The following is a 72,089-nucleotide window of genomic DNA, read 5'->3' as shown; positions in this document are numbered from 1 at the left end:
ACCCGGAAATTTCCGATCAAATTTAAACTTTAATCTTTATATGTACCCGACACGATAAGCAAAAATCTATAATGTTGAGTCTCGAAAGTTTTGAAACTATATTCATTTAATCAAATACCCTTTGACCATGCCTGACGATTCATGAACAATTATGTGTAAATAAATATATATACATATGTGTGATTTTTCAATTGAGAAATATTGATAAAACATTGAACGGATTAGTTGAAATGAATATAAGATATGAGATTTATTTTATGAATTTGGAAATGCTATCAAGATTGAATGAATAATACTTTACATGAACGTATTTGTTCGATGTAAGTTAATCGACGAGATTAAAAGATAATAACAAATGATTGAATCATCAAATACATTGAATTAGAATTAATGAGGTCCACTTTGATTTAGGAAACCCTTACTTTTAACGTTATTCGGAATATTTTGTAAAGTGATTATGTGTAAGAACAAAAGTGTTATTATTGAGGATTAGACAAAGGTTAGTGGAGAATTGAATTCCATAATAATTAATTGATCTATTTACAAATGTGCGAAAACGTTTTCCAATATAATAAAGCTTGTTTATTAAAATGTCTTTGTTTAGATAACGTAAGTTGGTATATTGATTTTTAGATATATTAATATAATTTGCAACGTACATTAAAACGTGTTCATTAAATATATATGTTTTTAAATTAGTTTAGTACACGATAGTAACCTTCGCTTAATGATGCGATTGATATTTAAAAAGTTAATATATAAAGGAATTGTATTAAGTTTTTAAATGAAAACGTTACGAGTTATAATATTTTTCTAAACGATTATAAAACAAACCTTGAAATATAATTGGTTTTGAAAAGTTAACTAGTAGGCTATTAGATAAATTTTAAATACTTATATATATTTTAAATTAGTCATAAAACGTTTTGATTTTAAACTAATATTAATAAATAGGCTTTGATATATAACAAGATTATGAATTATAAAAGGAAATGACCAAAACACTCAAAAGATTAAGTTACACTTTGAGTAGGTTAGTTTTTAATTAATTTAAGTCTAGTTATTAATAAAGGTACATGTCAAAAAATGTTTAATTTAAAATAAAATACTTTGATAAACAACGAAACTTTGATTTAAATAAGTAAATGACCACAACGCTAAATTTTATAAGTGATATTTTTATAAAGATAAATTATTGATAAGTAAGTCTAATTTTTGTAAAAGGTACACGTCGCGTAACGTAAAAGGCTAGTTTTCTAAACGTACGAAAGTGCGCTCAAAAAACCGAAAGTGGTACATGAGTCGTGAGATCACGTCCGTGTCATTTTAGTAAAAGTTACATTTTTACTACGCACGTAACTATAATATAATATTTAATTAATTCTAAAGATTAAATATATTATATATTAAATAAATATAAATATATATATATATAAGAAACTTAAACGTTGCAAGTTGGAAAGGAGTTCTTTTAAGGACTCCGTAATTTGCAGACTCTTTATTCATCAAACCTCCGTGATTGTGTAGGTGTGGGTCCCGGATCAGTCTATAAAACTCAAATTGTGCGACTAGGTTCATCCATCATATTTCACTCAATCTCTCTATATAAGATATATACTCCGTATATTATTTATTTTATTTTATTTTAATTATTATTATTATTATTATTATTATTATTATTATTATCAAAATTACTATTATTATTATTATTATTACTAGTATTATTATTATTATTTATACATAAAATACTACGACGGAGTGCTGCCCGAGTGATCTAAAACGAGTTTTCAAAGTTGATTTTTCGAGTAGGATAGGGCTAAGAAAATTATGAGTTATAGCTATGGAGGTTATGGGTAGTGTTCGGGGTATGCTCGTGAGGTCAATCTAGTGTTTATCATCTCCGATGAGTTTACGTACCTTTCCTGCAATATTGAATCTCAATATTGATACGTGAGTACTCATATTTTAAATTTTACATACTAATAGTGTATCCCTAACTAGTGCTCGAGAAAATAGGATTATGCATGCTTGTACTTTTGAAATTGTCTTTAGATAGGATAGGTTGAATCTTGAGTTAGTTACACCTGCGGTTGAGATAAGGTATAAGATATGCATGTCCTTGGAAAGCTAGCGAAAAATTAAGAACTTTTCATTTAGATATCAAATGGATTCGATGAACGGTTAGAAAGTTATGAAATAAACGAATTGTATAATTAATTTCGTAATTAAAATTGCTGATGATAATTAGTGAACTAATTTTCTGGGTTATAAAAAGTGGTTATTTGGATCCTACTCGTCGAGTAGATGAATTTTCATATAAAGCACGTCTCGTTTCGTTGAACGGTTGTCAAGTTATGGACAAAAGAAGTTTTGCAAATTTTGATAAAATGTTGAAAAGGGAACTGAAATTCTCGCTGATCTGCGTTGTTTCAGATTTAAGAAAAAATACCACTGAATTCTTTGTTGTAAGGTCTAACAAATGACCTTGGCCGTTTATCAATCCGAGTTTCGAGGAATTTTCTAAAAATCTCCAAAGTAGGCTACTCGGTCACTTTTGTAAATTTATTAAAGCTGAAAAATTAACTTTGAAACGCCGAAACCGCGTTGGCAACTATGAGTTGTCTAGGTTTAGTTTACTTCTGTAACATTTATGCTTAATCTTTTTGGTAATGTGTAACTTTTATTTTTGGCCGTTTATCAATCGGAGTTCCGATAATTTTTCTAAAAATCGCTGAAGTGGCCGTTTAGTCATGTTTGACCGAAAATCATTTTTTTGTATAAGTTAGTGTATTTTTGCATGCGATCTCGTTTTCACTTTAACCTTTGACTTTTGACTTTTGACTTTGAACTTTGACTTTTCCCGTTAACTTCTCAGATAAATTTTTTTTTTTTGTTGACTTTCTCTAAAAAAAAAAAAACTAAAATACTATTTTATGTTTATGAAACCATTTGTGTTACGTTGTTTCACACGTCACCTGTTTACTAGAATTTTAACTGAGCATGAGTAATATAACATGTTACTATACTATTGAGTCAGACTCGAGCATTAGGATTGTGGTACACTATGTTTTGGCCTAAATTGTTAGACAAATATTGACCGACATATAAAAATATATAATTAATATAGGTTCGTGAATCCGAGGCCAACCCTACACTTGTTCAATGATGTTATATGTATTTTTACTACAAAATACAGTATGGTGAGTTTATTTGCTCCCTTTTACTCTTTACATTTTTGGGCTGAGAATACATGCAAATGCTTTATTAACTGTTTTACAATATTTATATGCGTGAGTTTCATTTGCCTTTTTACCCTTTATATTTTTGGGCTGAGAATACATGCAGGTTTTATAAATGATTTACAAAATAGACACAAGTACGTGAAACTACATTCTATGGTTGAATTATCGAAATCGAATATGCCCCTTTTTATTAAGTCTGGTAATCTAAGAATTAGGGAACAGACACCCTAATTGACGCGAATCCTAAAGATAGATCTATTGGGCCTAACAAACCCCATCCAAAGTACCGGATGCTTTAGTACTTCGAAATTTTTGTCATGTCCAATGGAGGATCCCGGAATGATGGGGATATTCTTATATGTATATTGTGAATGTCGGTTACCAGGTGTTCAATCCATATGAATGATATTTTTGTCTCTATGCATGGGACGTATGTTTATGAGAAATGGAAATATGAAATCTTGTGGTCTATTAAAATTATGAAATGATTATTTATATTAAACTAATGAACTCACCAACCTTTTGGTTGACACTTTAAAGCATGTTTATTCTCAGGTATGAAAGAAATCTTCCGCTGTGCATTAGCTCATATTAGAGACATTACTTGGAGTCATTCATGGCATATTTCAAAAGACGTTGCATTCGAGTCGTTGAGTTCATCAAGATTATTATTAAGTCAATTATAGTTAGAAATTTTATGAAATGATATGCATATCGTCATCTGTAGATGAAATGAAAGTTTGTCTTTTAAAAACGAATGCAATGTTTGTAAAATGTATCATATAGAGGTCAATTACCTCGCGATGTAATCAACTATTGTGAATCGTTTGTAATCGATATGGACTTCGTCCAGATGGATTAGGACGGGGCGTTAAACTACACGCGCCTTAGTGAATCCGAACTACACGAGAGTCACTATCCCGGAGGAATGACCGAACTACACGAGTCATTTGTGAATCCGAACTACATGAGACTCACTCCTCAATACAATGACTGAAACCACACGAGTCATTTGTGAATCCGAACTACACGAGATTCACTTCCACAATAAGATGACCGAAACCACACGCATCATCGTGAATCCGAAACCACACGCGATCCACTACCATGATGAAGTCAGCGGACCCGAAGATCATGCTTCACCAATCAACAACCATGATGAAGTCAGCGGACCCGAAGATCATGCTTCACCAATCAACAACCATGATGAAGTCAGCGGACCCTAAAGGTCATGCTTCACCAATCTTAATACCGGATGAAGTCAGCGGACTCCCAAAGTCATGCTTCACCGATATAACACCTCGCTCATGATGAAGTCAGCGGACCCCGAAGGTCATGCTCCACCAATCGCATACTCCCATGATGAAGTCAGCGGACTCCGAAGGTCATGCTGAAATGTCCCGTTCTTATTGATTAAAAACGTTCCATATTAATTGATTTCGTTGCGAGGTTTTGACCTCTATATGAGACGTTTTTCAAAGACTGTATTCATTTTTAAAACAAACCATAACCTTTATTTCATAGATAAAGGTTTTAAAAAGCTTTACGTAGATTATCAAATAATGATAATCTAAAATATCCTGTTTACACACGACCATTACATAATGGTTTACAATACAAATATGTTACAACAAAATAAGTTTCTTGAATGCAGTTTTTACACAATATCATACAAGCATGGACTCCAAATCTCGTCCTTATTTAAGTATGCGACAGCGGAAGCTCTTAATAATCACCTGAGAATAAACATGCTTAAAACGTCAACAAAAATGTTGGTGAGTTATAGGTTTAACCTATATATATCAAATCATAATAATAGACCATAAGATTTCATATTTCAATACACATCCCATACATAGAGATAAAAATCATTCATATGGTGAACACCTGGTAACCGACATTCACAAGATGCATATATAAGAATATCCCCATCATTCCGGGACACCCTTCGGATATGATATAAATTTCGAAGTACTAAAGCATCCGGTACGTTGGATGGGGTTTGTTAGGCCCAATAGATCTATCTTTAGGATTCGCGTCAATTAGGGTGTCTGTTCCCTAATTCTTAGATTATCAGACTTAATAAAAAGGGGCATATTCGATTTCGATAATTCAACCATAGAATGTAGTTTCACGTACTTGTGTCTATTTTGTAAATCATTTATAAAACCTGCATATATTCTCATCCCAAAAATATTAGATTTTAAAAGTGGGACTATAACTCACTTTCACAGATTTTTACTTCGTCGGGAAGTAAGACTTGGCCACTGGTTGATTCACGAACCTATAACAATATATACATATATATCAAAGTATGTTCAAAATATATTTACAACACTTTTAATATATTTTGATGTTTTAAGTTTATTAAGTCAGCTGTCCTCGTTAGTAACCTACAACTAGTTGTCCATAGTTAGATGTACAGAAATAAATTGATAAATATTATCTTGAATCAATCCACGACCCAGTGTATACGTATCTCAGTATTGATCACAACTCAAACTATATATATTTTGGAATCAACCTCAACCCTGTATAGCTAACTCCAACATTCACATATAGAGTGTCTATGGTTGTTCCGAAATATATATAGATGTGTCGACATGATAGGTCGAAACATTGTATATGTGTTTATGGTATCTCAAGATTACATAATATACAATACAAGTTGATTAAGTTATGGTTGGAATAGATTTGTTACCAATTTTCACGTAGCTAAAATGAGAAAAATTATCCAATATTGTTTTACCCATAACTTCTCCATTTTAAATCCGTTTTGAGTGAATCAAATTGCTATGGTTTCATATTGAACTCTATTTTATGAATCAAGACAGAAAAAGTATAGGTTTATAGTCGGAAAAATAGGTTACAAGTCATTTTTGTAAAGGTAGTCATTTCAGTCGAAAGAACGACGTCTAGATGACCATTTTAGAAAACATACTTCCACTTTGAGTTTAACCATAATTTTTGGATATAGTTTCATGTTCATAATAAAAATTATTTTCCCAGAATAACAACTTTTAAATCAAAGTTTATCATAGTTTTTAATTAACTAACCCAAAACAGCCCGCGGTGTTACTACGGCGGCGTAAATCCGGTTTTACGGTGTTTTTCGTGTTTCCAGGTTTTAAATCATTAAGTTAGCATATCATATAGATATAGAACATGTGTTTAGTTTATTTTAAAAGTCAAGTTAGAAGGATTAACTTTTATTTGCGAACAAGTTTAGAATTAACTAAACTATGTTCTAGTGATTACAAGTTTAAACCTTCGAATAAGATAGCTTTATATGTATGAATTGAATGATGTTATGAACATCATTACTACCTCAAGTTCCTTGGATAAACCTACTGAAAATGAGAAAAATGGATCTAGCTTCAAAGAATCCTTGGATGGCTTGAAAGTTCTTGAAGCAGAATCATGACACGAAAACAATTTCAAGTAAGATTTCCACTCGAAATAAGATTGTTATAGTTATAGAAATTGAATTAAAGTTTGAATATGATTATTACCTTGTATTAGAAAGATAACCTACTGTAAGTAACAAAGGTTTCTTGATCTTGGATGATTACTTGGAATGGATTTAGAAAACTTGGAAGTAAACTTGCAATCTTGGAAGTATTCTTGATTTTATGAAACTAGAACTTTTGGAATTTATAAAGAACACTTAGAACTTGAAGATAGAACTTGAGAGAGATCAATTAGATGAAGAAAATTGAAGAATGAAAGTGTTTGTAGGTGTTTTTGGTCGTTGGTGTATGGATTAGATATAAAGGATATGTAATTTTGTTTTCATGTAAATAAGTCATGAATGATTACTCATATTTTTGTAATTTTATGAGATATTTCTTGCTAGTTGCCAAATGATGGTTCCCACATGTGTTAGGTGACTCACATGGGCTGATAAGAGCTGATCATTGGAGTGTATATACCAATAGTACATACAACTAAAAGCTGTGTATTGTACGAGTACGAATACGGGTGCATACGAGTAGAATTGTTGATGAAACTGAACGAGGATGTAATTGTAAGTATTTTTGTTAAGTAGAAGTATTTTGATAAGTGTATTGAAGTCTTTCAAAAGTGTATAAATACATATTAAAACACTACATGTATATACATTTTAACTGAGTCGTTAAGTCATCGTTAGTCGTTACATGTAAGTGTTGTTTTGAAACCTTTAGGTTAACGATCTTGTTAAATGTTGTTAACCCAATGTTTATAATATCAAATGAGATTTTAAATTATTATATTATCATGATATTATCATGTATGAATATCTCTTAATATGATATATATACATTAAATGTCTTTACAACGATAATCGTTACATATATGTCTCGTTTAAAAATCATTAAGTTAGTAGTCTTGTTTTTACATATGTATTTCATTGTTAATATACTTAATGATATGTTTACTTATCATAGTATCATGTTAACTATATATATATATCCATATATATGTCATCATATAGTTTTTACAAGTTTTAACGTTCGTGAATCACCGGTCAACTTGGGTGGTCAATTGTCTATATGAAACATATTTCAATTAATCAAGTCTTAACAAGTTTGATTGCTTAACATGTTGGAAACATTTAATCATGTAAATATCAATCTCAATTAATATATATAAACATGGAAAAGTTCGGGTCACTACACATGCTTCACCAATCAACAATACCATGATGAAGTCAGCGGACTCCGAAAGTCATGCTTCATCAATCAACGCCCTTTTGGCCTCGAACGACGAGTAGCGTAACATCGCGCTCTGCTACGCCATAGTGAATCCTAACGGATACCACTAACCATTCACACACTCGAGCAAAAACCACCTATATCAAACATAGGCACAAAACAATAATTCTCTAGAAGAGAATCCGACACACACCTCCTTTACCCAAAGGATTTCACCTTGCTCGCCAAACACGTCCATTATCTCTCAACGAGATTTACCACAATACCACCTCGGTGATAATTCAAATCCAAACCTTAAGTACAATTTATCCGAAATTGTACTCCACCACAAATCGACCAAAACTAGGTCTCGACAACATTTTCCGGATTTACCAAAAGCATCATCTGAAGTCTCACACTAAAACTTCCTCGGGAGGGAGTGTAACTCCCCCACTTGGAACTGCGTTCCAATATCCACAACTCGTACAACCGTACAATGCTACCAAAGGTAGACTTTACCAACAATTGGGCTCACACGACCCATCACCATATCTTGCTCCAGCCTTGAGCATACGAAGGATTTTAACCTATCCTTAAACACTTCAAACGAAGAGTGTACCACGATTACACAAACTATACCCTCGCAATCATCCAATTGCTATAGTTTGTCAACTTTCACCCGATCACTCATGTACCTAAGGGTTTCACTTCGGTACCCTAAGTACAATGTAACCGCAACACAATCGGAGTTGAACACCATGCTAGTAGGTAAAAAGAGGCACCTAATGTCGCGTCATGTAGACTCCATTATCCACATACATCGAGATTCAAAACACTCGATCTTAAGGGTTCCAATCCACCCGTCGAACCTCATGGTTCATCGACCTCAACACAAAAGCGAGCACGCGCTTAACAACCGAACACTAAAGCCCGCATACATGGCTTGGTAGAAACATTTTCCAAATACTAAGGAATGCTTGGTTGCACCAAGCCTTACGCCCTTCGCCCGACAATCAATGTCACCATAGGGTACTTCCATTAGGAACGTCACCCATAACAACAATATGCACAACACAAGGCATTTTACAACTCAAACACAAACGGCACTTAATAAATAATCAAAGGACATATTTATTAAAACAGAACGTACCTTAACGTCTCCTTGCCGCACCCGTCCCCGCTAACTCGGGATATTCCGACTTACGATGTCCTTCTTCTTGGCAATTGAAACACACCATACCATCCCCCTTTGGTACCGAACATTCCCAAGACTTGTGACCCCTCATGCCACAATTGTAACATCCAGATGCACTAGAATCCGGTATACCCGTCCGCGTACCACCCGTGCTCACACTCGGACCCTTAGTCCTCTTACTCGGAGCACCATACGAAACAACCCTTCTCTCACTTGAAGGTTCACCAATCTTTGATCGCGTATACGACTCGAAACCTCTAGCCACGGCGAATAATTCCGCAAACGATTTCGCGTGACCCCGGCTAATCTTATTCTTCAAGTCATCATTCAAGGTTCGATAGAAATCCTGCATCAACAAATGATCATTCCCCAAATACTCCGGGCAAAAACGAGCCTTTGCCATAAAGGTCGTCTTGAGAGTATTTAAATCCATCGAACCTTGTTGCAAATCTCGCAACTCATTACGCATTTCCGACAAATCGGCTGAAGTTCGGAACTCCTCGAAGAATTCCTTCTTAAACTCGTCCCATGATAACGCCATAAACGGTTCACCACCGACAAGATCAATCTTACCATCCAACCAATCCTTCGCCCTACCCCGCAACAAACTAGTAGTGAGTCTTGTCCTCTTCTCGAGAGGGCATTCAATAGTACGAAAACACCCTTCGACATCCGAGATCCAAGTTGTGCTTACCAAAGGATCCGGTTTTCTGTCGTACATCGGGGGTTTAGTCCTCATGAAGCTCTTAAGACAATGCTCCATTTCCCCACTACTCCGAGATTCGGAATACTTCCTATCCATTTCTTCTCGAAATGCACTCATTTGCTCCGCAACGGCGGCCACAACTCTAGCGTTAAACTCCTCGTCATTCGTCTCGATCGCATTTCGCGTAGTCATTCTAAAGAATGCAAAACGATTAGTCCACGAACGTATAAAACGACACGCATAACACCGCCCCATCTTGCTCAACACTCGTCGTACATCACTTGTTTGACACGATTTGCACCCGTAATAAGGTTTGCAAGTCCTTATTACGCACACATGCCGTATCCACTCGTTAGTACAACAACCGCCTCGCTCGATGATAAAATCAAACACAAACAAAATTCTACGCGATATAAGCAAACGCAAGAATTATTATCACAACACAATAACATATTAATAATATCCGCATTACTAATATAAACGTTAGAACACCTACAACAAGGCACTAACTATAACCCATTTCGACCCGTACTCCTACAAGTCCCGTAACAATTAAGCACACACAAAAGTCTAAGTCTAGGCACCTATCTCAAGTCACCTAAATCCCTTAGACCATGCTCTGATACCACTTGTAACAACCCAACCCGTTAACCATCCGAAAATGGGCCATAATTTTTTTTCTTCTGAAACTGCTCATCTGGACGGCGTCCAGATTTCTGGACGGCGTCCAAGCCCTTTGGACGGCGTCCAAATGATGTGCCAGATTCTGTTTGGGTTAACGTTTACACGCAAGCGGAAAACCCGCTTCCCGACACTTTTAATTGAAAACACTTTCACAATATATTACGATAAGTTAAACTAAGAGTTTTTCATAATAAAAACCGAGTTTTACAACAACAGGCCCACATGGACCCAAATTACCACAAAATGACAATTTCGACCCACTTAGTTAAATTCAAAACATAGCCCGAGCATGGGATTGGGGATACGCTACCAATCCTAATCAAATCCAAAAGCAAGTCTTCTAAAGCAACCTAGCCAAGATCTCTAATTCCCAAGCTTACCCGAGCCGCCAAGCATGCGAACCTATAAAAATATCAACAACGAGAGGGTAAGCTAACGCTTAGTGAGTGAAAATATACTACATAAATATATATGCATAAAATGGACACGCCACACAAATATCCAAATACCGCATACCGGAGCATCCAAGCATAAAGGCAAGCTAGTCTAAACATACCGTAAGATCACTAAGCAATGAGCTAAAGAGATATCCACAAAATATAAGTTCACCAACAACAATGTGAACAATGCCAATAAACTACACCCGGAGGGTTAGCTATATCACGACAAAACAACGTTATACATATACAAAATATATATATATATATATATATATATATATATATATATATATATATATATATATATATATATATATATATATATATAACTCGAATAACATAAAATGCTTACACTTACAACGCAATAACCATGGTTAACCAAATCTTCGCAAGGGAATGACTTCGCGAAACAAGTCATCGATGTTCGTAACAACCATTAGTGTACTTAACACTTCGTACACTAACCCCACTGGTGGCATCTTAACACTTTGATACTTCACCCCAGGTGGCGTCTTAACACGTCGACACTTCACCCCGAGTAGTGTCTTAAAACTTCGACACTTCACTCTTCATTTTACTTGAGGTGGCATCTTAACACGTCGATACTTCACCTCGAGTGGCGCCTTAACACATCGGCACTTCACCCGTTATTCTCTTGGAGTGGCATCTTAGCACATCGATACTTCACTCCGGGTGGTGTCTTAACACATCGACACTTCACCCCGGGTGGCGTCTTAACACATCGACACTTCACCCGTCACATTACTTTGAGTGGTGTCTTAGCACATCGACACTTCACTCGTCACGTGAAATGTGGTGTCTTAGCACATCGACACTTCACATCTCACGCTACAACAAATAAATACATTATATACCTACACATATAATTATTCCACTCACTATATTAACCCTTCGTCATTGGGGTTATATAAGTCCACATCACACGCCCATGTGATAATTTACACACAATGTGATGCCCCGTACAAAACCATCGTGTACGAATCATCAACAACAGGATCATTACAAGGTTAAGTACTATATGCTGTAATTAAAGAAGTTGCATTCATGATAAAAAAGGTGATGTCATAACCGACATCAAATGTTTTACATTTCAAAATCAGGCTTCACTAAGTAGAAGCAAATAATAAGTGTATGTGACCACAATGGTCGTTACAAGTCATAGTTCAAAAGTACGAATGTTTAAATGCAAAATAAAGTAGTTCATGCGTGGACAACTCTAAGCAGCGGGTGTCTACAGCACAACAAGTAAGACAGCGGAAGCAACCTCAAGCACCTGAGAAATACATGCTTAAAAATGTCAACACAACGGTTGGTGAGCTATAGTTTAAGTATAACAGTATGTAAGGTAGGCCACGAGATTTCAGTGCTACAAAGAGCGTTTCAAAACAGTATGATAAAGTATATGTTAACCGTGGGCACTTGGTAACTAACTTAACGTTTAAAATACCCCCTGAAAGTACACTTGGCGAGTGCGTATGTTTACGAAGTATTAAACACTCATTGACTGCTAGCGCGACTAGCCCGAGTGGGGATGTCAAACCCTATGGATCCATATCTAAGATTCGCGTTCACGGTTCAAAAACCAATGATTAAACGTTACCGAGCTAAAGGGAATGTTTATGCCGTTGTATAACCCACACATATATAAGTTTAAGTACTCGTGCCTAGTATGTAAAACATAAAATCCGCATGCATTCTCAGTTCCCAAAATAAGTTAAAGTAAAAAGAGAATGCTATAACTCACAATGATATGTAGCGGTAAAGTAGTAGTCGGGAAGGGTGTGCAAGTAAACGGTCTGAAGTCCTCAACCTAAGTCAAATAGTACTAAGTCAGTAAATCATCTTAATAGGTTTAAAAGTATGTATTTAAGGTCTTAAGGGTCATCATCAATCATCATTAAACAAAAGGCGTAAAGTAGGTTTCGTTTATGAAAGTAGCTTAAAACAAAGTCTGACTTCAGGCAGTCACCACGGCCTCTACCCTTACTGAATTAAGGTGAGACCAGTGGTCATGGCTCCGTCTATGAGTCCCTTAAGTGTGGTAAAATTTACAGAATCAAACTCGTCTTGGTTTGACCGTGGCGACGGTCTAAGTGCGAGTAGGTCAGAAATTTCTGCACAACGTTAAAGGACATAGTAACGATCGGAGGGCCATAAATCCTAAACCGTAACTCGGATTAAGACGAGTCCTATATGAAAAGTTATCTATTTGAAAAGTTCTATCTAAAAATCAAGGTTAGAACAACCCAGGTCTACTGGTCTGTTCCAGAAGCATCAGGTCAGTAGGTTTTGGACAGAACAGTGAGTTTAAAAGGGTTCCGGTGGTCTTGGTGCTTGATGTTCATCATGGTTCTCATCCTTGATGCATATAGCTTCAAGTGTACAACTCATTGATGTATCTACATCATCTTAACCAAGTCTTGGCCATCATAACCCATGTGCAAGTCTAAGACATGAAGCACAACTCACTTAAGAGTTGTATGAAGCTTGATGAACCAAAGTTGCATCAAAGTCTTAGATCTAACACATACATGGACTTTAAAGCTAATAACAAGTTACAAACTTGAAAGTAAACTAACTAATCAAGATCATAAGTAGTAGAACGTAGTTCTTAGTTTGATCTTGAAGATCCAAGACTCAAAAGTCTAGATCTAAAGTTATATTTAAAGAAAACTTATTTGTGTGTTCTTGAACTTTCAAGGTTAACTTAATTTGTTCAAGAGATATGAGATCAAGACTAACTTGTAGTACTTGACCATATAAACTAACTACATGAAATTAAAGTGTATAAAATAAAGAAACAAGTTAATTAAACAAGTAATTAGTTCAAGGGTTGCTCATACTTTAAAGATTCAACCAAAGTTGATCTTTAAGTAAAGTAAACTTTAAGTTTACTTCCATGACTTACAAGTATGTCTTTCAACCATGAACTTTATAATCTTTTGAAACAAATAAGGTAGAACATAACTAGATAGATTATGTTCTTGTTGTTCTTGTTATAACAAGATAAAAATGAAGAATCAAACTAGTAAGTTTATTCTTGTAACATGAAAGTAAGTAGCAACAATTATCAAAGACAAGTAGTTAAACAATAATCAAGAACAAGTAACAATTAACAAATGATGATGATGGATGACTTTAGGATTCGGTTTTATCAAGAAAAAAGAAGAAGAAGAACTCAAGTTACTTACAAGGTTTAGAGAGAAAAGAGAGGAAAAAGAGTTGCAAGTATGTGTGTGTGTTTGAATGAGGTTTACAAGTAATGAAGTAATACAAGGAAATGAACCAAAAATTCCCTCCAAGACCCCTTAGACCTAAGGCCTGCAGCTGCAACAAGAGGGGGAAGGGAGTTATTTTATGGTTACTTGCAAGTAAAGCTCATAAAAGTTGGATACTAGATGGTTGTTCATGGGGATTATGGCAACTAGATTCCAAATGAACCAAAACTAGCTAGTTAATGTTCAAGTATCACTTACACTTTCAAGACATGGGCTAAAAGGTCCATTAATAATGTAGGGTGGGCTTAGAAGCCCAACATCAAGAGTCCATTACACTAATAAAGCCCAAGTTCAATTAATTAACAAATAAAGTCCAACAAAAGCCCAAGTAATTAACCAACAACCTTAGTTAATTAAAATGATTAATAAACTAATCATGAATGTAAATAATACTTGAAAATATTATTCGTGAAAGTTCCGGGTGTCACAAAGACGTTTCGGGCCCTTAAAAGTCAAGTACGGGCAATCATGGCAACATGTAAATGTAATAACGTACATTCGTTTAAACACGCGTATTAATAATAGTAATTATTAATAAATAAATGTTGGAAATTCCAGGGTCGTTACATTACCCACCTGTTAAAGAAAATTTCGTCCCGAAATTTAAGCTGAGGTAGATGGAGGAGTCGGGAAAAGGTGAGGATACTTTCGCATCATTTGATCCTCTCGTTCCCAAGTAAACTCAGGCCCTCGTTTGGCATTCCATCGTACCCGTACAATCGGAATCTTGTTGCGTTTCAAAGTTTTGATCTCACGATCCATAATTTCAACAGGTTCCTCCACAAAGTGGAGTTTGTCGTCAATAGTAAGTTCTTCCAATGGTATGATAAGTTCGGGTGCAGCAAGACACTTCTTCAAGTTTGATACATGGAAGGTTGGATGAACTGAGCTCAATTGTGCTGGTAGATCCAAACGGTATGCAACTGGTCCAACACGTTCCAAGATCTCGAAAGGACCAATGTATCGTGGGTTCAACTTTCCACGTTTTCCAAAACGGATCACACCTTTCCAAGGTGCAACCTTCAACATTACATGATCACTAACATTAAATTCAAAGTCCTTACGTTTAAGATCGGCATAACTCTTTTGGCGGTCACGGGCAGTGTTAAGTCTAGCTTGAATCTGAGCAATCTTCTTCGTCGTTTCGTGGACTACCTCGGGTCCGGTGATTTGCTTTTCGCCTACTTCGGCCCAACAAATAGGAGATCGGCACTTACGGCCATACAATGCTTCAAAAGGTGCAGCATTAATGCTAGAGTGATAACTGTTGTTGTACGAGAATTCGGCGAGTGGCAAATGCCTTTCCCAGGCCTTTCCAAATCAATGACACATGCACGCAGCATGTCCTCCAAGGTCTGAATCGTTCGTTCACTTTGCCCGTCAGTCTGAGGATGATAAGCAGTAATCATGTCAAGACGAGTTCCCATGGCTTCTTGCAAAGAACGCCAAAATCTGGAAGTAAAACGGGGATCACGATCTGAGATGATCGATAAAGGTACACCATGACGAGATACAACCTCTTTGATGTATAATTGGGCAAGTCTTTCCATTGTATCAGTTTCCTTCATCGCTAGGAAGTGTGCAGATTTGGTGAGGCGGTCAACAATAACCCAAATGGTATCGTATCCGCCCACCATCTTCGGTAGCTTAGTAATGAAATCCATTGTGATCCTTTCCCACTTCCATTGTGGGATTTCCGGTTGCTGAAGTAAACCAGAAGGTCTCTGATGCTCGGCTTTAACCTTCGAGTAAGTCAAACACTTACCAACATAAGTCGCAACGTCCTTCTTAAGATTCGGCCACCAATACTGTTCTTTAAGGTCGTGGTACATCTTACCCGCACCGGGGTGAATCGAATATCTCGATTTGTGTGCTTCATCAAGTATCAGGTTTCGTAGATCTCCATAATAAGGTACCCAAATTCTTCCAGCATAACATCGGAGTCCAGACTCTCTAACCTTGAATCGAGAGACAAGTATGTTCAAATGCTCGTGAAATATGTTCTCCTCCTTGAGAGCCTCTTCTTGGGCTACTCTGATTTGACTGCTGAGGTTCGAATGGATGGTGATGTTCAGAGCCCTAACACGAAGAGGTGCCGTCCTCTCCTTTCGGCTTAAAGCGTCAGCTACAACATTGGCCTTGCCAGGGTGATAACGGAGTTCACAATCGTAGTCGTTGAGCTTCTCGATCCATCGACGCTGTCTCATATTCAGTTGCTTCTGATCCAAGATGTGCTGGAGACTCTTGTGATCGGTGAAAATAGTGCTCTTAGTTCCATACAAATAATGTCTCCACAATTTGAGCGCAAAGACAACGGCTCCAAGTTCAAGATCATGCGTAGTGTAGTTCCACTCGTGAATCTTCAATTGGCGGGAGACATAGGCAATAACCTTTGATCGTTGCATCAGTACACAACCAAAACCACTCTTCGATGCATCACAATAAACAACTAAATCATCACTGCCGTCGGGAAGCGATAGAATAGGTGCGGAGGTTAACTTCTTCTTCAAAGTTTGAAATGCTGATTCGTGTGTAGGTTCCCAAGTGAACTTCTTGCCCTTGTGAGTCAGCGCGGTCAAAGGACGCGCAATCAGAGAAAATCCTTCGATGAATCTTCGATAGTAACCGGCGAGACCTAGGAATTGGCGAATATGCGTCGGAGTAGTGGGGGTCTCCCACTTGCTGATGGCTTAAATCTTGGCGGGATCAACTTTGATACTGTAACGACCCGGAAATTTCCGACCAAATTTAAACTCTAATCTCTATATGGTTCCGACACGATAAGCAAAAACCCTAAAGTTGACCCGCATTTTTTTTCGATCGTTCTATACTTATAAGATTAATATTTACATAAATTAAAACTTACCAACATGATAAGTAATCCAAATTGTCGAGATTTATATTTCCGAAAAGAGTTTTACACAACGTTTGACCGTCTAATTTGACCGACGATATCACGAACTATACAATATATGATAATTATACGTTTGCGTATATATATGTATATATACATATTTAACATGATTAATGAATGTTTTAATATCTTATTTTGTATCAAAAACTATAAGTTATAAGTATATTTTGAAACTACTAACTTAAGTTTTCAAAACGATAACTATACGTAACGTTATTTGACATAAATACTTAAGACTTATAATGTTTATACATATATCGTATAAGTAATGTATTTACTCACTTTTAAGACTTAAATACATAAAAACATATAAGTGTATTCACAAAAGATAGCTATATTTGAATCCTCATTCCATTTTTCACAAAATTTCTATACGTATATCTAGAGTATTTGTACTCGTATCATACCTAGCTTCTATACGTATTTACTATTGGTATATACACATCAAATCACCACCTAACCAGCCCTTGTTACTACCCTAGGTATAAGGTAATTGCTTTTGTATTATTGTTTGACAAATACATAAGATTACAAACTAAAATTTTGTCATGTTATCCTTAAAGATCACATTTTTAGGAGTATATATGTATCATCATTTTGATTCATTTACTACTTCAATCTCCTAGCTAAAACACACACACTTATAACCCTTAAACACCTTCAACAATTCAGTAAAGTTCTAAGAAGATCTAGCTTCAAAAACCTTACATAAACACCATAAGAAAACCATACAAAAACACTTCAAGAAAACCTTCCAAGAACACCAACTTACTTCCAATCTTTCATCCACTTCTATCACCCTTTTGATTCTAGCTTCTTACTCCTCTTTTACAGCAAACTTATCCAAGGAACTTGAGGTAGAATCTATGTTCATAACCCTGTTCGATTCATATATATATAGCTATCTTATTTTGTGGTACAAAAGTTTAACAACAAGAACATAGTTTGAATGTTTTCAAACTTGTTTGCAAACTAAATAGATCCTTCTAACTTAACTTTTAAAATACTTCAAGACCTGTAATATAACTTAAATATATGCTAATTTAATAAGGTAAAACTTGGTTTTTCAAAGTATAAGTATTTTTAGAAAAATGGTCATTAAATGATTTTTTTTTGTAACAAAATGTTTAACTTCATATGTTTCACTAATGTTTCACTTATGCCGTATGATTTTGAATACAAACCAAGGTATTTACAGTTCATAGTCTTAAAGAAGAACTCGATCCAAGAAGATGGCAATTTGAATCAACGAAAACGGACTTGTAACGAAGAAACTATGACCGAAACAAAATTGGTTATCCTAGATCATTTCAACTACGGGATCAATTGGAAAAAAAGATATAAATCACATATTTCTAAGATAACATGATATTTTATATATATGTACTCATAATTCAATTTCATATGGTTCAGGATCACCCGTAAACAACACGAGAAGATTAATCATAAGATCCCATGATTGTACGCAACACGTCATTTGACAACACCGGTACTTTATGTACGCAACACGTCATTTGACAACACCGGTACCATGGGTCAAGATTAATCTCGACCAACACATATACGATGGGGTTTTATGGGAGTTTTATTTATTTCGTTGGGGGTTTATTTATTGCGGGTATATTAAACATCTAAAAATGAACCATTAAAATTGAATTACTAACATCGAAACGCTAACTACGGACTAAGGAATTATTCAAAGTATTAAAAGTATTATAAATATATATACGAGATGTTTGTTTAAAATGAAAATATATTGATATATTATATATGGATAGGTTCGTGATATCAACTGGAAGACCAAGTCAAAAATATATATATCTTCGAGACAACAGTGAGTATATAGTCCCACTTTTAAACTCTAAATATTTCGGGATGAGAATACATGTATTTTATGTTTTACGTTATGGACACAAGTAACTGAAAAATATATTCTACGTTGAGTTGTACCACTGGCATACTTCCCTGTAGCTTGGTAACTGTTATTTACAGCGGTATTGTAAACGCGAATCCTGTTGATAGATCTATCGGGCCTGACAACCCCAACCGGACTGGACGACCAGTATTCAACGGTTGCACAGTACTTCGTTTTGCGACTACACCTTGGTACGGTGTAGTAAGATTTCATATTAAAGGGAATATGCGACGTGATTAAATGTTAAGTATGGTTACCAAGTGCTCAACCACTTAGAATATTTTTATTGAAATGATTATATACGAAATCTTGTGGTCCATTGTTATAACGCTGCTAGCATCAAACCTATATATCTCACCAACTTTATGTTGACGTTTTAAAGCATGTTATTCTCAGGTACGAATTAAGTCTTCCGCTGTGCATTAGCTCATGTTAAGGATACTACTTGGGACCATTTAAGCTATGATACAAGGACGTTGCATTCGAGTCATTGAAGTTCATTAAAGACTATTGTTATGAAAATGGCAGATTAGATCATTTGGTTGTTATAAAATGTTAGGCTAATATGTCAACTCTCGATGTAATAATAGATTGCCTTTAAGAAATAAATGCAACGTTTGTAAAATGTATCATATAGAGGTCAAGTACCTCGCGATGTTATCAACTATTGTAATTCGTTTTTAATCTATATGGACGATGTCCGGATGATTAGTTTCGGATCCTTTCAGTTGGTATCAGAGCGTTGGTCTTAGCGAACCAGGTCTTGCATTAGTGTGTCTGACTAGTAGTTGTTAGAATACATTAATGAGTCTGGACTTTGACCGTGTCTATATGTCAAAAGTTTTGCTTATCATATCTAGTTGGAAACCATCTGCTTATCATCCTTAGGAAATTTTCTGCTTATCATTCTTAAGTCTAGACACGTCTTACTGCATTTAGTGCATCGATAGTGTATAGACAAAATTCATATCTTAGCGTATCTGTTACTATAGACATTGCCTGACGTATTTCAAAGATTCTCCGTAATTCATGGGATTTTGATATTATATATATACATATGTAAATTATGTATTGAAGAGTACCAAACCCAACTCCTATAATCTATTCCAAACCAAAAATTCACTTCTCCGACTATACAAGATGGATTCTTCATCTAGTTCGAATTCCTCAGATTATGACAGCTATGTCGATATGGATTTTCATTCAAGCTCCGAAGGCAGCATTACCGGAATGGATCAACCAATTTCCCATCATCTATTTTGGATGAATTGGGGATGGGTTAGTAATATACTAAATCTCTGGAGGCAAGAAGAAGGTGATCCATTCCATCCACCAAATTGTCCTCTTAACGATGAACCTGAAGCACTTACCGGTGAACCTATTCGAAACACCATTTTCTCGCTCATTTCTAGAGTATCTCGTCATGATTACATACTATCCCATATTTCGAATCTTGTTCATTCGCTCGTTCCAACCGTCAATCATCCCGGTATAATAGAAGAAGTCAACGAGCTTCGCGCTCGGGTAGTGGCTTTAGAAAATACGGTGCGAAGGTTACAAACACCAGCAGCAGCACCAGCAGCATAATCTATACCACCATCATCAACGCCGACAGTACTCTTGTCACCCCCAAAATCTCAACATCACAATCTGTATCTCGAATATCAACATCACACGACTCAATATCTGTACTTCGAGTATGATCTTCGTTCTATATATCGTTCTACATCGATTATCTTCGCTTTACGTATCGTATGACGATTATGTAATTTCTAAAGTCTTAGAGATTATGTAATCTAGAATTAACGATAAATCAAATGAGTTTATTATCTTATTGACTCATTAAATCTATGATTATCTCTGAAGAAAATATATATGCAAGTATATTTTCATAAAGATAGTAATTAAAAATTCCTTCGTACAAACTAATAATGATGAAAATATTTTAACGGGTGGGTAGTACCCGAGGAATATTTAGAATTCACATTAATAAGTTATATTGTACATTCTTGAATCTGATTCAACGGTCATTTGTTATTTTACTTACAACCATCGATATACGTATCCGTTCACCCCAGAATAACCATTTCCATTTAAATTTCATATTTGAATTTTTTTTTACCTATCCAAATCCAACAAGTGGCATAAAGAAGAAACATTGGACAATTAAAATGAAATAAAATGTTGATTATAACATATGAAACTAAACAATTCTTCAATTTTGCCACTTGATTTCATCCTAAACCTCATTTGTATCTCGACGTTTACAATCCGCGTACAAACCTATCAGGATTCTTGAAAATACCTCAATCGAGAAGTTGAACCGACCGCACTTCATCTACAGAAGAAAAGATCTATACACATGAAAAACTCTTGAACCCAAAGTCATAGTTTAACACGTACCGCGACGAATTCTTTAGTATTTATTAGCAAAAACAACCTTACGATTCCTTTTCAAAGTAGCCAATTTTGTCACAGCTTCAGCAGAACAACTTCGACCTTTCATTTGAAAAAGTCTTATTATAACTTTGATATATACGATTGGTTTTCCTCATCGTTACCGGGGAACCTTTCATACTCCGCCATTTTATCATCAGCATTTAATCATCTAAAAACACAATTCGCCCAAAAACACCTCGGATTGATAATCGACGATTCAGATATGACTGCATTAAATGCAGAGGAAACAGTAAAATTTTAGATGGCCTAAATGGCCAAAAGTTTGATGATAAAGAAGGGAATGTTAGGAACGCTCGATAGAAAATTTAGTGCTGAAAAAAAAAAAAATGGATTGAGCTAACCGTGAAGGAAACAAAGAACAAATACAAGGAATGAACCTGCCTTCAAATAATGCAAATGATTCAGTGTCTGTTGAAACCGTCAGTATGAACCCTACTCTTTATTCTAAACTTTTTCAGATGATATTATTCATCATCATCTTATCTTAGATATTATAAGATATCTTCATATTTTCCGCTATACATATTATCCATATTTCTAAAGATATTTTCACAACTATTCCTATCTGCAATCATCTATCTCCCCGTAATATCTGCGTTACAACATAAAAGAAACTGTGGTAGTTTCTAAATTCTGAAATCTTCAAGTTTAAAATAGGAATGTTTTGAAGTAGTATTGGGAACTGATACATGAATTAGTATAATATAATGAAACTTGATCAACTTCATTATATTACAGTAAGTCATGTTAAGTTTCTAATGGAATGTGATGATTCACAGTACCGTCATCATGTGCCATGTTACACGGCTCTTACATTCTATCAAGTCTCCAAACATATTAGAACGTATCACCTTGATAGTTCTATTTTTCCGGAATATTCGAGTAATTTAACGAATCAAGATCGTGCCATTACAATTTTATTCTAAAACCAATAGCTAGGTTCATTCCAAATTTTATACCTACGAATTCCGAACTATTGATCGCTTGACTCAAGGACGGGAAGAAGAAACGAAGGGACAAAGTCCCAAAATAGAAATTGGGGTATAGATCACAGCAAATAGGAGAGAATATTAACTATGGATGACAATGATTATGGAAAACAGAAGCAGGAGCATCGAAGTATAAGGAAAGATATCAAACCCAACAACCACCCAGAAACTACAAACCATGTATATCAATACGTATGGCGACGTAAAGACACGGGAGAATTAGAAACATTATAATTCCAAGAAAATCATAAAAGTGAATAGATTCTTCTGGCGGTAGATGGAAGAGAAGAATGAAAGATATAAAAGTTAGAAGTATAACAAAAATCAGAACGGGATGAAGCATTTCAAAGGATACCTTAAAGTAGGAATTAAGGAGAAAGAGTAGAAGATGCGAGTTGTGAAAAATAAGGAAACGAAGGGGTGGATTTATAGTGAAATATCCGACAAAGAAATCGAAACAGATTACCGCATTAAATCAAAGAAGATTCTGATCGCCGAATAACCAAATCTTATTACGTAAGATTTTTCCTAAATCCCTTAAATCCCGGAAATCAATTCTAAACCACGTCATCGATTAAAAACGATTCCATATTTACTCATTTCATTTTTTTTTTTTGTGATAGCTTCGCTCGTGCGTCTCACATAACCAAATCGTTTTATCTAAATCTTTCAATAATGATAAAATTTCATTATTACCTCATATTCGTCATGAAAACATTCCTATGGTTATTTATGACAACCTCTACCAAATTTCGAGGACGAAATTTCTTTAACGGATGGGTACTGTAACGACCCGGAAATTTCCGACCAAATTTAAACTCTAATCTCTATATGGTTCCGACACGATAAGCAAAAACCCTAAAGTTGACCCGCATTTTTTTTCGATCGTTCTATACTTATAAGATTAATATTTACATAAATTAAAACTTACCAACATGATAAGTAATCCAAATTGTCGAGATTTATATTTCCGAAAAGAGTTTTACACAACGTTTGACCGTCTAATTTGACCGACGATATCACGAACTATACAATATATGATAATTATACGTTTGCGTATATATATGTATATATACATATTTAACATGATTAATGAATGTTTTAATATCTTATTTTGTATCAAAAACTATAAGTTATAAGTATATTTTGAAACTACTAACTTAAGTTTTCAAAACGATAACTATACGTAACGTTATTTGACATAAATACTTAAGACTTATAATGTTTATACATATATCGTATAAGTAATGTATTTACTCACTTTTAAGACTTAAATACATAAAAACATATAAGTGTATTCACAAAAGATAGCTATATTTGAATCCTCATTCCATTTTTCACAAAATTTCTATACGTATATCTAGAGTATTTGTACTCGTATCATACCTAGCTTCTATACGTATTTACTATTGGTATATACACATCAAATCACCACCTAACCAGCCCTTGTTACTACCCTAGGTATAAGGTAATTGCTTTTGTATTATTGTTTGACAAATACATAAGATTACAAACTAAAATTTTGTCATGTTATCCTTAAAGATCACATTTTTAGGAGTATATATGTATCATCATTTTGATTCATTTACTACTTCAATCTCCTAGCTAAAACACACACACTTATAACCCTTAAACACCTTCAACAATTCAGTAAAGTTCTAAGAAGATCTAGCTTCAAAAACCTTACATAAACACCATAAGAAAACCATACAAAAACACTTCAAGAAAACCTTCCAAGAACACCAACTTACTTCCAATCTTTCATCCACTTCTATCACCCTTTTGATTCTAGCTTCTTACTCCTCTTTTACAGCAAACTTATCCAAGGAACTTGAGGTAGAATCTATGTTCATAACCCTGTTCGATTCATATATATATAGCTATCTTATTTTGTGGTACAAAAGTTTAACAACAAGAACATAGTTTGAATGTTTTCAAACTTGTTTGCAAACTAAATAGATCCTTCTAACTTAACTTTTAAAATACTTCAAGACCTGTAATATAACTTAAATATATGCTAATTTAATAAGGTAAAACTTGGTTTTTCAAAGTATAAGTATTTTTAGAAAAATGGTCATTAAATGATTTTTTTTTGTAACAAAATGTTTAACTTCATATGTTTCACTAATGTTTCACTTATGCCGTATGATTTTGAATACAAACCAAGGTATTTACAGTTCATAGTCTTAAAGAAGAACTCGATCCAAGAAGATGGCAATTTGAATCAACGAAAACGGACTTGTAACGAAGAAACTATGACCGAAACAAAATTGGTTATCCTAGATCATTTCAACTACGGGATCAATTGGAAAAAAAGATATAAATCACATATTTCTAAGATAACATGATATTTTATATATATGTACTCATAATTCAATTTCATATGGTTCAGGATCACCCGTAAACAACACGAGAAGATTAATCATAAGATCCCATGATTGTACGCAACACGTCATTTGACAACACCGGTACTTTATGTACGCAACACGTCATTTGACAACACCGGTACCATGGGTCAAGATTAATCTCGACCAACACATATACGATGGGGTTTTATGGGAGTTTTATTTATTTCGTTGGGGGTTTATTTATTGCGGGTATATTAAACATCTAAAAATGAACCATTAAAATTGAATTACTAACATCGAAACGCTAACTACGGACTAAGGAATTATTCAAAGTATTAAAAGTATTATAAATATATATACGAGATGTTTGTTTAAAATGAAAATATATTGATATATTATATATGGATAGGTTCGTGATATCAACTGGAAGACCAAGTCAAAAATATATATATCTTCGAGACAACAGTGAGTATATAGTCCCACTTTTAAACTCTAAATATTTCGGGATGAGAATACATGTATTTTATGTTTTACGTTATGGACACAAGTAACTGAAAAATATATTCTACGTTGAGTTGTACCACTGGCATACTTCCCTGTAGCTTGGTAACTGTTATTTACAGCGGTATTGTAAACGCGAATCCTGTTGATAGATCTATCGGGCCTGACAACCCCAACCGGACTGGACGACCAGTATTCAACGGTTGCACAGTACTTCGTTTTGCGACTACACCTTGGTACGGTGTAGTAAGATTTCATATTAAAGGGAATATGCGACGTGATTAAATGTTAAGTATGGTTACCAAGTGCTCAACCACTTAGAATATTTTTATTGAAATGATTATATACGAAATCTTGTGGTCCATTGTTATAACGCTGCTAGCATCAAACCTATATATCTCACCAACTTTATGTTGACGTTTTAAAGCATGTTATTCTCAGGTACGAATTAAGTCTTCCGCTGTGCATTAGCTCATGTTAAGGATACTACTTGGGACCATTTAAGCTATGATACAAGGACGTTGCATTCGAGTCATTGAAGTTCATTAAAGACTATTGTTATGAAAATGGCAGATTAGATCATTTGGTTGTTATAAAATGTTAGGCTAATATGTCAACTCTCGATGTAATAATAGATTGCCTTTAAGAAATAAATGCAACGTTTGTAAAATGTATCATATAGAGGTCAAGTACCTCGCGATGTTATCAACTATTGTAATTCGTTTTTAATCTATATGGACGATGTCCGGATGATTAGTTTCGGATCCTTTCAGATACCCTGGTCGCTTACAACATGACCCAAAAATTGTACTTCCTTCAACCAAAATTCACACTTGGAGAATTTGGCGTAAAGTTGCTCTTGTCTTAAGAGTTCAAGCACTAATCGGAGGTGTTACTCATGTTTTTCTTCGCTCTTAGAGTAGATGAGGATATCATCTATGAAGACGATAACAAACTTATCCAAGTAAGGCTTGCAGACACGATTCATGAGGTCCATGAACACGGCAGGTGCATTTGTCAAACCGAATGGCATCACGAGAAACTCATAATGACCATAACGGGTCCTGAATGCAGTTTTCATCACGTCACTTTCCTTCACCCTCAGCTGGTGATATCCGGATCGCAAATCGATCTTTGATTAAACGCTCGATCCTTGTAGTTGATCAAAAAGATCGTCAATTCGTGGAAGAGGATACCGATTCTTGATAGTCAATTTGTTGAGTTCACGGTAGTCGATACACATACGGAAGGATCCATCCTTCTTCTTCACAAACAACACAGGTGCGCCCCAAGGCGAGAAGCTTGGTTGGATAAACCCTCGATCTAATAGCTCTTGTAGTTGACTCTGTAATTCTTGCATCTCGGAAGGTGCGAGTCTATAAGGTGCGCGAGCTACAGGTGCAGCTCCCGGCACTAAGTCAATATGAAACTCTACTGCTCTCTGCGGCGGTAATCCAGGCAATTCCTCTGGGAATACATCGGAAAATTCGTTCACAATTCGAACGTCGTTCACCCTCTTCACCTCAGTTTCTACCGCTTTCACATGTGCTAGGACAGCAAAACGTCCCTTCTTCATAATCTTTTGCGCTTTCACGCAACTAATGAGGTTCAACTTCGAGGTACATCTCTCTCCATAGATAAACAGTGGTTCACCATCTCCTTGTGGTATGTGAAGTGCTTTATCTCCACAGATAATATCGGCCTTTATCTTGCTCAACCAATCCATACCGACGATCACGTCAAAACTTCCCAGTTTGATAGGTATCAAATCAATTTCGAAATCTGCACCAGCTATGTTGATAATAGCTCCACGACTAATATGGTCAACCTTTTCAAGTTTTCCATTTGCGACCTCGACAAGCATACTTTCTTTTAACGGGACTAATGACCAATTAATCTTATCGCAAAAATGTCTACGTACATAACTTCTATCCGCACCAGTATCAAACAAGACAGAAGCTAAAAGATTGTTGATTGTGAATATACCTGTCACCAAGTCGGGGTTATCGTGTGCATCCCTTGCATTAACATTAAAAGCTCTAGCACGCGGTGGTCCGCCATCCTTTCGTTTGTTCGGGCACTCGTTTCTGAAATGGCCCGTCTGCCCACATTCGTAACACTTTTTCGGCCCGTTGGTGTTCGGCCTCCCTGTCATCGTGGTAGTCTTGCAGTCTCTACCGATGTGCCCGCTCTTCTTGCACTTCTCACAAACAGCATTACAATACCCGGTGTGGTGCTTGTAGCACCTCTTGCATTGTGGTAGCGTGCCCTTGTAGTTCGGGTTGGAGTTGTTGTTGTTGGGGTTGGGGTTGTTGTTGTTTTGCCTGAACCCTTCATGTCACTTCGCCGGGTTTTGATCATAGTTTCTACCCCTGTTGTTGTTATTGTTGTTGTGGTTGTTGTGGTTGTTGTGGTTGTTATCCCATTTCCTCTTTTCGCTACTACCAGCTTCAAACTTAGCCTTCTCCGGCTCATCAATAAGGATCTGATTCATGAGAGTATGCGCCATGCGCATTGCTTCGGGAACATTCGGTGGTTTGGATGAGGTGACATTACCCTTGATGGACTTAGGAAGTCCCGAGAAGTATTTCTCCATGCGCTTGAATTCGGGGGTGACCATGGTCGGACACATTAATGCTAACTCCAAAAACCTACGATTATAACTGTTAAGGTCGTTCCCTACGGCCTTCAACTGCATGAATTCAATTTCCATCTTCTGAATTTCGGTTCTTGGACAATACTCATCAATCATAGCCGCCTTGAATTCCTCCCATGGCGTAGCATACACCTCATCGATACCTTTCGCTTGAGCTAACGTGTTCCACCACGTTAGCGCGCTGTCAGATAGCGTGCAAGATGCAAACTTGGTCTTATTATCCTCCGAACAGTTGCTAACTCGGAATACTGATTCAAGTTTCTCGAACCATCTGGTGAGACCAACTGGTCCCTCGGTGCCGCTGAAGTTATGCGGTTTGCAGCTCTGGAATTCCTTGTATGTACACCCATTTCGAACGGGTGGAATAACCGGTGGTGGTGGCAGTGGAGCTTCGAGATTTCTTTCTGCTAGGGCTGCAGCGACCCGTTCGTTGATCATGTCCTCAATCTGGGCGGCGGTAGGTGTGGATCTTCCGTTAGCCATGGTATTCTAAACAAAAATTTAACTCAAGTAAAAATCCAGTATGCAAGTAGTAATAATACAGTATATAGTGACCAACATGGAATCAAAACATCACATGTTATTAAATAATGCATCTAGGTACAAATACCACAGAATCATCGTACAGCAATGTAAATAGAACATCGTGCAAGAATTAAATAACGCAAAGTTCCATTCATTAATAATAATAAGTTTCATACATCTGAATAAGTTCGTACAATACATACGAAATACATGAAACTATATCTAGATTACATCATGAAATCTAAATACAAAGTCCTACGGTGAAGGCGGGTGAACTGCTCCTCGAGCCAACTGCTCCTCGAGCTCAGTGACTCGAGCTCGGAGAGTCTCAATCTCCCTCATCAGTTCCTCGTTAGAGGGAGCTGGTAGGGCAGGCGGTGCAGGTGGGGCGGGTGGTGCCGGTGGTGCTGATGTAGATGGTCCGGCTCCGGATGTAGACGGTACGTCCCTAGATGTAAGTGGTCCGTATCTAAATCTAGGTGGTACGGTTCCAGGAATAGTCAATACATAACGGGGAACCTTACGTATCTGTGGGTCGGCAGGGTATGGCACAACTCGTTTACGAGCAGTAACCCTACGACGATGGCCAAAAGCGTCAGTAAAAGCACGACCTCCATTCACCCCTGGAATGACGGTGCCGTCGAAACGGTACCGCTTCTTCGGCGGGGTGGAGGGTGCCTGAATAGGTCTATCAGCAGGATCCTCATCATCCCTGGAGTCGTCTGATGATGAAGAATCGGCGGATGATGAGTCATCCGAATCGTGTGGTGGTGACACTGGTGGTTGAGCTGGTAATCCGAAGCGTCCGAAGGCGGCCAACATCTGTCTGTGTCTGCCTGGCGGAATCACGACTAAACGTCCGTCGGGAGTGCGTCGGCAAGGCGTGCGCATGTGGTTACGAAACGGCCCTTCCCCGAACTCCGCGGGGATCTCAATACCACCAATGCGAGGCTGTGACCCCGAGGGTCCGGGAGCAGACACTGGGGCAGGTGCACTAGTACCATCTCTGGAAGTGGAAGCGCCGCGATCACTAGTGGGTGTCGGGGCCGGTGTATCGGCAGTAGCAGCAGCAGGTGTAGCAGTAGGTAGGGCGACGGGGTCTGAGTCTGTACTGCCCGAAATTCCAGCAGGTGGAACATCTGAACAAGGAAAAATAAATTTTCCATGTCAGTATGTCATAAAGCAAGCAAATAATAGGCCAACAGTTTAAATCATGTATAACAATAAGTAGCATGGCAATATCAGTAATCGTACGAAACTAGCATGCAATCGAAAGCAAGTAATAGCATGCAGTAGTGAAATCATGTAGTAGCATACGGCATATAGCAGTAACAGTAAGCAGCAGCATGCAGTAAGTTCAGCGGAAACAAGTAAACTAGCAAGTTGTAGATTAGTCCTATTAGTGAATCCTACTCGGGTCGGTCTTAGACTCACTAATGCAACCTAATTCCCTACAACCAAGGCTCTGATACCAAATGTGATGCCCCGTACAAAACCATCGTGTACGAATCATCAACAACAGGATCATTACAAGGTTAAGTACTATATGCTGTAATTAAAGAAGTTGCATTCATGATAAAAAGGTGATGTCATAACCGACATCAAATGTTTTACATTTCGAAAGCAGGCTTCACTAAGTAGAAGCAAATAATAAGTGTATGTGACCACAATGGTCGTTACAAGTCATAGTTCAAAAGTACGAATGTTTGAATGCAAAATAAAGTAGTTCATGCGTGGACAACTCTAAGCAGCGGGTGTCTACAGCACAACAAGTAAGACAGCGGAAGCAACCTCAAGCACCTGAGAAATACATGATTAAAAACGTCAACACAACGGTTGGTGAGCTATAGTTTAAGTATAACAGTATGTAAGGTAGGCCACGAGATTTCAGTGCTACAAAGAGCGTTTCAAAACAGTATGATAAAGTATATGTTAACCGTGGGCACTTGGTAACTAACTTAACGTTTAAAATACCCCCTGAAAGTACACTTGGAGAGTGCGTATGTTTACGAAGTATTAAACACTCGTTGACTGCTAGCGCGACTAGCCCGAGTGGGGATGTCAAACCCTATGGATCCATATCTAAGATTCGCGTTCACGGTTCAAAAACCAATGATTAAACGTTACCGAGCTAAAGGGAATGTTTATGCCGTTGTATAACCCGCACATATATAAGTTTAAGTACACGTGCCTAGTATGTAAAACATAAAATCCGCATGCATTCTCAGTTCCCAAAATAAGTTAAAGTAAAAAGGGAATGCTATAACTCACAATGATATGTAGCGGTAAAGTAGTAGTCGGGAAGGGTGTGCAAGTAAACGGTCTGAAGTCCTCAACCTAAGTCAAATAGTACTAAGTCAGTAAATCGTCTTAATAGGTTTAAAAGTATGTATTTAAGGTCTTAAGGGTCATCATCAATCATCATTAAACAAAAGGCGTAAAGTAGGTTTCGTTTATGAAAGTAGCTTAAAACAAAGTCTGACTTCAGTTAGTCACCACGGCCTCTACCCTTACTGAATTAAGGTGAGACCAGTGGCCATGGCTCCGTCTATGAGTCCCTTAAGTGTGGTAAAATTTACAGAAGCAAACTCTTCTTGGTTTGACCGTGGAGATGGTCTAAGTGCGAGTAGGTCAGAAATTTATGCACAACGTTAAAGGACATAGTAACGATCGGAGGGCCATAAATCCTAAACCGTAACTCGGATTAAGACGAGTCCTATATGAAAAGTTATCTACTCGAAAAGTTATATCTAAAAATCAAGGTTATAACAGCCCAGGTCTACTGGTCTGTTCCAGAAGCATCAGGTCAGTAGGTTTTGGACAGAACAGTGAGTTTAAAAGGGTTCCGGTGGTCTTGGTGCTTGATGTTCATCATGGTTCTCATCCTTGATGCATATAGCTTCAAGTGTACAACTCATTAATGTATCTACATCATCTTAACCAAGTCTTGGCCATCATAACCCATGTGCAAGTCTAAGACATGAAGCACAACTCACTTAAGAGTTGTATGAAGTTTGATGAACCAAAGTTGCATCAAAGTCTTAGATCTAACACATACATGGACTTTAAAGCTAATAACAAGTTACAAACTTGAAAGTAAACTAACTAATCAAGATCATAAGTAGTAGAACGTAGTTCTTAGTTTGATCTTGAAGATCCAAGAGTCAAAAGTCTAGATCCAAAGTTATATTTAAAGAAAACTTATTTGTGTGTTCTTGAACTTTCAAGGTTAACTTAATTTGTTCAAGAGATATGAGATCAAGACTAACTTGTAGTACTTGACCATATAAACTAACTACATGAAATTAAAGTGTATAAAATAAAGAAACAAGTTAATTAAACAAGTAATTAGTTCAAGGGTTGCTCATACTTTAAAGATTCAACCAAAGTTGATCTTTAAGTAAAGTAAACTTTAAGTTTACTTCCATGACTTACAAGTATGTCTTTCAACCATGAACTTTATAATCTTTTGAAACAAATAAGGTAGAACATAACTAGATAGATTATGTTCTTGTTGTTCTTGTTATAACAAGATAAAAATGAAGAATCAAACTAGTAAGTTTATTCTTGTAACATGAAAGTAAGTAGCAACAATTATCAAAGACAAGTAGTTAAACAATAATCAAGAACAAGTAACAATTAACAAATGATGATGATGGATGACTTTAGGATTCGGTTTTATCAAGAAAAAAGAAGAAGAAGAACTCAAGTTACTTACAAGGTTTATAGAGAAAAGAGAGGAAAAAGAGTTGCAAGTATGTGTGTGTGTTTGAATGAGGTTTACAAGTAATGAAGTAATACAAGGAAATGAACCAAAAATTCCCTCCAAGACCCCTTAGGCCTACGGCCTGCAGCTGCAACAAGAGGGGGAAGGGAGTTATTTGATGGTTACTTGCAAGTAAAGCTCATAAAAGTTGGATACTAGATGGTTGTTCATGGGGATTATGGCAACTAGATTCCAAATGAACCAAAACTAGCTAGTTAATGTTCAAGTATCACTTACACTTTCAAGACATGGGCTAAAAGGTCCATTAATAATGTAGGGTGGGCTTAGAAGCCCAACATCAAGAGTCCATTACACTAATAAAGCCCAAGTTCAATTAATTAACAAATAAAGTCCAACAAAAGCCCAAGTAATTAACCAACAACCTTAGTTAATTAAAATGATTAATAAACTAATCATGAATGTAAATAATACTTGAAAATATTATTCGTGAAAGTTCCGGGTGTCACAAAGACGTTTCGGGCCCTTAAAAGTCAAGTACGGGCAATCATGGCAACATGTAAATGTAATAACGTACATTCGTTTAAACACGCGTATTAATAATAGTAATTATTAATAAATAAATGTTGGAAATTCCAGGGTCGTTACACACAAAGTGTGCACCTCGTCAAAGTGGTCAACCAAAACGCACAACCGTGCCAATTGGACCTATACACAAGTCCAACAATTCCACCTATACGAGAAGCGAGCTCTATAAGCGAGAACTCCTTCACCCGAACCGCACCCATCCTACACATACATATGCATATAGGATATTAACACTCACCTTGTCGCCTTGAAGAATGCTACCGAATAATCCGCAATCGCCGATGGAATGTACCTAATCCATTTATCACATAACAAGTAATACAATTAGGGTGGATATACAAATCAACCCAAATTGACAACTACCCAAATGCACTTCCAAGCACAAACCGCGCCCAAACTAACCAATAATCACTAACACAAGTGAGAATGGTCCTAATATGCCAATTAAACCCGAACACAAGTGTTAAACACGTGTCTTACCCAATTTGACACCAAAACCCTAATTTTGACCCATTTCAAAGTTAGTTAACCAAACACACCCAAAAGTGTTCCAACACTTCCAATATCACTAAACCTAGTGATTAAACTCATTATCAAACCCTAATCAAGGCCAAATCGTCAACCGACCCAAAACCCGCCAAGTGACAAGAATAACAAGTCACCATAAACCTACTTCATCATCTAGAAGGGTTTTACAACAAACTAGCTCAAAACCCTAACTTGAATATCAAATCTAACAATTGAAATTCGGAGTTTGAGCTTACCAATACTACCACAACGTAGCTAGGAGCGAGATGAACAACTTTAGAACCCGAGCTTTTGCGAGAATCCGACTCCTTCTTCTCCAAATCCACCTCTCTCTCTCTAAAACCCTCCTCTCTCTCTCTCTCTAGATAAGGTTGAGAGTGTTTGTGAGGATGAAATATCATCCACAAATGACCAAGGAACCAGCCTTCAAGGCTCCAAACCGGCATCCAAGTGAATTTACCATTTTACCCCTTTTTAATTAATTAAAACAGCTGGCTCGACAGACAGTTTAGACGGCGTCCCGAATCTTGGACGGCGTCCCGTCCTTCTTTGCTGGACGGCGTCCCGAAGGTTGGACAGCGTCCCGATCTACTGTAAAATCAGAAACAGGAACAGGGTCTTACAACAAGCTAAGAGAAGAACGGCTTCGATGGTTTGGGCATGTGAGGAGGCGACCTCCTACCGCTCCTGTGAGGAGAGTCGAGGCACTTACGGTTGACAGCGTAAGAAGAAAGGGTAGACCCACTCGTAGGTGGGAGGATAGAATAAAGCTCGACTTGAAAGAGCTTTCATTGACCGAGGACATGACTTCTGATAGGAATGTGTGGAGGACTAGAATTAGAATAGGCGAGTAGGTTTTGGTTTGTTTGTGTGTTTGTGGGTAGGGGTATATGTGTATAATGTGGCTTCCCCTAGTGTTTTTGTGTATGTTTGTATCTCCTTGTAGAGTGATTTTTGTTTGTTCGCGCTTTGCTTTTCCAGGATCCCTTCTTAGTTCGCGTATGTTTGCGTGTGCTGTCTTGTTTGTGTGTGCCGGAACTTTTGTGTATTTATAGTTGTTGGTGTATGTATGTACGTATGTTTATGTATTATATATGGTTGTTGGTGTATGTATGTACGTATGTTTATGTATGGCTGTTTGTTTTAGGTAAGTTTGTATTTGTTTGTGTGCATCTATGTTCGCTTTATGTATGTATGTATGTATGTATGTATGTATGTATGTTTTTGTATGTATGTTTACGTATGTATGTATGCGTATGTAGGTGTGCACGTATGCGTGTAGATGTTTAAGTATGTATGGGTGCTTGTTTGTTCGCTTGTGGTCTTATATTTTTATTGTCCTTTTAGCGTAGCTTTCTTGATCCTTAAGCTCCGCTCTAAGCTTCGCTCTTCTCCTTTTTTTTTTTTTTTTAATTATTATTAGTTTAATTTATTTATCTATTTATTTTGGCCGGAGGTCCGTTTGGAAGCAATCTCTTTACCCGTCAAACAGAGAGAGGGACGACCTTCTCTACTCTTGGAGTGTTTCACTCGGGGTGGAGAAATGACTTCTCTTTATTCAAGGATAGAGGAAGAATTGTCTACGTCTCACCTCCCCCATACCTCACTCATGTGGGATTGGGTTTTGTTGTTGTTGTTGTTGTATATCCGAACACCCAGAACTGATTTTTTTTTTTTTTTTTTTTTTGAAAAGCAAGATAAATTTATATATATACTAAACAAATGATACAACGAGGTGCTCAACCAATACAACATAATAGTTGAGACAAGATATCCACGAGAACAAATAACAATAGGGTGCAAAGGTTGCAACCCAACCGAAACTAGAATCTAAATGTCTAAGTACATAGAAGGATATCAATTGGAGCGGCGTATATTAGGTCTCAAATTCAAACCTTACTCGAAACACATCTTGGGATGACCAATTAAAAGAGGCTGAAACAATCACAAGATATCTGGATCAGTCGTGTAAATATGCGTGAAAATTGTTCCGTGAAAATTGTTCTCCTTCTAGTAATCTGAACATGGAACACGTTGTCTTTTTATATAGCAGTGTAAGCATTTTTCTACATACACGTCATTTCAAAGTATTATAATTATAATCGTTTCAGTATTTCATGATTATTTTCAAAGAATTATTTCGTGTATCTATTTAAGAAAAAATGACATGACACATGAATAATTGTTCCTTATTCTTTGTTTATCGTCTCAACACTTAAAACCGAAAACCACTTGGGTCAAAATGTACCGAAAAATTGTTACCTTGTCATAACAGTGCACCATGTGCATTCACAATCCAGATATTTATTTGTAATAAATGATTCTAAAGGTAACAAAAAGTGGTCAAATGTAATAATTAAGCAACATGGGTGATATAAATAGTTATAGTGAAGTAATAGTAATACTCCGTAACTAATAAGTGGTAAAAAGGACATTAGAAGGAAAACAATAAAAGTGAGTGTAGATAGTACATTGGGTGAACTAAATGCAATAAAGGACTAAATTGTTATCACAAAGTGATCCTCAAACAACAAATTATTTGTTTAAACTCGGGAGTATTTTGACCATATCACAAACAAAAGCAATCATAGAGAGGTCTTTTTAAAAAAGTTTAGCCAGGTACGTTATTCCCACAGTTAGGTGTACATAGTACTTGAGCCTAACCATTATTGTGTCCAACAATCATGAAAAGAAGAAAAAAAAAACAGTTGTTCCCCCATCTTTAAGACCCCATAAATGATGCCAACTACCTTAACGGAAATTCCTTTTTCAAGATTCTACGATTACCCTAAACTTTGTACAAGAATAACCTCAAGATCCTAGCGTTCAGCCACTCGCTGCCAGTGTTCTAAAAAAACTTGATCCGAATAAGTGCGCGTTCTCAAAAAAATATGGACACTGAACCCAACATGGCATCACCCCTCGTACACTAAAACGTCTTCGATAAATATTACTCCACTAGAATTATGATTATGTGAGCAAATTACACCGATCTTTAACATTATATTATAATTATAATAATCATAATCATAATTATAAACATACGGAGTGATAATTTATAGAAGATAAAAGAATCAATATCAATAACCTTAAAATTAAGCGGTATGTATATCCACGTAGACAAGAAACAACTACAAAACTACAATTCAAATAAAAGTAACTACTACTTTAAAAAACAAAAGCGAATTGGTGACAACTTTGCCAGCAATAAATAATCAAAAGGACAGAAAGGTCCTTCACAAAATGCCACACAATGTAGAGGTGATAGTTTTTCCCACCCAAAATAAATTAAATAAAGTTGAAAAATCTACCTTAACAACACAAACCCATAAATAATGCCAATTCCTTTATATAAAATGCTAAAGGCTGAATACCAAGTTGCACCTCAAAATATACATACACCATGACTGCACTTCAGTCATCAGTTTTAATCGCATCAGAAATCCATTCAGATGTGGCTTTTTCTATGTCTGGCTCAATCACCGTAGTAACGGACATTGGCGTAACAGAAACCTGTTGCCAAAGCAAAGCAAAGCAAAACAAAAACATAATTAATCACAGGTTTTACCGTGGTAAATGGTGCTGGGATTGGTTATCTAAGTATTACAGTAGTTAAACCATCTAAAACACTCTTTTAAAACACCAAATCTTCTTGTTTTAGAATGAATAAGCACTTATAATAAGCAATTATTGTTTAAGCACATAAGCACTACTGAATATGTGATCCCAAACACCCCCTTAATAATAATTAATCATTGCAAAATTCTCCAAAAAGTCTAACAAAAGTCAACTTTGGTCAAGGGATATTTAGAAGTAACCAAAATATCCAGAAAATCAGCAGCCATAGAATTAGTTGCTGTAAGCTTGTAACTAGTGTTAAGAATTTATCTACTCCGTATTATTGTGTGTTTGACAAGTTTAAGGTTATATATTACCAAAAAGGAATTTATTTAATACGTACTATATTTAAGTATAATTTGTAGTTGTAATAATTTAATTTCTAGAAAACATGATACAGTTTTAAAGAAGTATTTGCTAATAAAGTAAGAAAGTAATCAGAAGTTGCGACTTATATATCTAATAAAACAAAGATTGTATTTTAATAGAGAAAATTTTAATTTTAGTTAGGGTAAAATATAGAAGTAGATCAGTTTCAGGTTGCACATCCAAACACCGAATATAAATGATACATGTAATTTCAAATGGGCGCAAGTTAATTATTAATCTACGATACTTACAAATCCGTCTTGAAGAGCTCTAAAATCAAGATTCTCATCTGTGTCTTCCTCATTAGAGTCTTGAAACTGCATCAACAGTTATATATGTTTATTATTATATTATTATAACCATACAATACAAATAAAAATAAAAAATAAAAAAATAGAAAACTAGTACTAGCTTAATATTGCATACCTCTAGCCTGAAGTATTTGACTATTCTAGTGAGGTCAACTTTTCCTGATACACCAACTGATTCAACAACCTCCAAGCTCTGCTTTTGTGAGTTTAACCGTCGAGCTGCACCCTTTTTAATGCAACACAACAAAACAATAAAACCAAATAAGCAAAATGATTGTACTATCATACAAGTTATAAATTTTTCATAAGCTACTTACTGCTGCGGATGCATCTCGGCCAAGCTGCGCAAGCTGCAAACCCATGCCTGGTTGATTCACCATAAAACGTGAAGCCGAAGGGTTCCTGTTGGCTGCAATTGCTTGCCAAATTGGTTTCGACTTCCAACAACTTCGCTTTGTTAACTTAAATCCCTGCAAGCATAAGACATCACAAACAATGAATTAACACATTTGTTTAACGAGAAAATTTCATAGTCAATAATTATAAGAATAATTACAGAGCCATGTCAATACATTATACTCTCGTATTGCAATAACCAAAAAAAGAAAAAAAGTGGCTACAACAAAATCAAAAAAGATAGTAGCCAAAATTATTTGAGGGATGCTCTACACGATAAACAAAATCTATTTATTTTTTGGATAAAAAAATGAAAAATTACAATAATTAGGGATTTTAAATTATATTTAGTAGACATAAAAACAAACAGTCTTCAATGTTTAGTATACAGACCTTCAGGCCACAATTTCTTTACAGTCATGGTTTACAAACCTTTAGACAAAAACATCTTAAAAAACTAACACCTAAGAATCTAAGAGAGACTTGAGATGCTAACATGCACACATTAGAACAAAGCAAACTTCTACCCTTTTCCACAATATTCAATTTTAAAAAAGATAGCAGCCAAGTGTTGGTTAGAAATTCACAAGTCAAGCATGGACAATTGCTTAACTTTATACACTTACAAGCATGAGAAAAATTTACTATTTCTCAGAAGTTCCTATTTCTACAATATATGTTTAGGCATTAGAGTAGAAAGGTAAAAAGGCAGAAGGTTTTTCCCTGTTTGGGCTACCTGGGAGGGCGAGTAATCCAACCCCATACTCTGATGTACACAGCCCAGCAGAATTACTCCCTGGTTGTTTCCAACCCTTCCCTGGCCACCACGAAATATTCGTCCTAAACAGGATTCGAACCTGAGAACTCTTGCAAGGAACTCAGGGCCCAACCACTGGGCTATCTTGTGATGGATATATGTTTATGTTTAGGCATTATTGTAAAATTTTTAATAAAAAAGCTAGTTTTACATGTCTGCATTAGACGTAAAGATTTCACATATAGTGACATTAACCATATAAAACTGGTTCAAAACGAGACATACCTTGTTCTCTGTAGGGGATGCAGGAACAGTTATATGTAATGATGAACTTTTGGGGAAAATGCCTTTTTCAACATCTCTAATGGCTGCTTTTATTACGGGCATACAAACAGACACCGCATCCTTGAAATGATTTTCTTGACTTTCACCTTTTTTCCTATAGCATATTTAATATATAGTTCAGTTTTACTTGTGCCTAATGCATATAATCTAACGATTAAAACTTAAAGTTAGAACACAAAGCACAAAAATGGAGTTTACCAGTCTAGCGAGATTGATAAGGAGGGTATACCACTAATTAAGGCTTGCCTAGCTCCAGCTATAGCACTCGACGAATACCTACATGATCATGATAAAATATTGAATTATTAGTAATTAAAAGGGTTCGGTGTCTAAACATGTATAAAACTTGAGACAGAATTCTATTTTTAACACATTCTCTATAAGCTTCAATTGTATGTATTGAACTTTGAATTATTGCTATTGTAACTATATGATGACTCCTTCATCGGGTAAGTGGTGCCATATAAGTTATAAGAGGTCTGATAAATTACAATAACAATCTGGTACATACAATAAAGCCTCTAAAGTTGGATACATACAACAGAATTTAGGGCAAAGTCAGTTGCAATTTCAAACAATTAACCAAATTATTTTTTATAACTTACATATCATGGCCAAAGGTTGGACCTTTATTGACCCCAACAATCACCTGTTCGTTATGCCAGGATGCAAGCAACGAAAATGAGTCAAAAATAACCAAAATAACAATATGATTATTAACGCCTACGAAACATACCAAAAGTGGCTTTGACCACGCAAACAACGCCCCAGATAATGCCAATGAAACACAATCTACAGGTGTACCTACACGAAAGAAAAAAAACATGTTTCAAAAATCAAAAAAGAGCCATGCTTTACCATTTCACCGTAGTTGTAATACGGTAACATTATTCGCAAACAAAAACTGAAACTTAGGCTCGAAAATCTTGAAGGAACCTTGCTATGCCATTACATTCAAACAAAGATTGGAACTTTCCTCAAGAATCTTTTCTTTAAAAAAAAGATAATGTTTTACCATTTTCCAATATACATAAGGAATGTCTAAGGCTGTGTTAATTATTATTATTGCCATTATATTTAAATTATTATTAAAAAGATGATCTTACCCGAAACCTCAAAAGCAGTGGCACCTTTAATTTCAGCTGTGGTAACGGCAATCGATTCTTGAAACGAAAACGAGTGACCAGATAACGATTTATCGCTGCAAAACAAATTAGCAAATATCAACAAACTTCAATATTTCACCCAAAAACACAAACTTTTCATATATTTCAATCGACTTCATATCTATATATACATTTAAAAGTCTAAGAGCATAATGTAATCACAAAAAAGATTTAACTTTATCAATAAATAAACAAATCCCACGAGTATATAATCTATAAATGATACCCAAAACATAATGTAAATAAGAAGAAGGTGAAAATTAATTACTTACAATTGAGGAGCACAAACACTGACATTATAAAGGCCTTGTTGAACAAGTGCTTCAATTAGATAAATAAGACCAGGTGAATCAATTCCTTCACTATTTGTAACAAAAATTACAGGCTTTGAAGGATCAAATTCATTTTCATTATTATCATTAGATGAAGATTCAACAGTTGATTCATCATCTTTATCATTATTATTATTATTATTATTGTTATCTGTATCAGAATCTTGAACAGAATGATTGTTTGCTTGTTGTTTTTTCTTTAAAGCATCTTGTAGATTCGAAACCAAACCAGGAGGTAAGAACTGACCACGGGTCGTCATTATATTATATTTTAGATACAAAAACAAAAATATAAAATATGAAGAAAAATATGGATTTAAGGGGAAAGAAATCAAACCCTAGAGAGAAAAAGGGGTATGATTGATGATGTAAGGGAGGGATAGACAGAGCGATTCAAACGGCGTGTATGTATATTTCTATATATATGATTGAATTTTTTTTTTGTGTATATTTATTATAATATAATAATGGTTAATGGTGATGGAGATTGGGAGAGATTTATTTGAATGGGGTACCACTAAATTGGAAAGATATATAAATGGATATATAAAAATTATAGATTATAGATACAGGTGGATACAGAGAGGAAGATATAAAGAAGAACAAGCAACCAAGTCCAACACTTTACGTACTTTTGTAAGATTGTATCTTATATGTCATCTAACACTTTGTCATTTAAATGTTTTGAAAAATATTTTCTACGATATTTTTGTTATAATATATAAATATATATATAAATGGATAGTCAATTATTTATACACAAAAATAATATTATTGTATTTCCTAAACTTGTGATATTTTTGTTATAAATAGCCATGAATGCAAGCATTAAACTTGCACCGTTTCTCACACTTACAAAGTATTTCTTTTATTCTCTCTATTATCATCTTTGTTCTTACACTTCATTATTAGCATTCTTAATCAAGAATCAAATCACTAAAGGTAGTTATAAGCCTACTGAATTATAACACGTTATCAGCACGATAATCTTAATACTAATTATGGTTGGCTCTGCCACCTAAATGATATATGGTCGGTTATACCACCTGAATAATATATGGTCGACACTGTCACCTAATTATCATTTATGTTACTAACATTTATATTTCTATTATCTAACATTTATATGGTCGACACTGTCACCTAATTATCATTTATGTTATATAACATTTATTTATGATTGCTTACATATGGTCGACACTGTCGCCTACTTATCATTTATGTTATATTAAATTTATGTTTAATGTTTATATACTTATGAATATAAATTGACTCTAATTTATCATGTTGTTTGTTTTAATTTTTGATAACAGAAAATATCGAATCTGGAAAAGCTTAAATTTACTCCTTTAGAATCAACGGGAAACAAATACATGCCATGGGTTATAAAAGTAAAAATGCATCTTAAATCAATGGGCATTCTTGAAACCATAAATGAAAACAACACTTGTTCTGAAAAAGAACAAGCAACGGCATGTTGCTTTATTCATCAACATATTGATGAATGCTTACAAAATAATTATGTGACTATAGAAGATCCCCATATTTTATGGGAAGGTCTCAAAAGCAGATTCAATAATCAAAGAGAAATTTTACTTCCAGCTGCTATGGATCAATGGAGAACATTAAGGTTCCAAGACTTTAAGAAAGTAAATGAATACAGCTCAGCTTTGTATAATACAGTCTCACAACTTAAATTCTGTGGACATGAAATAAGTGATGCAGACATGTTGGAGAAAACTTTCTCCACAATGAATGCTGCCAACATCACAGTGCAAAGAAATTTGAGAATGCTAAAGTTCAACACATATCCTGAACTTAATTCATATCTCTTGGTTGCAGAGCAAAATGATGAGCTATTAATGAAAAATCAGCAATCCCGTCCTACTGGTACACTTGCAATCCCTGAAGCAAATACTGCAAATAATTATAAACAGGGACAAGGACGCGGGTAAGGTCGTGGTTATAATAACCATCGCCATCATCATGCCAAAAGCCATAACTATGGTAGAAACCATCCTTATGGTAATGGGAATGGGCGTGGACGTGGCCGTGGTCGTGGCCGTGGTGGTCAAAGAAATAATAATCTACGAAAATATAAATATCAACCACAAAACAAGCCCACTAAACAAGATGTTGAAGAAAATTCTTCTAAAAATTCTGAAGAATCTTGTTACAGATGTGGTAGAATGAGCCACTGGGCTAATACTTGCCGAACATCTAAACATCTTGTTAAGATGTATCAGGATTCGCTGAAAGGTAAAGAAAAGGAAGTAAATTTTGTGGATAATATTGATCCAACAGTCACTGAGCAACCATCCGATTTATATGAAGATTTCTTGAATTAAATTAATATGTTTCTTTTATAAATAAAACGATTTAACCTTTGTCATCATGTTTTCTCAAATGTTTCAGTTCTATATGTTTTATCAAATGTTCCAGTTCTATGTTTGATGTTTCAAATCTATGTATGTCAAATGTTTCAGTTTTATCTATTTGTGTGTAATAAACATTTTGTATAACATTTATATACTTACTGTTTGTTTCTTATATATGAAGTTTAATATGAATTCTGCTGGAACACAACATCAATCAAGTAGTGGAGATCTCTGTATAGCAGATAGTGGTACTACACATACTATACTTAAATCTGAAAAATATTTCATTGATTTGAAACCAACGGAAGGAACTATACATACAATATCAGGTGCTGCTAACTTGATAAAAGGGATAGGAAAGGCAAAATTCATATTACGTACAACATTTTTAATTAATAATGCCTTATTCTCTCCTAAGTCAAGCAGAAATTTATTGAGTTTTTCTGACATATACCTTAATGGATATGATTATCAGTCAGTAACGGCAGAAAATGTGAAATATTTAAGTATCATTAACAAGAATCACGTGATTGAAAAACTGCCAAGACTTAATTCTGGTTTACATTATACACATATAAATGTATCAGAAGCACATATGGTGATTAAAGAAAAGTATATTGATCCTGGTGTATTTAATTTATGGCATAACAGATTGGGCCATCCAGGATCAACAATGATGAAAAGAATTATTGAATGTACACATGGACATCCACTGAAGGATAGAAAAATCCTTCATGATACAATGGTTCCATGTATATCTTGCTCTCTTGGAAAATTGATAACTAGACCCTCACCACTCAAGGTTGAGAAAGAATCACCAATGTTTCTTGAAAGAATTCAAGGTGATATTTGTGGACCAATTCATCCACCATGTGAACCATTTAGATATTTCATGGTCCTAATAGACGCATCTAGTAGATGGTCTTATGTTTGTCTGTTATCAAGCCGTAATGTGGCATTTGCAAAATTTCTTGCCGAAATTATTAAATTGAGAGCACATTTTCCTGATTACATCATTAAAAAGGTGAGACTTGATAATGCTGGTGAGTTTACATCTCAAGCATTTAATGACTATTGCATGTCTATAGGAATTGTTGTTGAACATTCTGTTGCTCATGTGCATACACAAAATGGTTTAGCCGAGTCACTGATTAAACGTTTACAGTTAATCGCTAGACCATTGATAATGAGAACAAAACTCCCTGTATCTATATGGGGTCATGCAATTTTACATGCTGCTGCATTGATTCGCATCAGACCAAGTGCAAGTCATAAATATTCTCCCCTACAACTTGCTTTTGGTCAAGAGCCAAATATTTCCCACCTTAGAACGTTTGGTTGTGCAGTATATGTTCCAATTGCGCCACCACAACGTACAAAAATGGGTCATAAAAGGAGGTTGGGAATATATGTTGGATATGAAACATCTTCAATCATAAGGTATATTGAACCTATGACAGGTGATGTTTTTACAGCACGTTTTGCTGATTGTCATTTTAATGAAACATTGTTTCCTAGATTAGGGGGAGAAATAAAAAATAAAGAAAATGATGTTTCATGGTGTGAACCTCAATTAAAGTATCTTGATCCTCGCACAAAAGAATGCGAGATAGAAGTTCAAAAGATAATGCATATACAAGAACTTGCAAATCAATTGCCTGATGCATTCACAGATACAAAAAGGGTGACTAAATCATATATACCAGCAGTTAATACTCCAGCTCGAGTTGAGATTCCAAATTGAAAAACTGATAATGTAGTCACTCAAGAATTTATGCCACGTCTGAAACGTGGGAGACCAGTTGGTTCCAAAGATAAAAATCCTCGAAAAAGAAAATCAGCTGATAATAAGGTAAAAGAAAGTGTTCAAGAAGAACCACAAATCAGTACTCCTACTGTAGAGGAGATTGATGATGTCAATACAGAAATTTCAATCAATTATGCACATTCAAAAATATTATGGAACCGAAATGAAATGAAAAATCTTGATGAGAAATTTTCATTTAATGTTGCATATGACATCATGAATAATGATGATGATCCAGAACCAACATCTATGGTTGAATGTCAAAATAGACATGATTGGGCTCAATGGAAAGAAGCAATACGAGCTGAATTAGAATCACTCAATAAAAGAAAAGTTTTCAGATCCATCATTCTCACTCCTAAAGATGTGAAACCTGTAGGATACAGATGGATTTTTGTCCGAAAAAGAAATGAGAAAAATGAAGTTACAAGGTATAAAGCTAGACTTGTAGCTCAAGGTTTTTTTCAAAGACCGGGAATTGATTATGAAGAAACTTATTCCCCTGTTATGAATGCAATTACTTTTAGATACTTAATCAGCCTGGCAGAAGCATCAAATGCAAAACCCAAAGAAATGTATTCGATTAAATTACAAAGATCTTTATATGGGTTAAAACAATCGGGACGTATGTGGTATAACCGATTAAGTGATTACTTGATAAGCAAAGGGTATACAAATAACCTTACTTGTCCTTGTGTTTTCATTAAGAAAACAACATCCGGATATGTGATCATAGCTGTTTATGTTGATGATCTTAACATCATAGGTACAAATAAAGAGATCCATGAAGCCATTCAACTTCTAAAGAAAGAATTTGAAATGAAAGATCTCGGAAAAACCAAGTATTGCCTTGGTTTACAAATTGAACATATGCCTAATGGTTTACTTGTACATCAAACAACATATACTGAAAAGATTTTGAAACGTTTCAATATGGACAAGGCAAAACCATTAAGTACTCCTATGGTTGTTAGATCACTCAATGTTGAAACTGATCCATTTCGTCCATGTGAAGATCATGAAGATATTCTTGGACCAGAAGTACCATATCTTAGTGCAATTGGAGCTCTTATGTATCTTACAAATTGTACAAGACATGACATTTCTTTTGCAGTTAATTTGTTGGCAAGGTTCAGCTCTGCTCCTACCAAAAGACACTGGAATGGGATCAAACACATATTTTGATACCTTCGAGGAACTACTGATTTAGGATTATTTTATTCTAACGAATCAAAACAAGATTTGGTTGGTTATGTTGATGCAGGTTATTTATCTGATCCACATAAAGCTAAATCTCAAACTGGATATGTATTCCTAAATGGAGGTACTGCAATATCATGGCGTTCTAAAAAACAAACACTTGTTGCTACATCATCAAATCATGCCGAAGTGATTGCATTACATGAAGCTACTCGGGAATGTTTTTGGTTGAGATCAATGACACAAATCATTACTGATTCTTGTGGACTAGAACGCGATAAAAGTCCAACAATTATCTATGAAGATAATGCAGCTTGTATAGCACAGATGAAAGAAGGGTATATCAAAAGTGACCGAACCAAACACATACCTCCTAGATTCTTCTCATACACTCAAAATCTCATTAAGGACAGCGAGATTGAAATGAGATATGTTCAATCCAGCAAAAACTCTGCTGATCTATTCACGAAAGCACTTCCAACTGCTATTTTCAGAACACACGTTCATAACATTGGCATGAGACATGTTCAAAAGATGTAACAACTGAAGCGATGTCTACTTGAGGGGGAGTCAACTCCATGCTGCACTCTTTTTCCCTTAGCTAAAGTTTTTTCCCACTGGGTTTTCTTTAGCAAGGTTTTTAACGAGGCAGTAACTTACAGTTGATCTTCAACAAACAAAATTGCTTTCCAAGGGGGAGTGTTATAATATATAAATATATATATAAATAGATAGTCAATTATTGATATACAAAAGTAATATTATTGTATTTCCTAAACTTGTGATATTTTTGCTATAAATAGCCATGAATGTAAGCATTAAACTTGCACCATTTCTCACACTTACAAAGTATTTCTTTCTTTCTCTCCATTATCATCTTTGTTCTTACACTTCATTATTAGCATTCTTAATCAAGAATCAAACCACTAAAGGTAGTTATAAGCCTACTGAATTATAACAATTTTGTCTTTTTTGTGCGATTTTTTTGTAAAACTAAAATAAAAAGAATATTTGTTTAACGTGTTGAAATGACCGTCTAACCAAGTCTAAAAGTGAACTATCTTCTATCTATATAAATCAGTAAGCTAAATCTGACGTGCCATCAGATTAGGGCCTAATTAAGCCTTCTAATCACGAGATTAAAAGTAGTTAATTAAACCCAAAATTCCTAGAAAAATACACGTGTCCCTGATTTCTCTAAAAAACGCGTTCTTCCCGTACTCCCACCTCACAAACCTGCAAAAACCACCCCATCTCTCTCTCTCTCTCTCTCTCTTTACAAACAAATACCACCAACCCCAATCCATCGCCAACTACGTCGTATTCTGGAATTTTCACGCAACGTCACCACCACCATCGCATTCGTAACGATTTTTCGAGTAACACCGTCCAAATTTTATATATCTTGGGGACAAATGACCAGTGAAACAAATTAGGGTTTGAGGGTTTCAGGCGATTGTCAGTTGTGACGATGTTTGATCGTGGTTATCACAACAGGTAACGATTTTTAGGGTTTTCTTCAAGATGTGTTTACAATCACTATCACACTCAATCACTATCACACTCAGAACCGTTCTTAGTAAAAAACCAATGACGAAATTATTTTGCAGTATACTATGTTTGGGCAGATGCAAATCGAATTGGGTTACAAAGAGGAAAAATAACGCTCCAAATCAAAACCTGAATAGTCAGACCCATCAATCGAATTTTGATACACATCAGTTGGATTTGAAATCAAATAAAATCAAGTCATCATCAATTTGCAGAAAGTTTGGGTTCTTAATTTCCAGGTATTTGTTATGTTACTAATTTGAAAGTATCGAATCATCATCATAATTTTCAGGTGTTTGTTATGCTAATTGATTTCATGTTTTATATATCATTCAAATTCACGTGCTCATTAAAACCAATTTTTTTTTTTTAAAATTCATCTCACGTAATGTGCTATAATCCATGTTCTGTATGAAGTTTTAATAATTAATGTTCATTTAATGTTCTGTATTTCGATTTCATAAAGTGTGTTCATCCTTATGCGTAAATACAATATTAAGTAATATCTATCTATCTATCTATATATCTATAAAAAATGACTCCAAGTGTCATAAATTTGATTAACTCCTATATATTAAATAATGGTAAAATAGTAAAAGAAAAATTACTTTACTCTTATTTATTTATTTATTTCTATTGAGTTCTTGGGTGTAATTATGATTAGTCATTCAAAAAATGTAAATTTTTTTAATTTATATCGAGTCTTAATTCAATTCATGAGCTTAAAAAGTTAATTTAAGTTTTATCCATGATAAGTTACTAAAATATAAATCAATCGGTTCACTATCATTTCATTAATAATTGGCATTAAAAATCAGTTACAGTAAATTAATTTAAATTTAAGTTACATAATAAAATCTCATAATGTGAGATTGTGGAGATGTTTACTATATAATATGGGGTATAAGTCGTAGCACACAACATCAAATTCATATGGAAGGTTGCTAATTATGTTTGGAAAGGAGTTGCAGAGAGTTGAAAATCATTGAAAATGCATGAACGTGAATGGGTAGACTTTAGTAATAGTGTTGGATGGACTTCACATGATTAAATAAAAATTGATCGACATATTTATGTTTTTGGCTGAAAAATCATGGTAAGCATTTGATTTCGAGATGAAACAAAAGTCCATTTTATTTGGTATTTTTATACCCAGATCTCTCTATCAAATTGTGTATTTTTTTCAATGATTAATTGTATATTATTTAGATTAATGTATATGTTTATATTATTTTTTATATGATACTTTTTGTAGGTGAATATCATTTAGGTGGAATGATTTTGGGCAATTGTTATGAAATTCAATGGTGGTATTTAGTGGTAATTATGATTTTAATATTCAAATGGAGAATCATTTTCAATTGAGGATTTTCATATATTACAATAACATTAGAGATATGTTTAATTCATCACTTCAAGCGTATCCTATTTTTTTTAACTCTTTATGAGAATCAACATTTATCAGTGTACACATTATTTGTGTGCATATTTTCATTGTTAAATCATGTTTAATTATTGACGTTTCATTTGAATATTTTTTTACATTCCATTTAGATTGAGTTTTATTAACACAACACGCATGCATGTTAATGGCGAAACAAGATAAAAAAAAATATATTGTAACATAAATTTTATGATTGTAAAGAGAAAACGGATAAAATAATGCATTAAAATAATAATAATAAAAATAAAAATAATTAATAGCATAAAAATCAACATGACGAGTGATTTTTTATCTATCATTTAAAATATCTATTTGATTCCAGGTTATATTCCATTTAAAAAACATAATTAAAGATAAATTATTAAATATTAAAGAAAAAATTTATATACAAAATGAGTTATAAAATATTAGTTGTGATTTACCTTCAAATATAGTATATATTTGAAGTATAATTATCACAGTAAAAAAGTTTAACAAAACATAACTAAATATTTAAGAATAACAACATTGGATAAAATACTTTATTGTAGATAACTAAAAGGAATAAGTCCATCTCTCATACAAAGATAAGCAAGCGAAGAGTTAAATAAATTCTAAATTAAATGCACAAAAATAAAAGAATCTTCACTACTACTAATTCATGAGTTACATTTGAAATGTTCACAACAAATATATAATGTCCATTAACTTAGTCGTCGGTTTGCATATGGTTAGTAATGGTTCGAGATGTCGAGAATCTTGATAAGCTTAGTGTCTTGGGTTGCACTCAGGGGCGGATTTGAGCATGTGCTAAGTGTGCCATAGCACAGGGCCCATAATTCGAAGGGCCCAAAAAAACCCAACATATATTATATTTAGTGATTCAACGCAAGTCCAATTAATTGTTTGATATTAAGTTTTTTGCAAGCACTATTTTGAAAGATGCAAGTACTCATGATATTATTAGTTTTATAGAACTTATTATTATAATATAAGAAAATATTTAGTATACAAAAGGCCTAGTTTGTATTTGTTGAACAGGGCCCATATTTTTAACGGGACGGCCCTGTACTTGCTCTAAACATTGATATATATTTTGTTCACATTTGTAACTTCATTTTCATTAACTTTTCATATGACAAAAGGTAAATATCTATTGTTGATTCCTCATTACTTTTTATCATAGGCATGCGTAAACAACTGTAGCTTCATGAAACAATTTATATATTTATTAAATTTCATACATGGCGTGTAAATACTCGGATGAGATTTGCATCACATTCATAGACACGCATTGCATGCCATGTAAAGTAATAATGAGATTTTGCAAGAGATCAACTGACAAAATAGATCAAGATCAAAATGATCATAGCCAAAGACACAAAAATGTTGTTTACAATAAAACTTTTAACAATCTACATAAAAGTATAAAAGTGTAGAGGTATTATAAAACTCAAAAATTGTCATATAATAAGTCTTTGCTTTTAAATATTCCTCTTTTATATTGTTGGGATAATACTACAATGTATGAGAGCATATTTTATCGTGATCACATAAAATGCCTCAAACATGAGGTACCACTCCCTTGATCGAATGAATCTTACCAAATTCAATTTTAAAACCTAAAGTTGTACATCTCCAACCTTTAGCAATTTGGAATACGAGTATCGAAAATATGTGTTAACTGTGCAACACACGTAACTAACTACGTGCAACGCACGGGCACTGCCCACTAGTTAGTTTTAATAAAGTGTGTTCATCCTAAGAAACAGATCTCTTTGTGGTGACCTATCGACCAAGGTATCTTAGACACGTTCGAATGAAAGTAATTTCGATTTATTTAACTAATTTACTAAATTGTTATGAAGATTCGTGATTACAAAGCACTAATATTTTTTAGTTCATTTAGGTTTTTTCTCCCACTTCTTTTTTATTGGTGGTTGGTGATTGTTAAATGGATCATTTTATAATTTTTCATTTTGTATACTTATCTGAATATTCCAATTTAGTATATATCATTGTTATGAAATCCGAAAGTGGGTTTATTTAAATGTACATAAAAGAGTTTAGCCTTTAAAAAAAAAACATTAAAGAGTTTCTGTTATATGTGTTGCGCATAGTCGGTAACTTGGCTTTTGATAAGTGTGGTCTAGGGAAAATGGAACTCATTACACGCCAAGTGCTCGATGAAATGCGCAAATAAAATTTGCTCTAACATTATGATGCTTTTTATAGTGTTTGGAGTTGACTGAATATAGGAAGCTATACAGACCATGGCAGGGCAACATCTTATTTGCAGTCATGCCAAATCATTTTCTAATTAAAATTATATCCAACGAAAGAAACAGGTCAAATGATGGCATGGTGACCTATGAGTTGCAACCATTCTGATCTGTTTTCTTCTGCTTGGAAGGATATATGCTATAACCGTAATTGCTACATCATTATTCATTATCCTTTAATACTAAATGTAAAACCCTACCGTTTTCAGGGTAATAATATTCTGAGATATCATTTTGCGTCGGTTTGAGCCATTCGTGATAAACAAGCCTGTTAATAGTCTGATGAAATGGAATATGAATAAACTCGATGATAAATATGTGTTAGCAACATTTTTGTTGAACAACGTTATCAACAATAGTACGTAAAAGGCTGTGATGATAAATATGTGGGGGATTGATTGAGTGACAAGAAAACATGGCTTTGTTTGTTGGCGGGGCAACCAACGTATTGCAGCCATAGCATATTCATGTAAACATGGATTTGTATCTTGGCGGGGCATCCTACGTTTTGCAGCCATGGCATTTCATGTTTGGCAATCGTTGGTTTTGCTATTTGTTTTTGATTTTTTATTTTTTAGTTTTCCCGCGTTTTGCTCATATTTGAACATTATGAATTTGGCGATTCATTTTGTATTCTGGGAGTAAGTAAACTGTTTGTGGACACAGCATAACAATTCATCTTCTTTCTGCTCATTTGGTTGAAACTGCCAACTTCCCCCAAACGCCGTAATAGAGCCGTTTAATGCTACCTCAAACAATGTTCTTGAACCATTGAATGCATCAGGTGTGGTTTTGTATTTGTTTATGTTCTGTGCATTTTAAATTTGGACATAGTATTGTCTGTTACAGAAATAATTAATTTAATGTCATCGTTATTTGACCAGATATATATATTTAGGATCGACTTTTAGACAGGTTACATGTACAACTCGGCACAGGAGGTTAGTTTTCACTTATATTATCCGATAATTGATTTGTGTTTTTTCCTTCCTTTTCATATTAACGATTGGCTTCATGAGTGGCTGTTAATGGTTCAGGAACATTGTTTGCCACACGTTAAAATTCTTATGTTTGTTTTTCTGTTTTTTTTACTAGCATGAAGCATGGAAAGTTAGAAAGATGAGGCACAATATGGACATACGGTGTTGAATTTGAATGGATATTGTTTTAGCGGAGATGAAAGTCTGCGAAAGAATATTCCTAATGGCATTCTTCTCTAACATTTATTTCACTGTATGCCTTCTCCAATCTTCATAACCAACCATACATCTGTTTTGAGTTCACTGCTTCTTGCCTTCTGATTTCAACATTATTTTTACGTTTAGGGTTCAAGAATAAGTTGATTCTACTAGAGGTAGCAATATCATCTCAGTTACCTATGAATGGGTTAGATTGGTTGTGCTTTTATCTCTAACGTTCATACAAGTTGATAGGTGTATTGGTCCGTCACACATTGTGCTTCTCTTACCATCTCCAGATGCAGGTAATAATTTATTGAATAATAGCTGTGCAATGGGTTTTGTCATTTTTGTATGTGAACATTAAGAACATATATATTCTTATAGTGGACCATACCAGCAAATGGTTATATATTATTAAAGGTGGCATTTTTTTTTTTATCTTTATTGGTAATAATAGGTGATTGATTTTTATTTTACACTAAATGGGTCATATGTGCCAAAGAAAAATATATGCTAAAACGGGTCAGATGGGTGGACGAGATCTCACTATCTTCTTCATCTTTGATCTCAGAGACGCTCCAAAACAGAACGGTCCCAGCAATGGTTGAAGTATTTGTGTGGCATCTTCAAAAAAGAAGAATATCTGTCAGGATGGAACTAGACAAACATGGTATTGACCTCAACGCAGATTTGCCTCCAACATTGGACATTAATGAGTTGCTTCGTAGGAATTATCATTCACTATGTGACAACAGACTCAAACCTTTTTGGGAAGCAGTCATCTTGTCCACATGTTACTCAGCTTAGAAGAATCGAAACAACAAGTTTTTTGGGAAAAACGTATTATCAATTTTGGCAATTTGAGCGAAATTTAACTAGAGTTTTTTGAATGGTTATCAAGACGTTCAAAGGGAACGATTAATAATTGGCTTTTGTGGCTTTTATATTCGAATTCGAAGGATAGTCTATGCTTCAATCGTATTGGTGGTGTTGGTTTACATAGAAGTTCATTTGGGTCATAATTGTCGCTATTCGTTCTGTACGTAAGTTAGGGCTGCTAGGTGTATTGTATTCAGTCTTTTAGCGTGTGCATGAGATATTCTCGTGTATCTCATAATCCTTGTATCATTGTACATTGGTTGTGTTTAACTAATAAATTGATTGCTTTTTAAAAAAACTGACAGTGAATCAGAAAAAGTCTAAGCAGAAGGCATGAAAGCTCTGCATTTAACATTCATAAAAAGTGATGTCTGAATTTTTGTGTATCCTAATGTATTTATAATGTTCTAACCCATTGCAATCAATTCACATACATCACCAACAATTATATTTTTAACAGTTAACACAAGTGCAACCCTTGCCCAATGGTGCGTGCAACCCATAAAGCCAATCGTTAATGTGATTTGTGTTGTTTCCTTCCTTTTACCCACCAGTGCAACCCTTGCCCAAATGGTACGTGGACAGTTTTTAAGACCAAAGAAGAAGTCATCGAATTTCAACAAGTGGAAGACACAATAATAACAATTTTATATTACATAAAAATTACTCCGTATATTAGTCTTTATTATTGTTAAAACATTTATTAAGTAATATTGTAATTTGAACCATATGAATATGAATGATTTTAAGAAATGGAAGCTACCTACACATTTAAAATGTTATTTTGGACTTGTGATAAGGATTTGGGATGCTAAAGTATTGTATATTAGATTTTGAGTTCTCAATGGAAAATTTTGTTAGGTTTGGTCAAAGTGTCAAAAATGACTCTCAAGCATACTTTTTGAACTCCTAAGTTGAAATCGGATGAGTCTTAATATAAACTATTTATTGAGTTAGAAAGTAGTCCCAACAAGCTTCAAAATGATATAAAATATGTATGGGTTATTCCAAGTAAATAGTTTATTATAGGATCACAAGTAAATACAATTGATATTTATTTTTTTCTTTTCAATAACAAATGCACGAGTTAAGATCAAAATAGTAGGTTTTGTTATAATCATAGTCTGAAACCTAAGAATAAGAATGATTTTGGAGGTTAATTGCACAAAATACACTTAGGCTCTTTGCCAACCCATTCAAACTATTTTCTCTTTTGGCTAATTTTTTCCGTATAGTCTGACCCGTAACTCTTAAATCTAGTAACCATGAAGTTATGTGTACAAGTTTAAAAGTGAACCATATGTATATATGTTCATAAAAAAGATGTGTTAAAGTATGTAGTTTGCTTCTATAAAAGTAAATAAAATAATAATCATGACCATCTCGTTACTTCTGAAAACCCTAAACATTAATTGTATTTTTTATTGTATTGTATTGTACTGTACCTATATACTACATAAGATCTCAATTTTGGTCGTTACTTCCGACCAAAACCACATTTCAAAAACATTTATATACTCACCCCCTAAACTTACCTCTATGTATAATTTCAACCCCCAACAAAGGGGGATAAAATGCAAACCCATAAACTAATTAACAAACTAAAAAAAAAAAACCCCCCAAATTTTTACCGGATCGTATCTTTCCACTCGCTTCGATTTAAATTTTTTCGACTTCACCGTTCAACTCAAAATAATTTTACGAACGCAACGCAACTAGCTATGCGCAAAACGGACTACTTTTTAAAAAGGTTAAATATTTCAGACTACTTTTTATACATATACATACACGTATAACAAACAGCCCAAACTAACCACCTCATATCGATGGTTCTGTTCCCTTTGTTACGCGATTTTTCAGTCGTAAAAAAACGCGCAGTACATTAGGCATATTAAGAACTAACCACGTGCTTTCAAACATACCGTAGCAACGTGAATTAAATTATTTAAATGCATAATGTTACGTTAAATATGAATATGCAACCAGAAAAGCCCTGCCGCATCGCGCGGGCCGGTGTTTTTCTAGTTATTTTCTAAACGTTAACTATTGTTTGAGTTAAACTTTTTTTTGAACAACACTGCGGGGTTCACTCATGAGGACTTAACCACTCACGTTTTCATCTTTCGTAGTTGCGTAACCCGCCTCCAACTGCTGCCCATGGGAAACCTTGTGTGCAATGTTGCACCTCACGGGATTCGAACTCCCTAAAAGAAACAAACCACTATCACATGAGCTACAACACTAATTTGGCCTAACACTATCTTTTTGGATTATAACTTATAAGTATATAATAACAATAAAGAATTTACAAAATTTTTGACCCCTTAAAATTTTCGAGCTCTGTGTGACCGCACACTATACACATGTCATAAGATGCCGCTGATAATAATAATATAATAATTATAATAATAAGATAAACGATGATATTAAGATATTTCGATAATTAGTGAGGCAGATCATAAGAATCTCTTACCTATTAATTCTTTATTATTATTATTTCCTTTGATTTGATTGATATTTGATATTAATATTTGATTTAGTTTGAATATTTGATACTATTTGATTAGAAGAACCAAGATTAACAGACTGTTGTTGTCATAACAACTCAATTAATTTAGATATTCCACTAGATCAATTAAACAATGCTTTTAAGAATATGTTATTGATTCACTAAAAAAAATCATGGTGGAATAGGGTTTCTTTCGTGGCACTCGTATCTTTATGAAGAATCATATTTTGTAGCAAAAGCATCAAGAAGATCATTAACAACTGACACTGAAAAATTTGACCATTTGATCATTATATATAAATCCTAAGAATTTGCCTATGAGAAACCTTCAATAGTGAACTTGGGATTGAGCTACCCTTTTTCCGTTAAGCCCAAACTTTCTTCATGGAGACAATGTAACTGTTAACACCTATTTTCTTATGAAGTAAGGCTTAATGTATCAACACAATACTAGAAGTATCTAGCTAAAAGTGGGAGAGTGTTACCGATTGATGTTTACCCTCGGGAAATAATCCCTGCAGACCCGGTTCACAAGTATAGAAACTTGTGGGGTGGCTTAATCAATTTTTTGTCCGCTGAGCGCTGAGCTACTAGCCGGATGACTTCTAGTGAGAGAAAGTACTATGTGAGAGAGAAAGGTGAAGTCTCTGCTCACAAGTTGTCAGGATGTCTGAATGTGTAAAATGACGACCCAATGGGTCTATTTATAGTGACAGATCCACCGGATGGTTCGGGGACACGTGTCAGATGATGATACGTTCTGTTATTCGTGATCCGAAATTTATGCTGATCGTGACGCTCTCTGGTCAGGACTTAAGCGCTACGCGGCCTTCAGGGCTTACGCATGACGGAAGCAGCCTGCACAACGGAGAACGCTGGACGGATAGTTTCACAAAACTGTTGTTCCAGTGTTCCTGATGCTAATTTCATGCGAATATTATGCCTTTATGCATGTATACGATAGGATACACCATTAAGTCCCCCAGTTTAATGACTTAAGCGTTTGAAAAAGGATTAAGTTATTAAACTTTTGCTAACACCTTCCAAACAAGTCATCACATTTCCCATTTGCATTGGGGAAAACATTGTTGATAATGATGACAGACGAGTTTTACAGACATTGTGATGATTATTTTTACATGATTGAAACACTCCACGCGCCTCAAGCTGTAAAAAGCGTTTCGATGTACCCAACTGTTGAACTTGTCCATACACGTGTCACGATCGTGTCCATGAAAAATGCATTGATGAATTCCTATATAAACCGACATAACCTTTTACCTTCATTTTTTTTACCTTTGTTCAAGATCCAAAAAGCATATACACTTCTGCACAAATCTTCATCACTTTCTTCAAGCTTTATTCTCAACTTTTAAGGTTTTTCATCTTTCAAGGTTAGTTTTATTTCATCTCACTATTTTTTCTTATTCACTTTACCTTTTCACTTTATTACCATGGCTTCTGCGTCAAGTACTGGCCAAGAAAAAGTTGAGCTTTCTACTTCAGATACCACTGATCTTCCCGAGGTTAGCACGATAGCGTCATCCTTATCGGAGAGTCATTTTGACGGTTTGAAGATTGCTTTCCATCATTTAAACCAATATAATCCTATACTTCCTACTGGCAATCAAAGCGCCAACAAACCCCCTGCTGGTAAAATTGCTTTATATGCTTTACAACTGACTCACGGTAATCTCCGTGTTCCTCTTACACGATTTCTTCTACGCATCCTTAGATATTTTAGAGCCTGTCTGAGCCAAATCCATCCCCATGGTCTTCAGAAAATTATTCTTTTTGAAATGTACTGCAATGCCTCCAATATAAAGCCACGCCTTAAAGTTTTTATAACAACCCTCATATTTCCATACCTGAATTGACTAATTTGACTATAGGGTTATTATCCATACGTGATATATAATTAAATTTGACATTGATCAAATATTTATTTTTAGTCGACACTTTTTGTTAACTAAAGTTTACACTAATTATATAAAATAACTTTAGTTAATATTAATATTAATGCGTATTATATTTAAAATTATATGAAACATAATTATTAATTAAATAATAAGTTATTTTAATCATTATATATATATTTTTAGCTTATAAAAAAAGAGATTTTTTTTATAAATTAAATAATGAGCCCATGAATTTTGACTAAATATTTTCAAAAACAAAAACTTATTAAAAACATTTTTAACATGTTTTTATTTTTTTGTCAAAATTGGCACCTTTATTTTATTTATATTTTTTCTTTTCACCAACCATTTTTTCCTATAAATACACACTTCCATTTCATAAAACCTTGTATCAAATCTTTGGAAAAACTCTCTCACAAACTTGGGAAAGTACTTGAGGTATTTTCTATATTTTTTATCGAATTGCTTTTATTTTTTATATATTCTTTAAAAATTCGAATTTAATATATAAAAATTATTTTTACATGTTATAATTAGTATATTAAGTATTATGATGTATAAAAATAATTTTGATAATTTATGGAATATTATTTATAATAAAATACGTATTATGTAGTACTTAAACATAAAAACAATATAAAATTCGTAATAAAATATTAAATAGTAATAAAAATAATTATAATTTTTTTTGAGATTATTATACTTTTATAAACAAGCGAAAATTATAAAAATTAAATAAATGGGACGATTAGTATTTAAAAAGAATTTACTTTTGCATTATTCTAAACCGAGAGAAATAATAAAGAAAATAAAAAATAAATACAAACATATATTAAATATTTTTATAAAATTTTTATATGATTAGTAGCATCACTAGATACTTAAAAAAAATTAATTTTAAATTATTTTTCCTATTTATTTAATTATAGGCCGATTACAATGGTTAAATAATTAGAAAACATTAAATAAATAATATTTTGATATAAAATTTGATTTAATAATTTTTATAACATTTTTACATAATATAGAACCTGTCAAAAATATAAAATTATTTATTTAGGTAGATTTAATATTTATTACCTAATTAAATTTGATTAATATAAATCGAGTATATATATAAAGAAAAGTGGGAAATAAATACAAAAACTTGATAAAATTATTTGTATAAAATATCCTACTGAATTGTATAATTAACTAAGTTTATAAAAATTATAAATATAATATTTAATGAATTAATATTCGAATTAACATATATTAGTATGATTTTCGATTAACATAAGTATATTACATATACTAAATTAATATTATTATTATAACTTACGGTTAATAACTAAGTATACTATATAATAAAGTATAATGCTTATAATGTAAGTTAATAACAATACATTATTAATAAACACTTATTTTATAACTATACTAATTTAATAATAATAACTTATAGTATATAATATAAGATAATCAAATTGTTAATACATTAATAAATATAATATAACATATATAATAACATATAAACCTAAAGTGAAGGTTAATCAAAGATAATGTACAATTCATGTGAACTTCATCGCTACTCACGGTCGTAAGTGAATGATGTCTAGGTTGCCATTTATGGGTAAGCTTGTGGATCTCGAATGCCATGACTTAGATTCTGGTCAAGAGTCCTGGGCCCCCGGTTACATCTGGTCATTCCTGACTTATTTGATAGCAACGAAGTTTGAGTAAAGTTATACAACGTCTTGCTAAAGATTAACTCGAACTTTCTAAAATTGGAAAATTACTATAAGTGGAAACTTTCCATAAATATTAACCTTCCGAAAATGGAAATTCTTTAGTGAACCATTACAATCAATATAGTACTATATACTATTGTCTGTTAGGCAATGTCTGATCATACGTTCCATCTCTAGGTTGAGATCTCGGTCATGTCCTTCTGTTCAATTCTTTCGTGGAATACTCTTTTGTGCTACTAAGGTGATTTTCATAGCCCCACTTTTACTGTTTACTTAACTATTTATAACTTTTGGGGTGGGACACATGCTTGTTTTATAACTGTTTTACACTTAGACACAAGTACTAAATTGTTAACTATGCTGTCATGCTTTGATTCATGCTAAATCCCTACCGTAATATCGTCAATTGCTACGTTTAAATGCAAACTTAATTATTGTGAGCAGGCCTATTGAGAGTAACGTCTCTAACCATTCGACCGTTGGTCTTTGGTTACATAATAATGATTCCACGACACTGACAGTACAAGGTGTCATAGGGTAAACTTGTTTAGTAGCGATATTACAAAATGCAGCAACACTTTTAGATTGATATTTCTATATCAATCAAATTTAAACTAAATCTTGTGGTCTAAAACTTTGGATATTATTTATAAACCTGTGAATTTCACTCAACCTTTTTGGTTGACATTTTAAGCATGTTTTGTCTCAGGTGATGATTGAGCTAGCTGTTTGCAACTTTGTGATGATAGATTTGATGCTTGCATGGAGTCCACATCGCATATTATATTTTAGTTCATAAACATTTATTTTATGTTTTAATAATAATGTAAACATGTATTACTGCTTCCGCTGTTTTATTAACAAAGGTTTTATTTAAAAAGTCTCATATAGAGTCGTTCTCGTTTATACAACTGTGTTATGATATGATTGGTCACAATTACCCCTGGTCCATTTTGGGGGGTGTGACAGATTGGTATTAGAGCAGGCTGTTGTAGAGAACCAGGATTGCATTTTAAGTGTGTCTTATACAATTAGGTACCTTAGCAATGTTGGACTACAACTTCCTTTGACTATAGTGCCTTTAATTGTTGCCTTTAACTGTTAAATGCTACACTATACTTTAGAAACTTTACTTATCTTAGAATGCCGAGCCAATCTAAGAACTCTGCTCATTCTCCTAAGTACTATTCAATTCCGCCACCACATTTAAATGCGACACCGTTCTCGACATTCCTATGTCATCTATCATGGTTTTGTGTATTACATATGTATTACATGAAATATTATCCATGATTTTTGAAACTCCAATATTTGTTACTATTCATACTCAAACGTATATAACCTCCTTGTTATACCACGTACCTATATGCTTTATGCCTTTATGCATCGGTTTGCGAACCGAAAAATGTCATTAAGTTATCGAGAATCTCAAAGATATTATAATGTCATCACTACTCATATTCGTTACTTTTAAATCTTTGTTTTCTCGTTATTTTTGATCATTGAATTTTCTTGACGGATGACGTCTACGAAACTCTAGAATGGAAGGGTTTGGATTACCAATTTAAATGATCCTATAGCTCAAGCCCTAGACCTGAATAGGCCATTACGAATTGAAAGTCTTTAATCATTATCTGATTACATACTTATCATTTTTAATCTAGACACGTCATACTGCAATTATTGCATAAATGGAGTATAGATAAATCATATCTTATCATATCTATCCCAATAGACTTTGTCTAACACTTTTTTCTAAATTTACTCCGTAAATTACGGAAATCTTTTTCTATATATACGTATTCAAGGAGACGAATATATCATTCAATATTCAACACCCATTTCATATCAAACCTTATTCCAAACACATAATATGGATTTCTCACCTGATTCCTCAAGTTCCTCTAGCTCCGAAGATAGCGTGACGGGAGCACACCCACCGATCAATTACCGAGATTTCTTCAGAAAATGGGGATGGGTTCGCGAAATACTCACCCTATGGAGAAATGAAGAAGGTACTCCTTATCACGAGCCAAACTTACCACCAAACGTCGGAGTACTCGATCCGCTTACCGGCGAACCTATTCGCAATACCACTTTCACTCTTTTCGCAAGGATTTTCCGCCTCGAAGGTCGACTCGATGTAGCCCGAGACAGTATTCGTCCTCTACTCCCGAATTCTAACCAGATAGGGTTACTAGAAGAAGTTAGAAGACTTCGAACTAAATATCAAGAATTGACAAACCTTACGGAGGAATGGGTAGAACAAATCCATAGACTCGAGCAAAAAGTAGAAACCCTAGAGGAAACAGTGCATGATTTGGAAGCTAGGCTCACACCTACTACCCAAGTACCACAAGCAACACCAGCAACATAACCAGCACCACTAGTACCAACAATACTACCAACATCACCAACACCACAAGCATTGTAAGCACCATCAGCATCACCACCAACAGCATCAACATCACCAACAACAACATCTGCATTTCATGCCTCAACATCACACTCAGTACCTCGGATATCAACATCATACGCCCCATAGATAACAAGGAATATTAGTAATAATGAGTTAAGATGTATTGACTCATTCTTCCTGAAGAATTATATATGTATAATTTATATATATATGGTTTGAAACAATAATAAATCTTTTCGTACTAAGCTATTACGTGTAAATCTTAACTAGTATGTACTACTTGGTTAATTCATATCACTAATATGCTATAATGTACATCCTTCGTTAATGACTTAATGATCGTTAATCACTGCTTCAGCACAATAAACTCCATTTCATAATAAATCAAGTGTATTATTCAAATACATGTCTGATTTTACACTTCCATTTTCGATGTACTCGAAACTTTTTAGAAAACATTATTCGTGTCTTGTGAATTTCACAAGAATTCAACGAGCACCAACATCATATACCGAGGTATATCCATAACAGTGAACGATGAAGTATTGATTCATAACTCCATTAAAGAAATATTCCGCGACGATTATGTAATCTCTCAAGTTTTGAAGATTATTTATTCTTGTTCCAACCGCAAATCAAATGATTTTAATATTATATTAACTCATTAAATCTATATTATATTTAAAGAATACATATATGAATGTTTATCTCCATAAAGATTGTAATTAAAGTTCTTTTGTACAAACTGTTAATTGTGAAAATATTTTAACGGGTAGGTAATACCCGAGAAATATTTATATCTCACATTAATATGTTGCATTGTACATTCTTCAATTCTGAATCAATAATCAGTAACTATACTACTTACGTTCACAAGATATATGTATCCGTTCACTAAAGAACAACCATTTTCGTACAAATTCAATTACATATTCTAATTTTGACATATCAGAATCCAAGTAAAGCTTTAGCAGGTGTTATCTTCTTAAAGATTACTAAATTCATATATATATTCATTCGTATTTTGTGATGAATTATCACGTCAAACCACCAAAATTAGAACCATTGATGGTTACATTCTACGCTTAAACACTTCAAATTCAAAATTCTTGAAAACACCTCGGATTGATAATCAATGATTCAGATTCGTTAACCTTGAGAATGCTGACAAAGCAGCAAAAGCTATAGGTGGTCTTAATGGCCAAAAGTTTGATGATAAAGAATGACATATTGAAAAAGCTCAGATTTAGAACTGAAAAACGGATTGAGCTAACCATGAAGGAGACCATGGACAAATCACAAGGACTAAACCTGTAATCAAAGAATCTAGATGATTCGAATTCTGATGAAAACCACAAAAGATCTCCTTACGCATTCTAAATCCTTACAGAAGAATTTTTCTCATTATCATTGGATCTTAGAAAATTCTAAGATATCATCGTATCTTTCGTTATAAATATCCTCTATATTTCTGAAGATACCTTCATAACTATTCTTGTCCGAAATTATTTATCACTTCGCACTATCTGTGTTACATAATAAAGGAAACTGTTTTAGTTTCTATATTTCTATAACATACAAGTTTAAATTTTGAATGATTTGAGGTAGTGTTGGGAATTGAAGCATGAGTTAGTATAATATAATGACGTCAGGCCAACGTGATTATATTACAGTAAGTCATGCTAAATTTTTAATGGAAGATGATGATTCATAGACTTTATAATCATCATTTGCCATGTTACATGACTTTTACATTCTACTTAACCTCTGAACATATTAAGAACATATATTCTTGATAGTTCTATCCTTAGTAATTCTAGTATTTTGACAAATCAAATCGTGCTATTACCTTTCCTTCTGCTTTGTATATTATGATCATTCGAAACTCCATACCTACGAATTCTAGACCATTATTCGCTTGACTTGAAGTCGGGAAGGAAAAACAAGAGCATAGAGCTCCGACATATAAGGAAAAATATAAAGCCCGATAACAACACGGAAATTACAAACCGTGTATATCAATGCGTATAGCAACATAAAAACACGGGAGAATTAAAAACACTATAACCCTAAGGTAATTGTAGAAGTAAACAGATTCCTCTGGGGGTAAATAAAAAAGAAGAATGACAGAAACGATAGTCAGAAAAATATCCAGGATAAGAACTGGATGGAGCATTTTCACAATCTTTGGAAGTATGAATCGAGAAAGAAAGTATAGAAGTGGTGAAGATAATGAAACAGAAGAAGCTAATTTATAGCAAAATTCTAGACACAACAATCAAGGCAATTTTAATTTCCTTAATTACCGGAGAATCAAATCTTATACAGATTATAAAGATTTCCTTTAAATCCCTTGAATTCCGGAAATCACCTTTAATTATGTCAAAAGTTAAGGCAAACTGATATTTCCTTATTTCAAACTTTTAAGATAACTTCATTTATACTCTTCCTATAATCGAATCGTTTTATCCATATTACCCAATGTTGATAAAACAATATTTTCAACTCATATTCATCATTCTTGTTGTAAAGAATGACAATCTCTATCAAATTTTACGACTATGATTTTCATGAACTCCTCTCTATTTTGTCTACCCTAGCGTGGTGGCATAAACGCTCAAGGTTTAAATGAGCTCGATATTATTCATAACACATTTTATATATCCAATTTACTGAAATGACTTGTATAACATCATCATTTTGAATGATCTCCATATTAATAATAAAATGCACTTCGTAGAAGAACTTGTAGAAATTATGGTTTGTATGATTTTAATTCTTGAAACAGAACAATATTCTATCCGTTGGAATTCACGCAAGGCCCCGAGCATACCTGGGAACGTGAAAACCAAATAAAACGTAAATATCCTCGTCTATGTACGAACAACACCGATTAATGGCAACAACTAAATTTCGGGACGCAATTTCTTTTAACGGGTAGGTACTATAACAACCCTCATATTTCCATACCTGAATTGACTAATTTGACTATAGGGTTGTTATCCATACGTGATATATAATTAAATTTGACATTGATCAAATATTTATTTTTAGTCGACACTTTTTGTTAACTAAAGTTTACACTAATTATATAAAATAACTTTAGTTAATATTAATATTAATGCGTATTATATTTGAAACTATATGAAACATAATTATTAATTAAATGATAAGTTATTTTAATCATTATATATATATTTTTAACTTATAAAAAAGAGATTTTTTTATAAGTTAAATAATGAGCCCATGAATTTTGACTAAATATTTTCAAAAACAAAAACTTATTAAAAACATTTTTAACATGTTTTTATTTTTTTATCAAAATTGGCAACTTTATTTTATTTATATTTTTTCTTTTCACCAACCATTTTTTTCCTATAAATACCCACTTCCATTTCATAAAAACTTGTATCAAATCTTTGAAAAAACTCTCTCACAAACTTGGGAAAGTACTTGAGGTATTTTCTATATTTTTTATCGAATTGCTTTTATTTTTTGTATATTCTTTAAAAATTCGAATTTAATATATATAAATTATTTTTACATGTTATAATTAGTATTATAAGTATTATGATGTATAAAAATAATTTTTATAATTTATGGAATATTATTTATAATTAAATACGAATTATGTTGTATTTAAATATAAAAACAATATAAAATTTGTAATAAAATATTAAACAGTAATAAAAATAATTATAATTTTTTTTGAGATTATTATATTTTTATTAACAAGTGAAAATTATAAAAATTAAATAAATGGGACGATTAGTATTTAAAGAGAATTTACTTTTGCATTATTCTAAACCGAGAGAAATAATAAACAAAATACAAAATAAATACAAACATGTATTAAATATTTTTATAAAATTTTATATGATTAGTAGCATTACTAGATACTTTAAAAAAAATATAAAAAATTAATTTTAAATTATTTTTCCTATTTATTTAATTATAGGCCGATTACAATGGTTAAATAATTAGAAAACATTAAATAAATAATATTTTGATATAAAATTTGATTTAATAATTTTTATAACATTTTTACATAATATAGAACCTGTCAAAAATATAAAATTATTTATTTAGGTAGATTTAATATTTATTACCTAATTAAATTTGATTAATATAAACCGAGTATATATATAAAGAAAAGTGGGAAATAAATACAAAAACTTGATAAAATTATTTTTATAAAATATCCTACTGAATTATATAATTAACTAAGTTTATAAAAATTATAAATATAATATTTAATGAATTAATATTCGAATTAACATATATTAGTATGATTTTCGATTAACATAAGTATATTACATATACTAAATTAATATTATTATTATAACTTACGGTTAATAACTAAGTATACTATATAATAAAGTATAATACTTATAATGTAAGTTAATAACAATACATTATTAATAAACACTTATTTTATAACTATACTAATTTAATAATAATAACTTATAGTATATAATATAAGATAATCAAATTGTTAATACATTAATAAATATAATATAACATATATAATAACATATAAACCTAAAGTGAAGGTTAATCAAAGATAATGTACAATTCATGTGAACTTCATCGCTACTCACGGTCGTAAGTGAATGATGTCTAGGTTGCCATTTATGGGTAAGCTTGTGGATCTCGAATACCATGACTTAGATTCTAGTCAAGAGTCCTGGGCCCCCGGTTACATCTGGTCATTCCTGACTTATTTGATAGCAACGAAGTTTGAGTAAAGTTATACAACGTCTTGCTAAAAATTAACCCGAACTTTCTAAAATTGGAAAATTACTATAAGTGGAAACTTTCCATAAATAGTAACCTTCCGAAAATGGAAATTCTTTAGTGAACCATTACTATCAATATAGTACTATATACTATTGTCTGTTAGGCAATGTCTGATCATACGTTATATCTCTAGGTTGAGATCTCGGTCACGTCCTTCCGTTCAATTCTTTCGTGGAATACTCTTTTGTGCTACTAAGATGATTTTCATAGCCCCACTTTTACTGTTTACTTAACTATTTATAACTTTTGGGGTGAGACACATGCTTGCTTTATAACTGTTTTACACTTAGACACAAGTACTAAATTGTTAACTATGCTATCATGCTTTGATTCATGCTAAATCCCTACCGTAATATCGTCAATTGCTACGTTTAAATGCAAACTTAATTATTGTGAGTAGGCCTATTGAGAGTAACGTCTCTAACCATTCGACCGTTGGTCTTTGGTTACATAATAATGATTCCACGACACTGACAGTACAAGGTGTCATAGGGTAAACTTGTTTAGTAGCGATATTACAAAATGCAGCTAGATTGATATTTCTATATCAATAAACTTTAAACTAAATCTTGTGGTCTAAAACTTTAGATATTATTTATAAACCTGTAAATTTCACTCAACCTTTTTGGTTGACATTTTAAGCATGTTTTGTCTCAGGTGATGATTGAGCTAGCTATTTGCAACTTTGTGATGATAGATTTGATGCTTGCATGGAGTCCACATCGCATATTATATTTTAGTTCATAAACATTTATTTTACGTTTTAATAATAATGTAAACATGTATTACTGCTTCCGCTGTTTTATTAACAAAGGTTTTATTTAAAAAGTCTCATATAGAGTCGTTCTCATTTATACAACTGTGTTATGATATGATTGGTCACAATTACCCCTGGTCCATTTTGGGGGCTGTGACAGTTTTTATCTCTCCTTTTAGAATTCAAACAATTAGCCATTGCTGGCTTACCATTGATAATAAACGAAATACATATTTTGTTGGGAAAAATAAAGTTTCAAACTTGAAAGGCTGGAAGAGTCCATTTTTCTTTGTTGACGAAGGAGTTATTCCGGAAGAGTATTCCGTTGTCCGAAAATGGAAGTCTATAGATGCTGGCATAGGAAAGGCTGTTAAGGTAACTACCGCAGAGAAGCGATTGGTGAATCACGTTAAAGATCTCCGCCTTCCGCCCAGATCATATGAGAAGTATGAGGGGATTCTTGTTATGTGTAAAGTGAGCCAGGAATGGCCAAGTACTTCTGTGCCAGTACTCCGCCAGAAGAACCAGGGTAGGATGTGCTATGATAATCCTAATATATACATGCCTGTCTACTTTATGTCATTATTGCTTATATTGCTATATTTGCCTTTGTTTAATTTTTTGCAGAACAAACCGAGATGCTTGTCCGTTCTGCCATCCTTTCCCTCGATCTTGAGGATGATGTTGAGATCACTGCTCGTGATTAAACTTCTGCCGAGCTAGAGGCAGAAAGAACTGAAGCTGTGGCTAAGGCTGCTGCTGCTGCCAATGCTGAAAAAGAGGGAGAAAGTAGCGGTAGTAGCTCAGACAGCGAGTCTGAACAGACTGACACTGAACGGACGGTGGAGGACACCACCACCGAGCAGGAAACAACAGGCTCGGTTGATATTACTGGTAAAACACTCCCCAGCCCTCCTGCAATCACAAAGATACCCAAGAAGGGTAGAAGTTCTAAGAGAGCAAAAGATGCTGAGGGTAGCCCTAAGCTAAAATGCCGAAGAAGTATGCCAATACTGCCTTTTCTTGATATTTCAAGCATCTTTGTTTATAATTGTTATGTCTGTTTATAATAGTAACTTATTGTATATGGTAGTTCGTTTAACAGAGTCTGATGAAAGCCAAGGAAAGGCTGCTGAAGGTGGTGAGCAGAGGACGGTGGAGATCCTTGAACGTCAAGAGGAGGAAATTTTGAAAACTCCTGACCGGAACTTTACTCCTTTTGATGAGACTGATTTTCAGGAGTTGATGCCGGAAGACGACTCTTCCTATCATTCTCCACCCCCCACTATCATCATCCCTGCTATCACATCGTCAAATGCTCCAGATCCACCAACTCCTGCTCATGTGAGCACTTTGCAGGCGTTTATTGATAACCCTGCCACTAAGTGTAATGATTTCTTGACTCTTCTTCAGGTACCAATGATAAAACAATTTGTATGTATGTGCTTGCAATTTATTTTTGTAAATGGTTAATATTGATCATAACATTCTTCTTTTGTAGGGTTGTACTATCCCTGAGCTAAATCCCCACTTCACCGCTCTTCGTTCTGAACAACTTAGGCAGTCAATTACAGCATCTGCTATGTTGTTTATGAACCATCTACGGTCTTCCCTGCAATTGCAGAAACATCAAGAGTCTATTCTTGAGATAGCCCGTACTGAAAGGGCCGAAGTTTCAAACGTTCGCAAAAGAGCTACTGAAGCTGAACGTGCTCTGACCAAAGCTCAAGAAGCTTTGAAGGCTAAAGAAGCTGAGCTAAAAGGTGCTCAAGATGTTGCTTCTATCCTGCGAGAGGAGAAGGAGAGAGTGGTAGCAGCTGAGAGGAAAAAGGTTGAGGAGGAGCAGTTGAAGGTTGGTGATCTGGAGAGTCAGCTGGAGGCCTTAAAATTAAACTTAAATGCTGAAAAAGAAAAGGCTGCTGAACTTCTCCGCAGGGCGGAGGCCGGTGAGAGTAATTTTGCTGAGCTGGAGAAGGGGATACAGGGTATAATAGCTAAGGTTCTTGGATCTCAACTTGTTGGGAATCCTTACAATGATTATGTTGATGCTGTTGTCACCCATTCCATTTCTGATGTTACCAACAAAGTAACCAAACGCCTTGCCCCAAATCAGCCTCTTTCTCCTGCCATTGCCAATTTGATGCGTCCCAAAACCTTGAAAAGAGTCAATGAGACGAAAGATAAACTGATAAATCTCAAGATTGATGTTTTTGATGATGTGTGTAACAGGGAGGAATCATCCGCCAAGGATGTCCTTGGTGTGAAGTTTACATAATCTCTGTAACAATTTTTGAACAATGACTGTAATAAAATTATCTGCTTTATGATTGTGTTTGTCTTTATGCTTATGCCAAATTCTTTGATGTTTCTTGCTAAAATAAATCTGTTGTGCACTAAGCATATGATAAATTTTTTATGTACAATTGTGTACTGCACAACTTTAATAAAACATATTGAAAAGTGTTTGATATAATTCTTATGAAGATGCCTTGCACTGTTAAGTTTTTCTGAATTATCAACATATACAATATACTTTGCAAAGATTATGCCTTCATATAATTTGCAGTACATTAAAGTCTATTATACGCGTTCCGTCATGGAATTGATGAGGAATAGTTATGAAGTATTTTTTGAGTAGTGGTTATGAATTAATAAAATTTCCGCCATACGCCTTCCATCATAAAGTTTATGAGGAAGAGTTGTGAAATACGTCGGCCTTCATATATCGTAATAACTTTATTCGTTTTGTGAAGTAAGTTTTTATAATATTTGTCATGACAAGTATCTAGTTTTTTATTTTGCCTTGGTGCATTCTAGTAAAACTTTAACGTTTTCTAGTCAATCCCTTGCACCTTTTGCTGGCCGGCACAAAAGCATCCGCCATCGAAAGTATAAAAATACTCTTCTTCTGTGAGCAGGGTATAAATGCAATGTTTTATATTTGTCACAAGCAGCACTTTGCATAAGAAAAAGATAAAATTTTATTGATTGATAGTGCGCAGTACATAAATAATTCATTATGAATTTAGGTGGATCAGGCCTAATTAGTACATTATGAAAGTTTAATGCATGCTGTTGTAAACATATGCATTGTAGCATAACTACAATAACAGACAGTAAAATGATAAACTTTGCTTTTCATAAAATGCTGAAATTTGCTCTTCATACGCCAAGCGCCCAGCGCTGTACGACCTGAATAGTTGATCATGGTATAAAAAACTCTTGAACTTCATCATCTCTGAACAATCGATTACGCCTTCTCTGATTGGTTCTGCCCTCTGGCAAATTAGCAAACGTAGACCGTTCCCTAGTTGGGGCTACATACTGTGAATGTATGGCAGCCACTCCGTTAGGAGTTGGAAATCTGATCTCTGCATGAGCAGTGGATGCAATTGCTCCAAATTTTTCCAACGCTGTCCTTCTAAAAAGGACATTAAATCGAGAAGTGTCTTCCAAAATAGTGAAATCAATTGTTTCAGTTCTCAGCAATGGGAATGTTCCCATAACAACCTCCAAACGAATTCGCCCCATGGCGTTCACCGGTGTTCTTGTCAATCCTGAAACCTTCAAATTTGTCCGCCTAGCTCTATCCTTTATGTGCCTTGGAAAAGTTCTCAAACAATGCCAATAGATAATATCAGCTTCACTGCCTGTATCCGTGTAGATACGACTGATAAACTTGTTTGCAATTTCTGCTGATATGACCACTGGCTGAACGGATAAAGTCCAATTTTGGATTGGTTGAAAAATGATTGGAGCATATCTCCAGCTGTCCACATTGTTGTCTGACTGCTCACCGTCTTCATAACTACTATCATTAAACTACACCATCTTGATTACCACTTCTGGAGTTAGTTCATGCTCGCCGTATGAGTTTCTGTTTTCGCGTCCGCCATGCTCTTCCCTTCTTCTATTCTCATCCTAACGTCCTCTTCGACCATCATTCGTCTGCCATGCAAATTTCTTTCTGGGATCATTTCGTCTGTATTGTTTGCCTGACAGCAAGTGATTTAACTCCCCTGCCTTAATCTTTGCAATGATTTCCCTTATCAAAGACTTGCAATTATCTGTATCATGACCCCACGCCTCATGAAAATCACACCATAGCTCACTTCTTGGACCATATCTTTCCTCCATAGGTGCTGGAGGATTGAAAGCAGTCCAGATAGGTTCAGTGAAAAGAATCTCCTTAGAAGTTTTGGTTAACGCCATTATCAACGGGTGCCTCTCTAAGGGCCTCATGTTGTGATGAAAATCATTGGGATGATTATTGCCTCTCCATCCGCCACTGGAATTGTCATTTCTTCTCTAATTTTGATCAAAGTACCGTCCTCCGTTGTGCGGTTTGGTACTGCTGTTACCATCAAACTTTCTTGGTCCTCGCTCGCCAGCTCGAACATGCTTTTGTGCAACTTCTAATGCTTGATGCAGAGTTTTTGGCAAGTCATGCCTTAATGTATGAATGAGTGCACTAAACCTTCGCTGATCCAAATAAAAAATAAAACCAGATACTAGTTGTGATTCTGGACAATCAGGTATTTTTTATGCTTCAAGCGTGTATCTCTTCATAAAAGTA

At 34.3% G+C, this 72,089-nt stretch overlaps 1 protein-coding gene and 1 long non-coding RNA gene across 3 annotated transcripts; one reads left to right on the top strand and one right to left on the bottom strand.

Annotated features, from left to right (window-relative positions):
• Positions 1–36,481: 36,481 nt before the first annotated feature.
• Positions 36,482–41,069, bottom strand: LOC139903915 (uncharacterized). The gene is made up of 10 exons (XM_071885838.1): positions 40,622–41,069; positions 40,290–40,384; positions 39,920–39,987; positions 39,789–39,832; positions 39,382–39,459; positions 39,124–39,277; positions 38,003–38,155; positions 37,801–37,911; positions 37,626–37,691; positions 36,482–36,900 (listed from the first exon to the last, which is right to left on the bottom strand). The coding sequence occupies exons 1-10, from the start codon at positions 40,939–40,941 to the stop codon at positions 36,802–36,804; spliced, it is 1,188 nt and encodes a 395-aa protein (XP_071741939.1). The 5' UTR covers positions 40,942–41,069; the 3' UTR covers positions 36,482–36,801.
• A 6,610-nt stretch (positions 41,070–47,679) lies between these two features.
• LOC139903914 (uncharacterized) lies at positions 47,680–53,657 on the top strand. Of its 2 annotated transcripts, XR_011778594.1 has the most exons (6): positions 47,680–47,856; positions 51,989–52,106; positions 52,207–52,263; positions 52,418–52,555; positions 52,648–52,805; positions 53,075–53,657. It is a non-coding gene; the product is annotated as an uncharacterized lncRNA (long non-coding RNA). The 2 variants fall into 2 exon arrangements; XR_011778593.1 differs by lacking the exon at positions 47,680–47,856 and having other exon boundaries at positions 51,122–52,106.
• The last annotated feature ends 18,432 nt before the right edge of the window (positions 53,658–72,089 follow it).

The sequence above is a fragment of the Rutidosis leptorrhynchoides genome, chromosome 4, assembly GCF_046630445.1.
Source record: "Rutidosis leptorrhynchoides isolate AG116_Rl617_1_P2 chromosome 4, CSIRO_AGI_Rlap_v1, whole genome shotgun sequence".
Taxonomy (NCBI): domain Eukaryota; kingdom Viridiplantae; phylum Streptophyta; class Magnoliopsida; order Asterales; family Asteraceae; genus Rutidosis; species Rutidosis leptorrhynchoides.
This window is presented reverse-complemented; position numbering and strand designations above follow the sequence as displayed.

Bases quoted from the DNA above. Each gene is read 5' to 3' on its own strand.
- LOC139903915 (XM_071885838.1), bottom strand. From the start codon at position 40,941: ATGACGACCCGTGGTCAGTTCTTACCTCCTGGTTTGGTTTCGAATCTA. The intron at 39,460-39,788 runs GTAAGTTATAAA...ATGATCATGTAG, and splicing joins CCAACCTTTGGCCATGATAT to GTATTCGTCGAGTGCTATAG. The intron at 38,156-39,123 runs GTATGTCTCGTT...TTATGCTTGCAG, and splicing joins CATCCCCTACAGAGAACAAG to GGATTTAAGTTAACAAAGCG.